The sequence below is a fragment of the Dipteris shenzhenensis genome, chromosome 8 (assembly GCF_047967505.1).
Source record: "Dipteris shenzhenensis isolate YYH24624 ecotype China chromosome 8, Dip_SZ_1.0, whole genome shotgun sequence".
Lineage (NCBI taxonomy): Eukaryota > Viridiplantae > Streptophyta > Polypodiopsida > Gleicheniales > Dipteridaceae > Dipteris > Dipteris shenzhenensis.
The window spans coordinates 57,003,997-57,064,944 of NC_141603.1; the positions used below are offsets into that span (position 1 = coordinate 57,003,997).

The 60,948-nt window shown below is 43.2% G+C and overlaps 3 protein-coding genes across 6 annotated transcripts in view; all 3 read left to right on the forward strand.

Moving 5' to 3' along the window:
- LOC147899726 (pentatricopeptide repeat-containing protein At2g03380, mitochondrial-like) overlaps positions 1 to 3,385 on the forward strand; it is a 3,506-nt gene extending 121 nt beyond the window's left edge. The window contains exons 1-2 of one of the 2 annotated variants that reach the window (XM_087378262.1): positions 1 to 21; positions 296 to 3,385. The exon at positions 1 to 21 is cut by the window's left edge and continues 121 nt beyond it. In XM_087378262.1, the coding sequence (XP_087234388.1) occupies positions 399 to 2,756 (2,358 nt within the window). In that variant the 5' untranslated portion in view covers positions 1 to 21; positions 296 to 398 and the 3' untranslated portion in view covers positions 2,757 to 3,385. The other variant, XM_087378261.1, reaches the window with a different exon arrangement.
- Positions 3,386 to 37,455: 34,070 nt separating this feature from the next.
- LOC147899727 (uncharacterized) lies at positions 37,456 to 39,091 on the forward strand. 3 transcript variants are annotated; one of them, XM_087378484.1, is made up of 3 exons: positions 37,456 to 37,715; positions 37,804 to 37,959; positions 38,070 to 39,091. In XM_087378484.1, exons 1-3 carry the CDS (start codon positions 37,704 to 37,706, stop codon positions 38,778 to 38,780), a joined length of 879 nt encoding a protein of 292 aa, XP_087234610.1. In that variant the 5' UTR covers positions 37,456 to 37,703; the 3' UTR covers positions 38,781 to 39,091. The 3 variants fall into 3 exon arrangements, with proteins under 3 accessions (XP_087234610.1, XP_087234608.1, XP_087234609.1); XM_087378483.1 differs by having other exon boundaries at positions 37,458 to 37,570; positions 37,716 to 37,959; XM_087378482.1 differs by having other exon boundaries at positions 37,456 to 37,959.
- Positions 39,092 to 52,052: 12,961 nt separating this feature from the next.
- LOC147899728 (large ribosomal subunit protein mL54-like) lies at positions 52,053 to 53,084 on the forward strand. The gene is made up of 2 exons (XM_087378368.1): positions 52,053 to 52,259; positions 52,339 to 53,084. The coding sequence occupies exon 2, from the start codon at positions 52,479 to 52,481 to the stop codon at positions 52,863 to 52,865; it is 387 nt and encodes a 128-aa protein (XP_087234494.1). The 5' UTR covers positions 52,053 to 52,259; positions 52,339 to 52,478; the 3' UTR covers positions 52,866 to 53,084.
- The last annotated feature ends 7,864 nt before the right edge of the window (positions 53,085 to 60,948 follow it).

Sequence of the window (60,948 nt, forward strand, 5' to 3'; positions counted from 1 at the left end):
GCCGAAACCACCTACGCCTGGGTATATTCATCCCACATCAATATCCAAAACATGATATATCCCTCAAAATCGCACTGTAGGATAATGCCATGCGGTAGATTTGTGTGGGCTGTGTCACTGATGAAGCATTTTGAATGCGCTATAGGGTTAGGTTCCTAGAAGCAAAGCCTAGTTATTCTCGCACTGTCCCCGTAAAATGTACTGGCAACAGCTCGTCCTGAATGGCGCTGATTGGCGCATGCGGTTTTTCGATTAACTTTTGCAATAAACAAGGCAGAGTGTTTGTGCCTTCCAGATATCTAAGGGTGATACATTACGTACTACGGGAATGGCAGTACACAATCTGGGCGAAGTTTAAGAACACAACAATAAACCAACCTTATTCGTGCACTGGCGCAATGCTGGCATCAGACCAACCCTGTAGTGAAAAAGAGCCGGGTCAGCTGGGCCAACGATTGTGGAAGGATGCTCTGGAACGATCAGATATTCGGATTGATTCTGCCACCAGCGAATTGCTTTGGCAGTGTTGGGAAGATCGCAATTCAGCTTCACCTGGCAAGCGTGTTCAAGAAATTATTGGCAAAAATGGGCGTTCGTTTGCCAACATGCATCAGGGGCATGAGACTCTTTGGAATTTTAAGATAAGAACACATGTGCGAAATGGAGAGGGCAAAAAGGCCCTTGAACTCTTCAATCAGATGCACCAGGAGGGGGTGATAGCAGACAAGGCTACATTTGTATGCATACTATCTGTATGTGCTAATCTAGCTGCGCTAGTTGGAGGCAAGCAGATCCATGCTCGCATCATGCACAACCAAGGGCAGCCGGATATTGTCTTGGCCAACTCTCTTGTAAGCATGTACGGAAAATGTGGCAGCTTGGAGGATGCACTGGACGTTTTTGACCTGATGCCACAGCGTGATTTGGTCTCCTGGACTGCCATGATAGGCGCTTATGCCAAGCATGGGCAGGGCAATGCAGCCCTTCAACTGTTTGAACAAATGCAAGAGGAAGGAGTTGTGCCAAACAGGGTCACCTTCATCAGCATTCTTTCTGCATGTGCAAGCCAGGCAGCCATAGCTGCAGGCAAGAGGATTCATGTGCGGATTGAGGAAGGTGATTTTATATCGGATATTATCATGGGGACTGCTCTTGTAAGCATGTATGGAAAGTGTGGCAAACTGAAGGATGCACATGACATCTTCGATAGATTGACTAAGCGGGATACAATTTCATGGAACGCCATGATAGCAGCTTATGCCCAGCATCAAGAAGGTGTGGCAGCCCTTCAACACTTTGATCTAATGCAAAGGGAAGGATTTAGGCCAGACAAGATTACGTTTATAAGCATTGTTGATGCATGTGCCTGCTGCAGGGCACTAGCTGAAGGTGAGCAGATGCATGCTTGCATCTTGGAAAGGGGAGTTGAGTCGGATGTTATTGTAGCCACTGCCCTTGTCAACATGTATGGGGAATGCGGCAGCCTAGAGGATGCTCGTAAGATATTTAATGAAATTCCAAAACGGAACCTGGTTTCATGGAACGCCTTGATTACAGTGTATGCCCGAAATGGAAAGGGCAAAGAGGCTCTACAGCTTTTTGAGTTAATGCAACAAGAAGATCTAAAGCCAGACAAGGTCACCTTTGTCGGCATTCTCGACGCCTGTGCCAGCCAGGCAGCACTAGTTGAAGGTAACCACTTGTATGCGTGTATTGTTGAGAAGGGCTTAGAGCTGGATCGCGTTGTGGGAAATGCCCTCATTAACATGTATGGCAAGTGTGGTTGTGTGGACTGTGCACGGAGGGTTTTTGACAAAATGGCCGAGCGGGATGTTGTTTCCTGGACTGCTATAATTGCAACATATGCCCAGCAAGGGCATAGTGAGGAGGCTCTCCTACTCTTCTACAAAATGCACAATGAAGGGGTAATTCCAGACAAGGTCATCTTCATCACTGGTCTTGCTGCATGTACCAGCCAGACTGCTTTAGCTGAGGGGGAGCACATGCATGCTTATATTGTAGTTAAAGGAGTTGAGATAGATGTAGTTGTAGGGAATGCCCTTGTAACGATGTATGCTAAGTGTGGCAGTCTGGGAAATGCAAGGAGGATGTTTGATGCGATGCATGAGCGGGATGTGATTTCCTGGAACGCCATTATTGGAGCACATGCTCTACATGGTCAGGGGAAAGAGGCTTTTCTATTTTACAGCAAAATGCAGCAGGAAGGGGTTGAACCAAATAAGGTTACGCTTGTCAGTGTTCTTGCTTTGTGCAGCCATGCTGGATTGGTTGATCTGGGTCACTGCTGCTTTACTTCCATGAATCAAAATCATCTCCTTTCACCTGATGTGGATCATTATGACTGCATGATTGACTTACTAGGCAGGTCAGGATGTCTGGATGAGGCAGAGGCCTTGCTCAGTGACATGCCATTCCAACCCACAGTTTTATCATTTTTGGCCTTGCTTGGTGCCTGCAGGCACGTGGCAGATGTCGAGCGAGGAGAGCGTATCACTAAGCACATATTTGAACTCAGTCCACAAAATTCTGCATCATATGTAGTCCTTTCGAACATCTATGCTGCAGCTGGCAGGAAGGATGATGCAAAAGAGGTAATGTCTAGGATACGGGACATGGAGTTTAAAGAGCAGATGGACCTATGCTCAACAGAGGTGGACAGTAGGATGCCGGAATTTGATTTAGATGGCCTATTTTCCCCTGGAGAGCAAGAAATTTATGCTACTTTACTTGGGTGAAGGATATATGGAGGAGATCTTCCCTGATGGGAACAGCACTCTTTATGGATCGCATGAGCAAAAAGTCAGTTACTTGATACGCTGATGGGAACAGCACTCTTTACGGATCGCATGAGCAAAAAGTCAGTTACTTGATACGCTGGCATTTCCTTGGGCCTGTTAATACACAACCAGCAACCCCTCTCCTTTTCATTCATATTTGTGGATGTGGGTTCCAACATGACTCAAAAGGTCAGCAGGTGATTACCAAAACACATGCCACCAGAGCGGATCAATGACCTAAGGAAGAAGCCTATTCTTGCTGCAACAAGTAGCAAACTTGAGCAGGAGACTGTTCTCCTCCATACCCTTGAGCATGAGGACATGTTTGGAGATCCACAAGTAGGACCTACTTGGAGCTGTCGGCAGCTGCAAGGGCTCAAGCCAAGGCACCAAGAAAAGGAATCAAATGCTTGACCTGGAAATTCTGACCGTCAACATGCACCAGGTCTCCACAGAAACCACAGAGCAGGATGTGGAGACAAGGGATTTTTTTTTTGTGCACGGTTATTGCCTGTGCACCTATTGTAGGATCTATTGGCCTTTTTGTAGTTGGTCCTTCTCGTTTTCTGCAAGTATATCATCTTTTGTTCTTGGTTTAATGCAATCTACTGGCCTTTTTGTAGTTGGCCGTATACATAGTCTGATTTTCATTTGGTGCAAGTATATCATCCTAGAAAGTAGAGTCCTTGTTCTTGGTTTAATGCAATTAGCTGCCATCCACTTTTCAGTTTGCGTCCCTGTATCCTTAATTCTGATTGCATGCTAACTAGTTTGGAGGCATCCACACTATAGGCTGGTGCTTTTTGCTAGCCTATGTGGTCCTCATGAAAGGGAATCACCTTGGGGGCAATCCTTGGTGAGTTGAAAACATGGTTTGCAAAGGTTTCAATGCTCCAGGCTTTCTGTTGTGCAGGGAGTTTGGCTTGAAGTTGTGATATGCCTTGCAAAGATTCCAACACTCCAGGCTGTGCTTGTACGCAAGTATCTTTTCTATTTTCTCCTTTCCCTGGAGGAAAATAGCTCACTCTTGTGCTGTTTTGTAGACTTAAAGAAAGCATTTGAAATTTGCCACACTAGCCAGGGAAGTGGGCACACATAACAAGGATGTGAATCCTCAAAACCTGAAGGATGCTCCATTCAGCTTATATGAGGGAGTATTGGTGAAGTAGCACGACCACTAGTAGATGGTTCAGTTTCAAATGACAGAGTTATTGTATCACGCTCCCTGTAAAACAAGAATACCCCCTGTCCCAATGGTGCAGGGGCACAGATCGCAGTCTATCCCCTTCTGTTACCACTGTATAGAGATGGTGTGGTGTATTTTCCAGAGCTGGAAATAGCTGCAAAGACACTTGGACACCTTAAGTAAGGTTGGACTGCTTTCTAGCATGCAAGTAAACATTGCCAAGGCAGAAATCATGATCATTGGCACAAGCCAATCAAATCACATATACATTGGGGATATTACTAAGCATATATTTGAACTCAAGCCCACAAAATTCTGCATTGTGTGTAGTCCTTTTGAACATCTATGCTGCAGCTGGCAGGAAAGAATGATGCAAAGGAGGTTATGTCTATTAAACGGGACATAGTCTTAAGGAGCAGCCAGACCAATGCTCAATGTAGGTGGACAGTAGGATGCCTGAATTTGATTCAGATGGCCTATTTTCCCTAGGGAGCAAATTTATGCTACTTTGCTTGGGTGAAGTAGATATGGAGCAGATCTGCCCTAATGGGAACATCACTCTTTACAGATCACATGAGCAAAATGTCAGTTACCTTGAGATGCTGGCATTTTCCTTTGGCCTGTTAGTACACAACTAGGAACACCTCTTTTTGTCATGCAAATTTTTAGAAGTGTGTTCTAACATGACTCAAAAGGTCAGCAGCAGATGATTATCAAAGCACGTGCCACCAGAGCATATCAATGGCCTAAGGAAGAAGCCTGTTCGTTCTGCAACAAAGAGCAAACTTAGGCACAAGAGGAAAAGCAATCAAATGTTTGACTGACTGTCAACGTGCACCAGCCCTCCACAGAAACCAAATAATTGCAGAGCAGAATGTGGAGACAAGGGAATATATTTTTGTGCACGTTTATTGCCTGTACGCATAAGGTAAGCTGTTGTAGGCTATTGGCCGTTTGTAGTTGGCTGTATACGTCTTGAAATTCTCATTTGTTGCAAGTATATCGTCCACACAAATACTTGCCTCTAGAGTTCACCAATGGAATACATGCATGGAGAGATGAATTCTAGAGGGAATGAAACCATTCTTTAGCTGTCAATCTACATGCAAAAATTGCACATTTAGAGTCTAGCGATGACAAAATCCTCCATGCTATGCTGTTACAGACCGATTCTCTACGGATGCCAAGCTTGGGCCCCAAGACTCATAAGGAAATATTGGAAGAGAATAGAGAGGCTTTAAAAAAGATTCATAGTAGAAGAAGGTGCAAAATACCTGCCCTAAGCTACTAGGTGAGATATGTGATTATACTAGAAGGGAAAGGCCTTTCTCAACAAATTTCTGACGTTATGTTTGTAAATATGGGCATGGCTAGACTTACTCGTCAAGAACCAAAAGCAAGGTCCTGTACAGAGCCAGAACTGAATTGATGGAACATTAGGGGACAGACGCATTAGACTTCCCCAATGAAGGCCATGCCATCAGAGGTGCCATGGCATGATCCGAAGTCAGAGATGGCCTTCTATGAAACGGAACTAGGCCAAAGCTTTTTTATGGAAAATGACATTTCTTAACAAGAATAGATGGCTAATATGCAAACTAAGAACTCGCTCTCTTGAGCTTGAGGTGAAAACATAGTGACAAAAAAACTGCATTTCGCCAGATTGAAACGCAGCAAAAAGTTCCTAGCATATGGCCTCTCAGCCTGTCAGGACTGTAGTTTGTCTGTGCGTGCATGTGACTCTGTGCTTGTATGTGTGTGTGTGTGGAGAGAGAGGAAGAGTGTGCACGAGGTGGGGCGCAGTACGTGTGAGAGATTGGGCGCTGGATGTGTGTGTGTGTGTGTGTGTGTGTGTGTGTGTGTGTGTGTGTGAGAGGTGAGAGGGAGTGTTGCGGCGAGAGAGAGTGTGTGTGTGTGTGAGAGAGAGCGGTGAGAGCTCGTTGCCCGTCAGCGTCCGGTGCCCTCCAGCCATCGTACGGCAGTTTCCGTACAGATCCCAGCGCCGCTTCAGCTGCTCCGTACAGGCGTGCCTTTGCTGCTGCCTTTCCGTACCTTTCGTACAGCCCCCTTGGTGTGTGTGTATAGTCCACAGTATCTTTATGCGATTTCAGCCAGGTGTACGTGTTTTGGTATTTCGTCCTTGCCAAGTACCCTCCGCAGATTCGTCCGTACATTGTACGGTCGCCGTACGGTGTCCGTACGACCGTACGATTACGTACCTACCCTGTATTTCCGTACAGTTAGCCTCCCCCCCGTGCAGCCTGTGCATACTTCAACACAGCTCGTCGTAGTCCGTACAGCCCAGCACCTCTTGTCATATAAGCTTTTGGGGTTTCTTTGCTTCGTTGTCTTCCCGAACAGCCCTGTTTTTTTTTCACCAAAATCTTACCTTTCCCTCTACTTTTCTCCTCACTAGCTATACTCTCCTCCCCCTCCCTTGTGGGCTTCCTGTGGATACTCCTGTGGCTTTCACTACCCCTTTACAGGTATTTCATTCCCAAGCTCCCCCTCATACAAAGTTATGGCAGATTACTCATATGAAAAAACGTTTCAAAAGGAGCGCTCAGCTCCCTGCAAGAAGCAAAAGCAGGTTGAGGGTCAGCATGACCCGGTGCATGACACTCTTGAGGCTCAACTAGTATATGATGTCATGCATGAAGGATTTGCAGATACGAGAAAAGAATGGAAAGACTCGGTTCCCTCAGTTGGCATCATGGTTGAGGTTGATGAAATTGTGGATCCAGTCAGAGAATATGCTAAGAATGCAGTCATATTATTTTTTCCAGGCCGGATGCCACCTGCTGCAGAGATAGGCAACTGGCTGACACGCACATTGGCTGGCTCTTTTGTTCGTAAAGTACATTATGCAGCCAGGGGCTTTTTTGAGGTTATCATGGTGGATGAGATCCACAGACAAATGCTTTTGGAACACTCGCCTCTCTTTTTTGGACAACAAATGGTGCATGTATTGCCATGGTCTCCCACACGGGACTTTCAGGCTTTAATCCGACACAGATGCCCGGTTTGGGTTGAAGTTGTTGACTTCCCACAATGTATGGCCTCACTTTTTCCTAAAATTGCAGCATCTTTAGGTAAAGTGGTCTGCCCACCACGGCCAAATGGCAACTCAAACAGATTTTGCATTCTTTGGGATACTGATAATCCCACACCGGACTCTTATTCGGTCACGGTGAATAATGTGAACATGGGCAGTGCTTTTTATAAACTCAAATGGGGTTTATTTGTAGGGGCCTGTTTTGAATGCAAAAAGTTTGGACACATGGCTTCACAGTGTCCACTGAACCCACATAAAATGCCTCATGTCACCTTGCTAGTCCACATGCCCACTAAAGATGCTCCTACTCTAGTTACCAACAAAAACAAAAGCAGTAGACAGCATTCTGGGAGTCAGGATAAAGGCAAAGATTCAGTAGCTACCAATGCGAATCTCACTTCACATTCACCTCCTGCTACTCAATCCTTGTCCAAAGGAAAGCAACCTTCAACTGATGGCTGGCAGAGCCCAAGAAAGGTTATTTCTGCTCGAAGAATTCCACCCCCTCGCACTTGGAATGGTGCCTCTTCTAGTGGAAACACCCCAGAGATCAATACAGGAATTGGGATTACATGGGCTGCAGTAACAGCCAGCAGAACACTCTTCCCTGAAGAAGAGGTTGCTGCTTTGCTGTCTACTTCTCAGGCGACTACTTCTTCTCAGGGGCGAGGCCTCGACCCTGAGATAGAAATGCAAGGCTGACCTCATGCATTTTTGCTGCTGTACATAGTTGTTACATTACTATAAATATCTGTATATATGACTGCTCACATCACCTGTTTTACACTCAATGTCCAAGGCATGTGTGACAGTAGGAAATGGAAATCTGTGTGGTTGTACATCAACAGATTTCAACCTGACATAGTGGCATTACAAGAGCACAACCAACATATTTATGCAGGCAAGACAGGACACTACTGTGGGTATGACATTTTCTATGCTGGGGAGCACTCTTTCTCAGGGGTTGTCCTTCTGATCAAACATGAGCTTCAACCAGTCATTGCATTAAATGACAACAAAGGCAGATGGCTTGTTCTCCAATGCATTATTAGAGGAGAGGTGTTTGAATTTGCTTCAGTTTATGCACCTCAGTCATCTCGAGACAGAACTGTAATTTGGCATTCTATGCAACAATACCCATGGAGATCTCATGCCTACATATGTGGGGATTTCAATAATGCTCCACAACAGGGAGACAACACTTCCAGCCACGATCATATGTTATCTCCTGAAAGGCATGCCTGGTCTCAACTACTCTTGCATTTGGATCCAGTTGACCTTTGGAAGGAATTGCAGCCTTTGTCATCGGGCTACACTTTTCAACATAATGCTCTTTCCGCTTATAAGGCACGACTGGATCGCTGGTATAGTGTTGCTCCCCAACAAAATGGGGATTTCGCATGCAAAATGTGGATTGACTATGCCTTTGTGCATTCAGACCATGCACCACTATGGCTGCGGTTATCTTTTCATAAGATGCCAGATGATAGATTGCCACAAAGGCAACATTTAATCATCAACAACAGTTATTTGCAACATGCTGAATTTAAGGCAATGGTCACTGAAGCAGCTCATTGTCTCTCATCAAGCAGCCATCTTCATGCTGATGATGCCTGGGCTTCTTTTATTTCTAAAATGCAAATGGTGATTAGAGTTTATGGCAAGTCTTACATGAAGACTCTGAGGGAAACCATTGCTCAGGCCAAGTCTACTTGTCAAGACCTCACTGAACTCAGTCATCATCGTTCGCTGTCCATGCATGAGCAAACCACATTATGTCAGGCAAGACTTTGTCTTAAACTAAATGATCACAGGAAACTGGCAAAATGGGAGACTAGAGCAAGACAAAGAGCCTTCACAGATAAAGGTTGCTCTTCCAAAGAATTTGTCAAGAGCTTGCATCAGAGGAGAATCAAAACAGAAATTTGCAGAGTGCTTATGCCTGATGGATCATGGACTACTTCACGGTCACAGCTTGCCTCTGTTTGTGTGCATCACTTCTCTCAGCAATTTGGCTCTGCAGCTCCTCCCTCGCAACAGGTTTTGCTTGCACGAAATTTACTGTTGAAAAATGTTTCTCCAATCATTTCTCCTACTCAAGCTTTGGAATTGGAGGAACCCTTTACTGAGAGGGAACTGTCAGATGCCATCAAATCATGTGGCAGATGGAAATCCCCTGGATGGGATGGTTTGACAGTCGAGTTTTTCCTAGCATACTGGCCTATTTTGAAGCATCCATTACTATCTATGGTGAATGCTGCATGGCAACATCAGAAAATGCCAAACACATGAAAGAGAGGTCTTGTTAAACTCCTTCCTAAAAAACAAATTTGTGAGTCTTTGGCAGATTGGAGACCTATCACTCTTATGCCTCAAAACATGGCAAGAAAAGTCTCAGATTACTCTCCATGCATCGTCTCTGTTCTCCAAAGATGCACGGGGGTCTGAACATTCTCAATATTCAAATGCATTTACTTGCTCACAGGGGAAAAATGATGATGCAATTTCTACAAGGAGATCAGCCTTGGGCTTTTATGATACGCTCTCTCTTATTACATCTTCATACATCTGCTTTTGGGAATTGGCAACCTACTCAGTGGGAATTTTTATTTGGCTCTATCCAAGGCAAGATCAGAGGATGCCCTTTTGTTTCTTCTCTGCTTCTTGATTGGAAACACATTTTATCCCACTTGGAATGGAAAGGCAGGGACTCTCTCTTGGGCAACTCTTTGAGGGTAGAGAATCTCTTTTGGTCTAAAGTATTCCACCCACCTTTGGCCATACAAGAACCTCGACGTTCTTATTTTCTCTCCTTCAAAGGCATTTCATCTGTGGCGGATGCACTTCACGATGATGGCACAATTCTATCTTTTTCTTTGGCTGCTCGTAAATATGGCTTGGGAGCTCATTATCGTCCTTTATGGCATAAAATTTCAGCAATGCTCCAACCGTACTTGCCGGTACCTCATTTAGAAATACAGCATCGGCTTGAGGATTGGATTTTACGCTCTCCTTCCTCATATGTCCGTCCTTTGAAGCTTTCACATATCACAGTGTCATCATTGTATAGAGTGTTATTACCTCCACCTTGGATTTCCAACAAAGCAAATATTGTTTGGCATATCGATTGTCCAATGAAGTGGTGGAGAAAAAGGCTGCGTCTCCTTTGGCATTACAAAGTCCCTCTTCGACAACAGCTTTTTCTATGGCGAGTTCTCCTTGGCATTTTTCCATCTGGACAGTTACTCGCACACAGACATATTGCTTTAGCTGTTTGTCACAGATGCTCGCACTCTACTGAATCAGTGCTCCACATCTTTTGGTCCTGTCCAAATACTTCTGATTTCATTGCTCTCATCAGACAGAGGCTTCGACAGCGATTTTCTACTGTTACTTTTGGCAGATTTTTCTGGTTGTTTGGATTTCATCCCCAGAGACAGGGTTTTGATTTATTTTTTATATGGGTGCGATATTGGACCCTATGGACTTTATGGATGGATAGAAATCATAGAGTCTTTGGTGATCCACTATTTTCATCCTTTCTTTTTTTCAAACGATCTCTGCAACAATCATTCTACGATTGTTTTCAGACTCGTTTGATTGATCAGGATGTGTATACAGCCTATACTGAGATCTTTTCTTGAGTAGTAGCTACTTCGTTTTTTGAAGCAGCTATGAATGTAATTATTATATAGAAATAAAAGCTTTCTTCTCACAAAAAGTGTGTGGAGAGAGAGAGAGAGAGCTTATTCCTCACTGGTGCTATGGTGGGCAGTCCTGGACCAGATAAGCTCGACCTGTAGGCACATAACTGACCCCACCTATTCTGTAGTCTGTTCTTGGGAGGCCAACCAGGTCTCAGCTTCGCCCGTCCTGCCTTTGGGTCGCCCTGATTGCTCTTAGGTTGCCATGTGCTAGCCCTATTATACCGGCACGACAAATTCTGTAGTATACCTGATTTGATCTGGGTGCTAATTATACCCTGGTCTGCTCCTGCAACGACCCGGGCACCTTTTTTGCACCCTGCAACCTGCTCAAGGTCCTCTGTTAGCCTCAGCATGATGTGGCAACCTGTGTGTATGACACGTGCCCCTAAAAAACTGTGGACTCTTGCTGTGACAGCCGGTGGCTGCTGTCCATGTGTTGTTTGCTCCATCAACCACCTAGGAAGCTTGTCCATAGGCTGAAGCATGCACTTGCCCTCTGAAATTTCCAGCAGTTGGCTGGTAGTGTTTTCAGATCTAAGTTTCTACCTTGTGCACTTGTGAAGGTTGATGAAGAGTGTCGTAGGCTCCTTTTGTTGCCATGTCTGGCACAGATTGCTGTTCTTTATCTAGACTTGGTATGAGATCCCAAAGGTTCAACTTTCATTATCTACATACGCCTACTTAAGAAAGAAGCCCCTTTCCTTACTGAAAGGAGACTCCAATTTCAGTTAGGTGGCTCTTGCCGAGTTTGGTACATGTTTCCTTAACACACTGGCTTGGATGGAGAAATGGAGCTCGGATGAGGAAGAATGCTAAAAACAGGACTCTTATGCAAGGCAGCTTGGGACAGTAGCTAGATGGCCTCAGTTTTCTTTGCAGAGTGTGAAAATAAGCAAAATTTACTTTGGCCTTTAGAACAACAAAAACCTGAATTTGTACAATTGGATATATTGTAGCCTTACAAAGATATTTATAGCAACTTTTATATAGGATGATGATGGATGTTGAGGTGAACACATTTGAAGCTAACAGTGAAAACAATACTCTTTGGATGGAGGAGCTATGACCAGTTTTGAAATTCAGCTTGAAGGGAGCTTTGTACAACGAGGTCACCTTGAGGGAACAAGAGAACAAGGTGGAAATAGGAGGAAGCAAGAAGATGGCCTAGGGTAGAAGGAGGTAAGGTTTGAGAATCGCTCAAGCATACAACAAGCAAGAATGAACAAGAAAGTGGGCTTACAATGGACTATTTTCTGAGTAATATAAAGGCCTTTACTTGGTTGCTTTCAATTGATTCTTTTTTGGGGGGAAATCTGCTTCGTGGATTCTCAAAATATATTTTCTTCTAGCATATTAAATAGGCAATGTGAATGCCTATAGGGACCTTAGTGGGGGAGCATAGACTTTCTCAATGCCTTTCATCTCATGTTTTTTTGTGCTCATAACAACGAGGATATATTTCCTTTTGTGATTACTTTTGGACCTCATTGAATTCTAGTTAAGTGCCTCACATGCAATTTTCTTGCAAAATTCCAAGGCTCAAGCTAGTAGGAAGGACAAAATGCTAGAAGAAGATGGTGTGTATGCACCTTGAATGTCAAAAATAAGTACAGATATGGATATGACTGTTCGGAAGGGGGTGACGTGGCCGTGATGAAGTGGTCCACTATCCTTTGGTCCTTCTCCCTTAAAACTTCATACTCACCCCCAAACTTCATGTGTAGTAAAGCACCTCTCCTTCATCACTTCTACTCTTTATTTGGGATGAAATTGTGAGTGGAGAGGGAGAATGCATGATGTTGGGGAAAGCCTAAGAAGGTAAAATGGATTGTACACAGTATGAAATACAAAACCACTTTTATAGAAAATTTTAATTCTCAGACTACAAGTCCGACCTAGAGCAACATGTGGCACATGGAGGACCCTAGACTCCATCATTGTGTTAGAGTCAATTTCTAGATTTGGACTCTATGAATTCTCATTGATTCATGTTGCAACCTATTGTAGACTCAATATTACAACCCATGAGGACATTATCCAATCAATGCATGTGTACAGAATTCTCCCTTGGCAAATCCATGGCAAGTCTATGCACTAGATTGTCCTTGGAAGAACAATTGCTCATGCGAACCTACTAAGTTTCCACCTTTGATGGATGAAGCGATGATATCAATGTGCTTTGTCTTCAAATGATCCACAAGATTCTTGGGCAAAGCCATTAATGCATGCCAAACAAAAGGGATTGCACTTTGGTGCTATACCAAGGCCACTAGGTAACCTTTGAAGCCCAAATTGCTTTACAAGTGCATCTAATACCAAATTTAATGGAAGAAAATGCAATAGTGTTTTGCTTCTTATTCACCCATGATATACAACTAATGTTGAGTGAAAGTTTGTAGCTTGTAATAGACTTTGGTCTTTGCTAGGGAAAGTGGCTTTGAGAATATATTTTCTACATGGTCTTCTATTGGACAGTGAACAAGATCCATTACTTCTCTGAGGACTTTTTCTCAAACGAAGTGGCAATGAGTGAAAAATTGTAGCTTGTAAAGACTTTGGTCTTGCTAGGGAAAGTGACTTTGTGTAGATATTTGCGACATGGTCTCCTGTTGGACAGTGTCAAAAGTATATTACTCCATTGAGGATTTTTTCTCACATGAAGTGGTAATGACTTCAATATGCTTTGTTTTAGCATGAAACGCTAGGTTCTTTTCCATTGAATGCTTCTAATATTGTCAAAATAGAGCATGTAGTTCACGTGAAATGATTTCAATCTCTAATAAGAGTCTTCTAAACCAAATTGTTTACAAGATGGAAGTTATAGCCCTTAGTGGATCTTCTATCATAAAATGCTTCTTGCCCAATCAGCATTGGTGTAACCATTGGTGAAAGTCGAAAAGTATGTACTTATCGTAAAGCAATCTATAATCCCATGTATCTTTCAAGTAGTCCATAATTCCATGTAGCTTTCAAGTATTTAAAAACTCTTTTAGCTGCCAAAGAGATAAGTCTTTTTGGCAGTTTTCATGTTTTGACTTAGAGCATAAAGTGAGTAGGATATGTATGGGCTTGTAATTGTCGAATACATCAAGCCTCCATAAGCTCTCTATATTGATGAGGATTTGAACGAGGAGAATTGTGACAATTTGACATTACATTCCATAGAAGTTGGGAGCAGCTTGCAATCATGTAGATGAAATTTCTTGAGAATTTTCTAAGTGACTTTTCTCTATGTGAGCATAATATATTTGTGATCTCGCCTTGACATTGACCGGTCCAGTTTAAGGAGAAACCTGAACTACGTATCCAAAATCTCCTCCTCGAAAAAACTCCCTAGAAACCATGGTTGGATCCACTACAAGAAGCTTCCTCTAGATTCTTTGTCAAACTTTCTTCAGTGTAGCAAACAAGGGCAATCCTTTTCACATAATGCAATTAGACTATCGAAAAATGAATAAATGAATCTTTTGATTTGTGGCAGTTCTTGATGCTCATGGAAATTTCTTTGCTATAGGCTCCTAATTTATTAATTGGAATCTAATCTAGTTTTTGGAATATATGACATGATTTGTCTTTCTTTCCTTGCTTTGTATCATTTCTCCCATATTTCTATCCCAAGAAAATAATGGATTCCACCCATATCCTTCATGTCAAACTCTGTTGTGAGTTGACCTTTAACTTGTAAAATGAGGTGTCCCAGTTGGAACCTGTGATGGTCAAGTTATCAACACAAAGAAATATAAGAATAATATCTTCAATTGCCTTTTTTATGAAAACAGGCAAATCTGAGTCTCATGATTGGAAGCCTAGAGCTAGAAATTTATTTAATCTCTTGCATTCCATGTACGTGGGGCTTGTTTCAAACCACAAATAAATTTAATGGTTTGTAGACTTTCTTGTTTTCCATTACATTGACAACATACCCTATCATACCATGTGGGTTGTGTCATGTAAATTTCCTCATCTAGGTATCCATTGAGGAAAGATTCTTACATCCATCTGATAGATAGGCTGATCAAAGTGTGAAGCAAGGCAATGACAGTTCTAATTGCTGTCATCTTTGCAACTATTGCACACATCTCTTCACAGTCTACTCCATATTTCTTTGCAACTAATCAGGGTTCGCACTTGTCAACTAGTCCAATTTGAGTTGAGCTTTACTTTCAACCCATTTGCAACTTATGATCATTTTCTTTTTAGGAAGATCTATCAAAGCTCATATGGGATTCTTGATAAGAGCATTGTACTATTTGTCCATTTCTTATTGCCATTTTGAAACTTGTGTTGCTTCTTGGAATGACGTTGGTTCTTCTAATTCCAATATTGTGGCTCATGAATGCAAAATTATAGGCAGGTCCATATTCTGATTCCTTTTGATCATGAGTAGGCCTTTTGACATTGGCAGTCGAACTCTATGGTATATTAGTGATAATCATTGTGGTTGTTGTATCAACTATATCTAGGACATTTTCTATGCTTTTACTTTGTTTCATCATGGTGGGATGAACACTCTTTGAGCGAGCTAGAAAATTACCAAAAATAATTGACTAGATTGTTAAGAGTCACAAATAGTAATACCACCACTACTTTAGGCTGATCAAAATATGAACACATCTCATCACTTACATTTCGGACAATTTTCTTTTGATTAGATCAAAGCTGGTATGCCTTGGATTCTTCAATTAAAGCTAATACATATTTGATGGACTTCATATCTAGCTCATCAGGGACTTCATTTGGAACATATACACATACAAGAGAGCCAAAAACTCTAAAAGATGGGTAACAAGAGGATTTACACATATGGAAGCCTCTTCTAAAGTAATGAAGTAATATTCTACAAGGTGGCCATTGGACTACTATTTATAAGATAGACACCAATTTCACATGCTTCTTCTTATCCAACATGCATTCGGTTGACTACGACTTTATTCTTCCCTTTTGTAACTCTATTCTGCTAAGGAGTATGCCTACATGTAAACTATTTCTTTATGCCATTAGTGTGTAGAATTGATTGAACTCATTTGAGTTATATTTACTTCCATTGGTACATCAAAGTATCTTTTTGCAGTATCTAGTTTTCTTTTTACCAAAGCTTTAAAATTTTTAGGCAGGGAGAGGATGGAGAGGTGGTTAGACTATTAAGGAGAGACAGGGAGAGGATGGAGTCTATTTTGTTGATTCAGAACAATTAGCAATGGAATTAGCAAAGGAAATTAGAAGGCTTGCTAGTAGGAAAATAAGACAGGGGCAAGAGAGATTGGAAAGAGAAAAGATGGAAGTGAGGATTAAAACAAAGCAGTTGAAAGATGAAAGGAATAAGCCTGAGACAAAAGTGATAGATGTGCTAAGTCTCATGGAAGACCTGAATTCATTTTTACTTAAGACTCTTAATCATTAGTAATGGTCTTGAAATACGTGGCTTTATTCAATTATTGAACTAAGGCATAACCTTGAATATATGAATGGATGATCTAGAGTATGCTAGTGCTTCTAGACCATGAAGTGGCCATAATTGTGTAGAGATATGTCAACAATTCCTACTATCTTGTGGAGGTACTATTACCCATAAGTACATTCTACTTTGCTTTTTTGTTTGAACGCAATTTTAAAAACCATTCTTCCATGTGTGACATGCAATTACTTGCTCTACCACCAAATACTATCATTCATTGTCCAAGTTCTTTGGACTTACTGCATTTGAGTGGTGCTAAGAAATAAGGACTTGATGCAGAACTTTGTCTTGGGGATGATTTTGATTTTCTTCATTGGAAAAATTATCATTTGGTCTCCTATTTTAATTTTCAATTTTTTTGCATTATCCAATTGCAATGTCTCTCTTCTTTTCATACATTTGAGTTTCCAATGATTTGGTATACCACAATAATTGCAGTTGTAAGTTCTCTTCAGAGCATTGAACTGATAACCCCCTCTATTAGAGTTACCTCAAATTTAAATATTCCATATCCCTTTTCCATTGCAGGTAACATGCGGATGTGTGGAAGATGGTCCTACTTGATAATTGTAAGAGTTTCTGCCAAGGGACTATGTGCATTGTTACCTCTAGCTTGATGCTTGTTTCTCCTGAGTTATACTGATCTTTCCCTCTATTGGAGTTTCCTCTTTAACACTATATTAAAGAATTTGGGAATTTCCCAAGTCCCACTTTTGAATAGGGTTGAAGATTTGACAATGTGGCTAAAATCTTGACCCCTTATTTGAAAGTGTGACTTGTAAGGATTCCTGAATATAGTGATTAGGGCAACTTACATTTCAAGTAAGGGCTTGAGATTTGACCATGTGGCCAAATCTTTACCTTTTGGAAATTCCCCAACTATCAAGAAATTCCCAAATTCCCTAATATAGTGTTCTTTGGATGTTTCTACCTTTTTCAGTGGACAATGCATGTTCATGATTTTGTGGTGGAAACTTCTCCTCATGTGCTCTTACATAAGAATGTCAGATATGAGCCTATGACTTCAAAATTTGTGGAGCATCTCTAGTGACCATAGCTATCACTGACTAGTTGTAGTCCTTTCCTAGACAATTTAATGTGGTTTAAACATGTATTTCATTCTTAGTTTCTTGTTTAATCGATGCCAATCATTCTACAAAATCTTTAAGTCAAACCACCTAATCTGGACCTATCTTGGACTATAACTTCTTAGCATTGTTGAGTTGATTGTTAAGCATAATTGTTTTGAACATGTTCTTATTATTGTATTTGTTCACGCATGCTTTCCATGCATTCATAGCAGATGCATTTTCTCTAATGATCAATGTCATGGTGTCCTTGACATTCAAACTAATAGGGTTGATGTGTAAGAATGTCTATCAAGGAACTCTATGTATTGTTACCTCTAGCTTCATTCTTGTTTCTCCTAATTTATACTAATTTTTTCCTCTATTAGAGTTTCCTCTTTGGACGTTTCTACCTTTTTTCTAAATGGGTTTCGATGTTTCATGGTTCTTCAATTGGAAAACTTTCACAAGCTTGAACTTCCATTATTATCATCTAATATGCTATTCTAATCCTAGAAGAGCATCTCATGTGATTTTGCCATGTTCATCACAATGATGTCAAGTTGGCAATTTCAAGTGTGAATGTCAAAGACTGATGTTTGCAAAAAATAACAAAGGCTATCAAAAGTAGGCCAAGATATAGCAAAAACTATTAGAAAATCTTGCAAAAAACCATTACAAGTGCTAATACTTTGACAAATAAAGTAAGAATAGCGCCAAATTGGATTTAAAAGTCTTGTATATGATGTGTTGTGAAGACTGCACTAAAATTTGATACCAAATGACCAAGATATGGCCACATACATTGAAATATAGATGTTGGTAGATGTACTAATAGCTAAGTGTAATGATATGTAAATTTGGCTATAATGTCATCAAAATGATGTGCATAACATGTGATTTTTGTGTGTGAAAGTGTGGTACAAACTATGTCCAAATCAGATGCCAAATGGTCAAGATATGGTCACCTAAATCGAGGGTATTTCAAGCATCAAGATGCAAACTAATTTGGGCAACCCCCTTGCCATTTTGATTAAAATGTCATAGTTACTAGGATATCCAAGTTAGTTTGCACAATTGGCTTATTTGGAGGGTATGCTACCCTAATTAACATTGATTCTAGTCGGGATACAAAGGGAATAAAGCAACAACCTTTTAAGTTCTTAATCACTTAAATAAAGCATAACAAAATGATGTGGCATTGATATGCATGTCAACATGCAACGCATGAGCTTTGCATGTGCTAAGGAGTAGAGTGCTAATGAGGTGGCATTAGTTCTATTTAAATATTTCATTTATTAAAAAATCTTAAATTGACTTAATTTAAAAGTTTAGAAGTTTTATAACATAGATTTTTTTAAAAGATTAAATGTTCTATTAGTTCAAAACGTCCCCTTCTTGTGGCTTCCACATCTCATTGTATCCTTTTGTCTCTTCCCCTCGCCGCCATACTTTGTGACTTATATTTAGAGCGAAATATATTTAGTTCTACTGAGATGTCCGTTATGGTGACTAGACTACCAGTTGATGAAGTGAAATTGCTATATAGATACAAGAAGTGGACTAGGTGGATTTGTTGATGTACCAAGGATACATGGAAAAAGGATATCTATTTTGTTGATGTTTGTGATGCTTTTTTTTATTAAGAAGCTATTGTAACTATTGTCTATTGTTGGTCAAATGTGCTAAGTGATTGTGGGCTGATGATTTCAAGACCCAGCATGGGAGAGATCAAATATGCTATAGGAGTGTCACAAGATACAGACTTATAGGCAATGGATTTCATTGTGTTGAGATCATGCTCTAACTATACAAAAGGACAAAGATCATCTCAAAGGAGGCATGGACAAAATTTTGGGGATATGGCAACTATAGATACAGGATGGCACAGGAGCAATCGGCTTGAGTCAACAAATGTGCATCTAAAGAGCTAACACAGGGATTATCGAAGTGCTTGTAGACACCAAGGCACAAAATGAAATGGTAGTTCGTTTGTGTATAGTAGTGATGAGTGGGCTATGCAGATTGAGCAGGGGTTGAGTAGAATAGCAGATGCTACCTTGATGCAACAAGAGGAGGAATTTCTTGGGAGGAGGTGATCATTGCAGCTACTACATGTAGCACAATAAAATTAATGGCAATAGAACCACTACTAGGGTCAAAGGTTGTAGCAAGATAAAGGATTTATGATGCTACACTGTCTATTGAATGCACATTTCTCTATCACAGAGATGGCTACTGGCTTCGGTATGCCTCTAGATTCAACATTGAAAGAAGGCATGGTTGCAGAGAAGCTTGTACGTCACTAGCACGGGAGACATTGAGGAGATAAGGCCATTGAGGTAGCTTTCAAAGATGGGCAGAGTTTTTATGAGCTAAGTGCTAAGGGTCAATTGCTATCAAAGGAGCAACACCTAGAGCAACTTCAGGGCTATGAATGGCATAATGCTACCAAAGGTTCATGCAGCTATAGTGTAGGGCTATTGGAGATAGGAAGTGCATCAAAAAGTGTAGGTGATAGAGATATGAAAAGCTCTGGGGAAACTAGCATGGTCCCATCCCATCAAGGATTGCTAAAAATGGCGATGCAAGACCTCTTAAGGAAGATTTATTGAGGGAGGACATTGATGGTTTGAGGAGTGGACCAAAGCACTCTATATTGCAACAAAGTGCACAAGATAGACCTCCACGTGAGGTCTCTCACAAATGAAAAGACAAAATGATTTGAGCTAAAATATCTTGAGCTAGAAAGCTTAGATCAAGGTGTTGTAAAAAGTATATTTGTAGCTCTCCTCTCAAGCTACAAGATAGAAAACACAAAACTAAGTTAGGTGCGAACATAGGAGATCATCAGTGCCATGTTGGAGAAGGTGGGAGAGATTGAGAGGAGGGGAGAGAGGCATGCACACACATACACTATACACTCTTTTGAGTGAATGTATACAACCTCAACCCATATTGTTAGTGTTAGAGTTTGTTACTATGACCTTTATAGTCCTCTCTAGAAAGTGCAGTTTACAATATTCCTAACATTTAAGATACTTCATTTGATTGAAAAAAACCCATGAATCTGTTAGCATACTTCTATGACCAAAAAATAATATCAAAATAATGTAGTAATTCAAAAAATTGCTATTTCAAATTCCTTGCATAATATTGTATTGACTTGATCTATGGTCATTGTTAATAATGATGAGATCATCCACATTGAGAATGGAAAGAGTGAAGAAGCTATCATTTTTTATTAAAACAAAGAGATTTATACTTAATTTTTCTTTTTCAAATGTTAAACGTATGAAATAAGGGATCTACCTTGGTGTACCCTGACTTAAGTACCTTCTCTAGTCTAGAACTACCTTGTGATGCTTGTAAACCTTTTTCTCTTGTTCTTTATGCACAAAGCTAGTTGGTTGCTATGGATAGACCTCATCATCTAATTGCCCACTTAAGAAGGCTCATTTGTGGTCATTTAAGAAGGCTCATTTAGATGGACATTTTCTTATGTATAGACTTAGCCCAGACAATAACAAATCTGATTTTCCAAGAATGTTTATTGTGGGCTATTTTTCATCCATCATTTAGTACTCTATAAACCTCATCAATGTCAAAATTCAGGAGTAGGGATGGGGAAGACTATGACAAAGGGCACAAAGAGAGAGGTAGATCCATGGATTCAACCCACAGTAGGTTTTAGTAGAACTTGACTTATAAGGAATAAGATTAGGAGACTAGGAGTCTAAGTAATAGAGCTTGGTTCATTATGGTCCAAAGTCCTTATGAACAACTTTGGTTTCCATCTCCTTATTCTCAAAGAGAAAAACATAATAGCCTTTTCTAAGAAAGTGAATGTTTGTGACTACTAGGCCCTTCCTCTCCCACTTTGGCCTCACCCACATTTTAAGAAATGTAGCAAGGCAATGGGATCATGATAGGAAATAGGAAACTAACTAATGCATGTGTTCTATAACTCTTCATAAAGAGTGAAAAATATGCTAATACTTGCATGAGCAACGAACATCACTTTTGTAGATTGCTTTCCCTCAGCATGAAGTTGTTGTGGATCTTCTGATGAGCTACAAATATCTTTCTCATAGCAACCCTTCGCATAGCATTCTCTTCTTTCTAGATGATAGCTTCTTTGTTGGATGGAGTTGATGGAGGATTTGTGTGTGTATGCACGTGCGTGTGTGTGCATGCATGCATGTGTGTGTGTGTGCATGTGTATTCGTGCGTGGGTGTGTGTGTGTGTCTGTGTGTGCATGCGCACGCGTGCATGTGTGTGTGTGTGTGTGTGTGTGTGCATGCACGCTCACATAGACGCATGTGCATGCATGCATGCGTCCATGTATGTATGTATGTATGTATACATGCATGTATGTTAGCACAACATATTTCTTTGGGATGGAGAGAGCCAACAACATGTCTCTTTATCAAGAAGGGAGAGGAAAAGAAGCCTCCCTTAATAACTTGGAGCTTGTCCATGGAAGAGGTGTTGGAGGGGGACTATTGATGCATGGAGTCTTATTTTCTATTGACTCCATAGTCCTAGTATTTTTTAGTACATAAGAGGGTAGCGAATGTAGAAGAAATTTGTATCTCATTTTTGCATGCAAAGGATGAGAAATCTGGGTTGGGATTTGAGGTTAGATTTCATTTGAAAATCTTGGTATTTACATAAGAGGGAGAATATGGGCTATCCCATCTAAGTCTACCTTTATCTCATCTTTAAAAAATCTTATACAGAGAATTAAACTTTCTCCCAAGTCATTATGCTAGTCAATTTTTGTTTGCATCATATGAAATCTCGCGGAGAGAGAGAGAGAGAGAGAGTCAGGTCTCCCTCCACCTTTCAAAATGGCTTTAAAAGACTTATTGATAGAGTATAAGGATTTCTTTGCTTGGCATTATATTGATATGAAGGAAGTAGACCCTAAGTTCTGTCAACACAGAATCAACTAAAAGCAAGATGCTGTCCCAGTGATAGAGGGAAGGTACAGAATGAATCCCAACTATGCAAAACAAGTTAAAGAGAAAATTGATAAGCTATTGAGAGTTTGTTTTATTTATCCTCTCACCCATGTTACATGGCTTTCACCTATTGCGATTGTGCCCAAAAAGAATGGAAAACTCAAAATATGTGTGGACTACAAAAAGCTCAATGTTGCCATGATTACTAACCCTTTTTCGAGCACTGTCAGAAACTCTTCAATACACCAAGGGATGAGCATTTTCTGAGTGAAATCTGTCAAGCGTCCGAGCAAAAGAAAAAAAAAACTTCCTTGTGAGATAATGTGCCCTAGTAGAATTCCTCTACTTACAGCAAATGCACATTTGGTTGGGTTAGACCAGCCATTCTACACTTGGCAAAGCATAAACTCAAGTGTTATAGACCACTACAGCAAATGCACATTTGGTTGGGTTAGACCAACTTAGACCAGCCATTCTACACTTGGCAAAGCATAAATTCAAGTGTTGTAGATGCTCCACTTTTTTCCCAAATACTGAAAAATCATCAAGGAAAACTTTCATGAAAGATGTAAGATACTCAGCAAATACCTCCTGAATGTATTTTTGAAATGTTGGAGGAGCATTGTTAAGACCAAATATCATAACATTAGAAGCAAATACTCCCCATTCCATGACAAATGCTCTCTTGTCTTTATCGTTAGGTGCCATTCTTATCTGGTTGTACCCACTGAAACCATAAAGAAAACTATAGATTTCATGACTGGCTATAGCATCTAGTAAAGAATCACAAAATGGATCTGTCTCATGCACACTCAATTCTCCGTATCAATAGGATAGCCAATGGACGTACACTGTAGGAATCGGACCATTGTCGACAAGCATGTTCACTCGAATGAGGCTCACACCTCCACATTAGCCGTTCTCCCCGACCTCTCCCCGATGAAATCCATCATCACAAATACAGCCCACAGTGCTAAACGCAAGCTAATAAAGTAGTCTCTCACACACGTAGAAAACCACTGCCAGCTCGTTGCATGCGCCAACCAACGGACCGTCCATTGCAACACAAGATCGATAGAATCTTTTCCCATGAGCCCCCTCCACATATGGTGCCTAAACTTAGTCATCGCCTCACATTTCCTAGCACATCTGAAGAGCCCGACCCCAACTCCAACTCTTGAGCATAGCAGCGCTCCTTGACACAACCATGGCTCCTAAGCGATCTCTCACCCCTGCTCAAAAAATCCCATGCCAAATCTCGACCGCGGAGAAGATTGTCGACATACTCGATCTGGAGGAGACGGAATCAAATGATGAACCACCTCTTCCACCATAAAAAAAGCCTATGCTCACAGCAAGCTTCGCAAATTTAAGGTGTCATTGGACTTATCAAAGCATCAAAAATGGCTGAAAAAGATTGGCTTATTGCAGTACGCAAGCCTACACTAGGCATCATAGAAAGCTTCCCTGCAGGCTTTCAAGTACGAAAGTTTCCAATGTAGAGGAGGTATGCTCACTGGAAATATCATGCTTTCCCCTGATATTTTCGCATAGGTTTTTCAGCTTCCAATCATAAACGAGGAGGTTGTCTACAAAAAAGATGTCAATTCTGACATGTAGAAGGAGTTCAACCCCCCAGAGACACAACAGAACTACTTTTTCATCAATAACATCCAAGATTTGAGGAGACAACATCAAATTGTGTGGTATCTTGCAGCTACTCGTCAAGACTAACACTATGAGCAGAGATTCCTATGCTACCCTCAATGCGGCTGAGAAGGGGACCAAGATTTCATGGGCTCATCTCCTACACTCTCGACTGATGAGTGAAATTGCCAAAAAAGACTCCAGCACCTCCAATGCTCATTCAAAGATAAGCCTTATTCGAATTTGCCAGTCAAATGGATGCAAAGGGCCTGGAGATAGTCCAACACCACAGTGGAGAGCGCACCAAAGCAAAGCAGGAGAAAACACTCGAGGTGGACAAAGCAAAGAGAGACATGATGCAATCCCTAGAAGATGCCCAATACTCAAAAGAGGAAGCCACTATGGCGGTACAGCCAATCCCTAGTGGAACAACTGTGGGATACACCTCTTACAAGAGAAGAGTTGCTAGTCTCAGCATTAGAGCCAAATCTTCCAAGAAGAACAAGTTAAATCTTCGACTGAAGTCTATGCTTCAAAAGCCAGAGAGCTGTAGCAAATTGAAAGATAACATTGCTAGCATTCAACACCTTCCAGGTGCTCTTTCGTACAATTCTCCCCTATTCACAGCATGGCCAACCTGTAGGCATCCGCAAAATTGAAGGTGAAGATTCTGACTATAGAAGGAGTATAGGCCAGCAGGGAGCCAGAACATGCACTGAGACATTTATAGAACTATGTTGATGAATAGAGGACAATTCAACTGCAGCTGAGGTGGCAAGTACAAGAATTAACAGAAGACAAGAAGACTGAACATGAATACATGCTGAAGCATGCCAACATGCAAAAAAAGCTCCATTCCACACAATTGGAGCTCGAGGAGGTCAAGAGAGAATATGCACCTACAGAACCATGCAGGAGAAACAAGTCTCCAAACTCACTGTCCAAGTGAGAGTCCAAAAAGAATGCCTAGCTATTGTCACGACTTGGTTGGAAGAAATGAAGATAGAGTTTTTCCTACAGTTGGATCGAATGGGTGTAGCCCATTCTAACTTGAACATTGAGAATCTGTTACTCAAGGAACAGATAAATGCCTTAGAAGGGTTTGATTAGAAACTCAGGGAAATGGCAGAGGAAGTTTATGGTATTTTCTTAAGCTCCTTGGATCTCATGAATATGAAGACATAGCCAACCAAAACATCTCAGGACTTGTGGTCCAATCTTAAGAAATGCTTGTTTGTTATTGCACAGCGACCTTATGAGGCATTTGCATCTAGTGCTTATGCCTATGAGATCATGGCATAGGAATTGGAAACCCTCAAAACTATAGCGCAGAATGCTAAACAGAATCAGATGCCATTGGATACTAACACAAAAATTTTTGAGCTGACAACAGAGCTTGGAAAGCCAGATGAAACAAAGCAAGGCCACTACATACAGTTGTCTGCAAAGCATGCAACTTTCAAAAATGAAAAATAACAGGATACAAAATTCATAGCTACTCCCAACCAGGCCTTAGCCCCTACTATAGATTTTGGAGAGCCAAAGAAAAAAACTAAGGAGGAACTAGAGCTGAATGATAGCTGCAGGGAAGACACAGAGGAAGCAGACGCAATTGCTGCCAAGGTAGTAGTAATCGATCTAAACTCAACCCACACTATCAAGGTCCACTTGATGGACTATTTCTAGTAAGGGTTCGAGTCTTCCACTTTTTGCAAAAAAATTTACCATCGGGAGTGCTAGGTGTTGAGGGTGACATCTCCACCCACGTGGACTTCACCCAAGGAGGGTTAGTACACCCCTAGTAAAGGGAAGTTACATTAACGAATAGTGGATAATTTTGTAACTATAGGGACAGTTATAACTGTCCCTAATAGCCAGTAGCAGTGGCCTTATTTGGCACATAACATTTTGAACTATTTTTGTTTCTAACTGTTACCCAACTGAAGTCAGATGATGTTATAAGCTGATCTTCATCTTCTGTATGAGGGTTGTTGTGATCTGCTAGAATACAAACTATTAGCAACATTTCTACTGTATACATAGTTATCTCAGTTCTTTGTATGCTTTGAGTTATCTTTTCATCTTTCCAATGTTAGTCAAACATAAATCTGACCTGGCACTTCCATCTGCATGTGTGGATATGTGTAGGTGTTTTCCAGTCTTTTGGAGACGCCACTAACAATATACATAGCTAAATCTTGCATGCAAACTCTTAATACTATAAGATACACATACATATACTAACATAGCAAAATCTTTAATGTGAAGTCTTGTTAACAAATACTATACAATACACCATGCAAAACACTTAGGGTGATAATACAAAGTGATGAAGAGGCTAAGAATATGAATTGGAACAAGATACAATGCAAGCCAATGTTGATGGAGGCTATGATGAAACTTTGATGGAACAAAAACTCAAATAAAGTTTTTGCAATAGCATACCACTAGTTGCACATAAACTCTCCAAAAGGAGAGGAGTTTCTTGTACACCCTACAAGAGGGGTTTTTTTTTTGGGAGGGCATGTAGTAGGATAGAAGTGGGCCATGAGAGGTGGTGAAGGATGGCAATGAGGGGTGAAGCACAAAAGCAAGATAGTGCCATAAGTGTAGCATTGAAGGGTGGAAATGATGGGTGTAGCTATGTAGGCTAAAGAGGGCAACAACAAGAAGCTATGCACTATTGATTAGACATACAATGCCCGCTCTTAATAGATTGGATGTTGGGGATGAAGACCAGTGTATAAAGCCTTTGCTAGAACCTTTTTAGTGTGGAGAAAGTGCAACAACTAATCAAGTCCTATGATATATAGAAAAACACATTAGAGCCATGAACTCAAGAAGTAAGGATCTTCATAGAGATCATATCACAAGTGTTGGCATTGAATCTAGGAGAGGAGGAGAGAACACTACCCTAGGCATAAGAATGTGACAAGCTATTCTAGAATGACAGTACATCCTCAAGGTATCCAACTAGACATATGGTAGTGAATAAATATGTTTTTATGTCTCTAAAAGTACATAAGTTAACAAAAAATAGCAACTAGTGTTGGTTCAACATTTGCTTGGGTGTAGCCAATCGCGAAATTATTTTCGAGGCCATTTTGGGACCACGATGTGACGCGCTCTTGGGTGAAATTTTGAAATTTGCACAGACCTATGCTCTTGTCCAAAATGCAATTGATGATATGGTCCTTGAGGGGTCTCCTTTAGGGGCAAGGGCCATATCGACATGCCATATCTATCCAGTGGCATCCTGGATATTGTATAATGCATGTCTATATGGCCCTTGCCCCTAGAGTGGACCCCTCAAGGGCCATATTGTCAACTACATTTTCTAAAAGTTTAATTGTATTTTTCTAGATGTATCTCCATGCAACCACAACGGTAGGTCGTTGGAGCTATTTTGGTCCTAAACCAAGGAAATTGTAGTTCTACTTTACTGGTATTTTAGTCCTTGTTGCAGTAAATATAAATGAGGGCAAAAGTATTCCGAGCCACCGTGGTTGACTGGAGGCCCCGTGATGCCATCCAAAAAATCAACTATAATTCATCGAGTGAAAAATGAACAAGAGAGATTACAATGTACATCTACATCCAATAATAGGTTATACAAAAATTAACACCTTATACTGAGCAATAATTGAACAGAGGATCTATCATCTTACATTTATAAAAACTTGGCAATTGCTGAGAGCCTTAAAGGCCAAAAGTTTATAGCTAGGGACCATAACTATTCAAAATATAAAAGTTAACAATAGTGCATATTGAGAGCCTCAAATTTAACAAAAATAGATTACATAAATGTAATCAAAACTCAATAATTGCTGAGAGCCTTAGAGACCAAAACATTACATCCAGTTAAACAAAAGATTGCTGAGAGCCTTAGAGGCCAAAAGATTACATCCAGCCATTGCTGAGTGGTTATGAGCCTTGTTTGAGTAAGAGGGAATTTGTACAACTTAGTATTTCCACCAACCTAGCTTGTTGCATTAAAATTTTTTAGGGAGCCAATGGAGGAGACGATGGAGAGGCTGAAGACCATGCACATTGCCAAGACTCACATTACAGCCCCCCCAGCAAGTCGAGAGTACTCTACTGTGAAAGTACTGAGGTCTTTGTTGATGTCTATGGGGAACCCATACAACACAACTATAAAGAGGCCAGAGGTGAGCATGTCATCTAAAAAGGTGGCATACAGATATGGGGGGAATCGATCGTGGTGGGAACAAAGGGTCTCCACTAGTGCCAACATTTCTATTCCAGGTGAGTGCAATGCAATCACCTTATATGAGAAGGTAGATAACATTGGGATCACAGTGCATCGAGGGGGGTGGTAGTAGGCATGGTGAAGATGAGTGGGTAAGTAGCAGATGAGCAAGGGAGCAAATGAGTGACGAGAGTTCGAGAAGGGAGCATAAAGCAAAGTAGAGCAGGGGCGAGCTGTGTGGAGCAAAGTAGGAGAACGTGTGAAATAGAACATGTGGAGCAAAGTAGCAAAGTAGGGGCAGATGAGAGCAACGTAGTAAAATGCCAAATGCCACGAATCTTATATAGTATAAAGTTTGAGCCATCGTGGTGGCTAGAGCTCAGGGTTCCATCCATATTAATTGCAGGCCACCATGGTGGAATCTTAGGTGCCACCCCAAACAGGCTAGTAATCATGAAGCAAACACCCAGTGATGGGTGATTAGGCCACTGCGGTGGCCATTCTGCTGGAATCTTAGCCATGATAGACATGGCTAATGAGAGCCACCACCACCGGGTAGTAATTACCACAAAAGTAAATCATGAAGCCTAATCACCCCCAATCACTAATTACCATGCACTCTATTATAAATTTTGAGCCACTGTGGTGGCTAGAGCTCTTTGGTGTTCCATCGATATTAATCACAAGCCACCACATTGGAATCTTAGGTGCCACCCTAGATGGGCTAGTAATCATAAAGTAGACGTCTAGTGGTGGGTGAGTAGGCCACTATGGTGGCTGGTAATTAACTACCAGCCCAATGGAATCTTAGCCACAACAGACATGGCTGATGAGAGCCACCACCATCGGGTAGTTTTTCCCACAAAAGTAAATCATGAAGCCTTATCACTTCTAATCACTCATTACCATGCACTCTAGTACTCTACTAAGCATGCAAGCCCAATGACTGGTAATTTACAGCACTCATAGTGAGCATGCATGCTTAAGCCCGGTGGTGGTAACTGGAAGGTGAGTAACTACGGGCCACTCCAGTGGCTGGTAATTAACTGCCAACCCGATGGAATCTTAGCCACAACAAACATGGCTGATGAGAGCCACCACCACCAGGAAGTAATTACCATAAAAGTAAATCATGAATTCTAGTCATCTCTAATCACTCATTACCATGCACTTTAGTACTCTACTGAGCATGCAAGCCCGGTGACTGGTAACTTACTGCACTCGTAGTGATCATGCAATATTGCCGCCTTGAATTAATCAAAATTTGGGCCAACCACTATGGTGGCTCTTACCTTGACAGTGTAGTTGGGCTACAAACTTAAGCCTCTGCTATTACATTCCCTTGGCTGTTTCGCCTTCTATCCCTCTTGACCATTCCTTTCTCCCTTGCACTTGAACTACAAACTCAAGCCTCCACTATTCCATTTCTTTCACTGTTTCATCTTCTATCCCTCTCGACCATTTCTATCTCCCTTGTAATCTTCCTGCAACTTCTATCCCCTCTCGTAATGGACACTACATAATCCGCAAGCTCCTCACACAATCTTTTCTCCCCTCTGCAACACAAAGTGAGAGCCTCTCCTCCCCTGATTTTGAAATAGTGACAAATGGGAGCTCCTCACTCACTCTTCAAAAGCCCAATTTGGATACTCTCAAAAACTTCACCAGGTCGGTACAGGAGGTGAATGTGAAGGAGGGGCAACTAGTCTGTCAAGGTTAGAAGATTACCATCACTGAAAGCGTGATTGAAAATTCGTTGGGCATTCTTGAAGGCAATTTGCAGGCACACTTCTTTGAGAAATAGTGGAAGAGACAAGATATTCTAGATGTATATGTAAGAAAATAATACAATGTCTGTGCTCAACAGATAGTGCTCAACAGATAACAGGATCTCGTACGCAAGAGAGAAAACAAGATAGTATGGAGAATCAAAAAATTTGATTACTATAGAACTGATACAATAGATGGCGCTGCCTCCCAAGCGTGCGCTCCTGTGAAAGAAGCTTCGATGGCATGCTAGAAATAGTAGAAGACGGAGGCTGGATGCTAAGGAATCAGGGTTGATGTAGCGAGTGATAAAATGGGCTTCACGGGCTTGCTCTTATATAGCCACCAGTTGTAATCGGTTAGGCTCAATTGGGTGACCGACCTAGTCTGCCCAAAACAATCGACTGGGGGTCAGTCTCGAAATAGGCCACCGACCATACGATAGAACTGGTGCGCAAAATAGAGCAACTAAGCTACGATTGCCGTTCGGCCCAGAGCCATCCAAGATCATCTGAGGCTCCAAACAGGCCCCGCAACCCGAGAGTGGGCTGCCCCGAGAAATGCTCCATCTACCCTTAGTGCGGTCAGTCAAGGAATGCCTTCCCGCACTTGCATGTAGCCTAGTTGGCAGTGTGCCAACTCTATCTGAAGCTGTCCAGCCATCAGGCTACACATGGCCCCCATCTGGTGTCCAAACCAAGACCTATCGTACAACCGAGCTACTCAAATGCCTTCTCCTCATATGGGGGGCTTATAAGTAGAGTTAGATGGTTCCCGCGTAGTTACACGAGAGTGGAGCATTGATATCTAATAGTATACCCCAACACTCAGATTAGTAAAGATGGTGGAGTCAAGCTTTCTAGCTTGCCAACAGACCTCCAAGATGTGCTGAAGAAGATAATGCACTTCTTTCCTAATACGAGAGGAACCATGAAGTTTTAGCAGGTTCAAGCAGTAGTAGAGCAACTGAAAGGAGGTGATGTATCTTTCTCAAGGACAATCTCCAAGAGCGTAATAACCAACCTGAAGAATTGCATGATAACCAACCTAAAGAATTGCATGGGTGGCAAATCCCAATTGTCATCTCAATCCGCTAGAGTTGCAATGCACCTGATGGCATCTACCCTCAAAGGGATTTTTTTGCAATACGATAAGAAGATGTCTTAGAAGGTGACTTTTCTACAAGAGAAAACCACCGATGCGGCAAAGGCAGTGCAACTTAAGAAAATTTGTAGGGAGGGTGCAAAAGCCAAGGTAGAGGAGGGGCCTTGCAGGCACAAGGGCAAGCTGATGCCGCTACAAAAATGGTCAACATGGAAAGGCATAGAAGAGAAGAAGTAGAGAAGCACATTAAGGAGCTCCAAGATAGGCTTGAAGAAGTGAGAAGTGATGGTGACATCACAAACAAGGAGCTAGCAATGATGCAAAAGGAGCTTGAAGATCAGAGAGCCAAAAAGGAGGTTCTTTACAAACGGCCCTGCAACATGCAGAACACATTGAACATTGAAAAAGACCAGATTATGGAGGAGTTGAAAATGGAGAATGTAGAAACTTGAAAGTTGATGCAGGAACTAAGAGAGAGCTTCAAGGCCAGGAAGGATGGGTTAGAGAGAAGTGGGGGTGGAGAAGATAATGAGGCAGCTCTCTAAGCTAGAAAGGATGCAGAGAGTAGCCATGGTGGAGCAAGTTACAACAGCCACGGTTGGGGTTGTTTTTACGATACACTGTTGAAGGTTCAAAGAGTAAGATACAAGACCGTGCAACAAGATTACAATAGGGTTGTGCACGAGCTGCTGGCTGTGGCTTTTAATAGTTTTGAAATGTAGTCTGTCGTCTTGAGAGATTTCCAAACTAGAGTAGAAGTCTTGGAAACGGCCCATGTTGATGTTTTTGAGTAATTTAAGCAGCTTCAACAAATGCTGAGGGATTCAGATGAAGTTGTTGCATAGAGTGAGCAAAGAGTGGAGGAGATGAAGGAGAACATCCACAGCCTTAGGATGAGGGAGGAAGAAAGCAACTTCATAATGTACAGAGCAAGACTGTGGTATTGACGGCTGCAATAGTTAAATCGTATGCCTATCCTGCTATACAGCAAGGTCCGAAATGCATGGTGTGCCATACCCCCATCATAGATGACTATATGATCCGATGGCCACCCTGTGCACACTTTTTGCTTCAAGGTGTTGGTGCATGCGAGATCGCTATGTAGAGAATGTCATTTGCCATTGCCCAGGTCATGGACAGATCAAACGTGTCTGCCTACTACAACTATCTACGACAAGAAAGTAGATGCTGCAGCTCAATTTGCCATTTGGGCAAAAAATGCACAAGACAAGGAGCTCAAATTGAAGAAGGCCAAGACTACGAAGAAAAGGAGCTTGAAGGGAGGAACCAGCCCCCTTCAGGAAAAGAGCAAGAAGGGCCGAGCCTACAACAACCAGGAAGCTCAAATCAAGGAAAGAGGAAGCGACATGGAGGGACGGACCGGACCACTGAAGCAAGGAACGAGACTCGTAATCACCTACTGGTAGATTTGTTACTTTACAAACTTTAGGGTGTAGGGTAAAGCTTGTGAAGACTTGAGACTGGTAATCACTGTTGCTACCTCGAATGCTCCCACTAATCGTGACACCCCATCTCGTGTTCTTGGCTCCAATGGCAATGATCGAATGTGTGCATTCCTGTTGCTACTTTGTAAGGAGTCTTCTTTCTTCTCGTTGTTTCTCCCTTTGCAGATGTTGCAAAAGTGTCTTTCGTTGCCATTTTGATACCATGCCAACGCTTTCTTTGACCCGCAATCTGTTCCTTGTGACTTGACCTCAGACTTGTACTTTTCGGCTGTGCTACCTGCAAAGATTTGCTCCCAAACTTGAAAAAGGAAAGCAACACTGGTCCTCTTACCAGGGAACCGCGAAATTGGTTTGCTTTCTTGAGCTCCTTACCACGAACCAGGCTCTGATACCATGTTTAGATAGGGGGAGAGAAGGAAGGAGTCTCACTTGCGGCTTTCTCACATACACAATGGGGGAATACACACAAAGGTGGAGGCTGAAAACAGTTTTCCTCTTCTTAGTTGTGTAAGCCAAAAGAACTCTAGTACAAAGAAATAGAAGAACCCTATATGTGGGTCTCAAACCAAACTCAGCTAACTAAGGTGGCATACTAACTGAGCCACGAACTAGAGTACATAAGGATAGCTGCCATCCAGCTATTATTCATGGGCAGTGTGCCAACCGCATTTGCAACTAACAAGTCAGTGACATAAATGCACAACGGTCACCCTGGCATATCACGAGTGGAGCTCGATATCTCAACAAATATTTGAACTCTGAACTCTTGGAAAAGGATGACCTGCTGGAATCATCTTTGTCTTTGTCGCTTTCTGTTTGTTGTATGCTTCTAATTTTTCAAAATTTTTTGCCTTGGCCACAGCATCCAAGAAGTCCTTGGATCCAGTCCCTTTCATCATGTATAAAAGATCCTCCTTAAGACCTTCTACAAACTTATGTGTAAGAGAGTCACCTTTCACTTCAAGTACATATTTATGCAATCGGAGGAACTTTTCCTTATACTCATCTACAGAAAGATTGTGCTTTCCCTCTTAAACCTGCTTAAAGTTATAAAATTTCATTTTTTTTTCTTCATGTAATAGTGAGGAGAGCAATACCTCTTTTCAGCTGCGGCTCGAGATTCTACCCAAGTGATAGGTTCACTTGGTTTTTCTCTAACCTATAGATGAGACTTCCACCATAACTTTGTGACTCCGCGGAGTTGAAGAGATGCAATCTTTGCCTTTCCAACCTCATCAAATTCTCATAGGGCAAAGAAATCTTCAAGCTCTTCAAGCCAAGCTTCAAGATCTTCTCCAGTCTTCTTTTCACCATCAAATTCTGAAAGTTTTGCCTTCTTGAAAACTTTCCTAAGAGCTAATTCAGCAACATCCTCTTCAACTCTTGATCTCTTGTGAAATCTTGGATCTGCAACATCATCCTCGACATTATCTTCCTGCGTTCGTGTCCTCTTTCGTGGTCTTGATTCTGTAGCATCATCATCTTGAGGTATTTCTACATAAATACCATTGTTGAGATCTCCATTTGTCTCATTTCTTTCAGAAGTATCCACCACAACCTTGTCTTTTATCCGTTTTAGCTCTTTAGTAAGTGTTTGAATCAAAAGAGAAGAAGTAGAGAAGCACATTAAGGAGCTCCAAGATAGGCTTGAAGAAGTGAGAAGTGATGGTGACATCGCAAACAAGGAGCTAGCAATGATGCAAAAGGAGCTTGAAGATTAGATAGCCAAAAAGGACGTTCTTTACAAAGGCTCTGCAACATGCAGAATACATTGAACATTGAAAAAGACCAGATTATGGAGGAGTTGAAAATGGAGAATGTAGAAACTTGAAAGTTGATGTAGGAACTAAGAGAGAGCTTCAAGGCCAGGAAGGATGGGTTAGAGAGAAGTGGGGTGGAGAAGATAATGAGGCAGCTCTCTAGGCTAGAAAGGATGCAAAGAGTAGCCATGGTGGAGCAAGTTACAATAGCCACGGTTAGGGTTGTTTTTACGATACACTGTTGAAGGTTCAAAGAGTAAGATACAAGACCCTACAACAAGATTACGATAGGGTTGTGCACGAGCTGGTCGTGGCTTTTAATAGTTTTGAAATGTAGTTTGTCATCTTGAGAGATTTCCAAACTAGAGTAGAAGTCTTGGAAATGGCCCATGTTGATGTTTTTAAGCAATTTAAGCAGCTTCAACAGATGCTAAGGGATTCAAATGAAGTTGTTGCACAGAGTGAGCAAAGAGTGGAGGAGATGAAGGAGAACATCCGCAGCCTTAGGATGAGGGAGGAAGGAAGGAGACTGTGGTATTGATGGCTGCAATAGTTAAATCGTATGCCTATCCTACTATACAGCAAGGTCCGAAATGCATGGTGTGCCATATCCCCATCATAGATGACTGTATGATCCGATGGCCACCCTGTGCACACTTTTTGCTTCAGGGTGTTGGTGCATGAAAGATCACTATGTAGAGAATGCCATTTGCCATTGCTCAAGTCATGGACAGATCAAATGTGTCTGCCTGCTACAACTATCTACGACAAGAAAGTAGATGCTGTAGCTCAATTTGCCATTTGGGCAAAAAATGCACAAGACAAGGAGCTCAAATTGAAGAAGGCCAAGACTGTGAAGAAAAGGAGCTTGAAGGGAGGAACCAGCCCCCTTCAGGAAAGGAGCAAGAAGGGCCGAGCCTACAACAACCAAGAAGCTCAAATCAAGGAAAGAGGAAGCGACATGAAGGGAGGGACTGGACCACTGAAGCAAGGAATGAGACTGGTAATCACCTATTGATAGATTTGTTACTTTAGAAACTTTAGGGTGCAGGGTAAAGCTTCTGATGACTCGAGACTGGTAATCACATGAATGGCCTGATGTAGCTACCCCGAATGCTCCCACTAATCGTGACACCCCATCTCGTGTTCTTGGCTCCGATGGCAATGATCGAATGTGTGCATCTGCAACCGCTTCCTGCTGCTGCTCTGTAAGGAGTCTTCTTTCTTCTCATTGTTTCTCCCTTTGTAGATGTTGCAAAAGTGTCTTTCATTGCCATTTTGATACCATGTTAATGCTTTCTTTGACCCGCAATCTGTTCCTTGTGTCATGACCTGGCCTTTCAGCTTTCCTGTCTCGCAGCCTCTATCTGCTTCTCTTGCAATCCATGGTGAGCTGCATGTTGCCATTGATGCAATGGCCACGATCAGCCCCGTGCAAGGAATCTTCTTTCTTCTCGTTGTTTCTCCCTTTGCATATGTTGCAAAAGTGTCTTTCGTTGCTATTTTGATACCGTGCCATTGCTTTCCTCGACCCGCAATATGTTCCTTGTGTTTTGACCTGGGCTTTCATCTTTCCTGTCTTGCAGCCTCTATTTGCTTCTCTTGCAATCCATGGTGAGCTGCATGTCGCCATTGACGTGATGGCCACAATCAACCTAGAATAGACCCAGAGAAGCTAGCTGGTGAGGCAAGCAAAGAATAGAAGACAACTTACCAGAAAGAAGACAATGGCAAACCAAAGTCTTCGCAAGGTCATGTCGAGGTGCGTGCAGGTTGCAGGGCATTTGCAAGGTGGTGGGGGCAGGTTGTAGATACCTAATTTTCCAAGATTTGATGGGCAGGAGGTGTGAAAATTTGAAATCTGCAGGAGTAGCAAAATTTTCAATCGCCAGGTTTTCCCCCTCCGGCGATACACATCAACAGAAATGGATATTCCAAACAAGTGCAATGTGGCCTAAAATGCTTCAAAACCCAAATAGGCCAAAGGGCACGCTATTGGGTTTGATGTTGTGTATTATGAAATCCAAATACCTTTGGCAAGCTGATGAGCCATATAGCAAGAAAGTGCATGGAAAAAGAAACAATTCAAAACTGTAAATAGTGTTGGATTTATTAGAGATCTTTGCACATGCACAAATTGCACTTTTTTAACTTCTTCTATTTTAGGGTGAATCCAGATACCAATACCAACAACTATCAATGTTTTAGCTGCACCATGCAGTAGTCCCACTAGTTTGGATTCCTAATTTTCAATCCATTTTGGTTTTCAACAAATCAAAAAAAATTTATGGAGTGTGCCCTCAAATGGGTATGCATCACTTTAGCACATTGACATTGGAGGCCCATTAATCCACGCCTAATGTTCTCATTTAAGTGTGTCCTTGGGTTGAGGAGAAGCTCATGTAGTGTACTTTTTAATGATTACTTGGTTGCATGTATGTCTAGAATAAACTTTTGATGTTTTTAAATAAATTGTTATATCCTAGTCTTCAGTATGCATGCTTCACATGCAACATAGCACTTGTAATGCTTTAACGGTCTCGTTCGATATCCTTCTCCCAAAGTTTTTTGCTCTCATGTCCAAGTTTGGAATGTGTACTACAACTTGAAGACTCCTTTTACACCGCTAGCAAATTCTACCATTTCCCCTCCTTGAATCTTGTTCAATCCATAAACACATGCAATTCCATCCCCAACTGGTACCACTTAACCGATCTCATCCACTGGCAATTTGGTGTAGTAGTTGGTAATTCTTTCTTCTAAGATAGTAGGTAGTTATTATGTTGCTCTAGCTCTAAATAATCTCGTTCTAAGGCTTTCCAAGCTAGCCGAACTAATTTCCAAGGTAGCCGTAAACGACTTAAGATTAAGACATGTAAGTTCCTTGCCTGATGCATTCCTCCATCCCCTCAAATCTAGAGGCTAGTTTAGCACATACTTATCGGCAAATTCGGTCCAAGCCTAGACTCATGTAGCACCCACAAAGTTTTCTCTCTAAGAGAGAGGTTGAAACTTGTTGACATCACTTCCATAGGAATCCTTTAGTCTAGCAAGAGGGTGGAAAATTGATGAGTAAAGGGATGAGTTTATAAGTTATTCCAAAATCCATTTCTAAAATGTGGATTCTTGCCCCTCAATTTCAGCTACTTTATTTGTAATAGGATTATAACTCTGTTAACTTATTAATTGTCCGGTTACGAAGACTTTCTTGTTTGTTTTTATTTTCTTTTCTCCTCCTTTCTTCTTCTTCTTCTGCTGCTGCTCTTTGGGATCCTCGAGCTCTCTACTTTCTCGCTCTGAATTAAACAAACCTGATGGCGCAGTCATGTCGCATCGTCTGAACTGAGAATGGAAATCGGTTAACCCAGAACGACTTCCTCGTAAGTCACTTTGAATCTCTCTCATTATATCTATACGTTCACAATTTTGTTCGACCGCAGCCGGAACAGGAGATGCAGTACTGGCACTCCAGAAGTCACAAAATCAGGAACACTTGCTGATCATCGATCATAAATGGCATCGCAGGTATGGCTTCTAATGTTGTAACTTGCCCGCCCTCTAGGCGATGAACTACCACCGTAGCCCCTTTGCGACTTGCTTGTCTCAATTTCAGGGACCAGAGACTGCACCTTCCGGATGGCCGCTTGGATTGCCTCCTGTGACCTTTCGAATGAGGCTAGCGGAAGCGTTCACTATTGCAGACATCAATTCCTTTCTGACGACGACTTCGAGCTTCTCTTCTTTTTCATCATCGGAATTAGACACAGAGGTTGGTTTACTTCTCAATGTTTTTCCATCTACGCCCTTGACATATGAAACCCATCGTGTAATTCTGAGTCCTAAATCCATTGCGATTTATCTCTTGTCGCATGTTGGCAGTCTTCTCTTTCATTTTTACCAGAGAAGAGCATCACCTTGGGTTCATTAGTGGGCATAAGTGTCGGTGCGAATCCACCTCCCAATCGATCGCTGACGCCTCTCTACCCTGAAACTCGTCGCCTGGGAACACAGTCTAGAAGCTCTATACGTGACTTCAACATACTGTGGAGCTGTATAAGGTGTGCCGCCTGCAGCAAGGACTGTAGGGACAATTCTGGACGCTCCCTCGGTGATTTATTAGAAGCAGAGCGGCACTCCGCCAGATCCCGGCGAGACGAGAGGATGTACGTAAACATCATCTACGAAGATGAAGGCAGCTTCGCTCCTGAGACGAATCCGTTGTTTGATCCAGCTCATGGGGCGAGTCCAAGCGGTGGTCCTGTTGTTGGCCGTGCAGCTGACCTTCCAGTGATCATGGAGGAAAGCGCAGAAATGTCCGATCAATTAGCCAGTAACTCAAATCAGGATATGACTCGAACGAAGGGAATCAAGAGGCAAGTGAAAAGAAAGAATCGCTGCGGCCAAACATGCGATGTCAACTGTGTTTCATACATATGGGGAGCGCGCAGATGGAGTCCATGCACGAAGGCAGGGGGGAGGAGAAGGATACAGAATTCTAGCAGCGCAAAGGCAAATTCCAGCGCCGTCCAGGCGAGCGATACGGGGACAACTTCTACGGGTAACTTCAACGAGATGCATGCTTCGCATTGACTACTTTTTGGACGATTGCTGATATGGGGTTATGTTCCAGCGCACGCAGCACACGCTACAGCAACTCTTTCCTGATTTCTGACGGGAAACAGTGTACAATTTCAGAGCGATGGCATCGGCACCCTACAATAATGACGAGTTGACGTTTGGGATCTCGATGGTGTTATTGTTGGATGGTCGGTCCATTTTATACGTTTCCTTTTTAGAAGAGTGCATGTGCGCGTTGAAGTATCAACTTAATCTTTTTTCGCGCTGAAAAAAACAAGTTGAATGCTCATAAATCATTCATAAACTTGCATCGTGGAAAAGAGGGGAAAAGGAGAGAGAGAGAGAAAGGGGGATTATGTGCAAGTTACATTGTAGACTAAATTGCATATAGTTGCTTTGGAATATGTCTAAATTTGGATAAGTTTAGGAGAGACAATTTTTGAAAATGAAAATTTGTAATTTCACTTGTGAAGTCGAGTTTCATTACTAAGGCTACCTTTCAGGGAGGCATGTGGACTCTCTGAACTTTCCTTTTGAAGGAAAAAGCCTTTCCAACCTCCTTAACCACTCTCTTATCTTATATGGCAGTCACAAGTCTATAGTTTTTCATTTGCTTTTACCACTACTTGCATGCCTTTGCATGATTTCATGCCTCATCAAATGGCCTTGCATGAGGGTCCATGCTCATTTAGAGAGAATATATCATGACTCGACCATGAGGTTTTGTCTAACGCAGAGCAAGAAAGTAGAAAGCTTGAGGCTCCCAAGAGCGAGAAGAGGAGAAATGAAAAGAAAGGAAACAGAAACAAAGGACCCACCATGTTAATTCACACAATTTAAAATCCTACTACAAGATGGTGTAGGGAATCGGTGCCGAAAGTCGATTCTCGAGAGGAAACCAGGCCACCTTTCGATCGATCGGAGATTGGGAGCCTGTGGACCCGGTTTTTGATCGGATATCGGCGATCGAACAGGGGAGGGGGCGCTTGCCACATGGAATTGTGTGAGCAGAGGGGGCATCTGCCACGTGGAGTATTTTGGTTCGCTTTTTTCCGCATGCGTTTGTTTGGGCACGTGTCTCAGCATGCGTGTTTATGTATACTTGTCTTGTTTTAAGTGGTACATTTGTTGAGTGTTTGTTGGTGGGTTCTATTTTGGATTTTTGTTGTGGGCCATTGGATAATGCTTAATCTAACGACATGTGTTTTTTGTAGTTGTGGTTGTTGGGTTTTTAGTGTGTCTGTTTGTAGTCTTAGCAGTTTTTGCACGGTAAGTTTCTCTCTCTCTCTCTCTCTCTCTCTCTCTCTCTCTCTCTCCTCCTCCCTCCCTCCCTCCCTCCCTCCCTCCCTCTCTCTCTCTCCCTCTCTCTGTGTCTCGCACTTCCTCTGCCAACACTTGATTGACTAGGATCATACGAGGTAGTGGCAGTTGCGGACCCAATATGGGTGGTGGTAACGGAGCTGGCTGAGCTCTATATTGGACTAGCCACACGGCCACCCTGTGTGTTTAGGGGGTTAGGTGGGGCCGTTAGGGCTAATGGGGGTCTCATTTGATACATGGGTTGGGGAAGGGACCTCAGAAATTGACATTGGGAGGTATCATGGTTTCCCCACCTATGGCAGTGTGCATAGTAGAGTGTTGACCTTGCCCTTAGGCATAGAAACTCATTGGAGGGGTGGTTGCCATTGCATACCCCACACCAGACGTCTCTCCATGGAAACAAGTGGGGGTTGCTCGACGCCTCCTTGGAGGTTCTCGTCCTCCACTATTGGCATAGCTGATCTAGCAGATTGGAGACCAAGTCACTCATATCCAAGCCCTTGGGCTCGTTGGTCTCCTTCTCAATCGTTTCTACACTCGAAGACCTAACTGATAGAACTATTTTTGAGTGATTCGGGGTTTTATCCGAATTTGCCTTGTCCATCATGTTGTCACATATGCGGATGGCCACCTTGCTACATAGATTGAAGAACATAAGATTCATCACCATTAGGTGGTCATGCAGCTTCGAGTCTGCCAATCCGATGAGGAAGCGGGGCAACAGTCATTCGTCACTCATTTGCTCGTATGGTTCATAGAGAGCATTGAGGTGCTTGTTCTTGGCAATGTAATCCCTTAAGGATTCCTTATCATTCTGCTTTAGTCCATATAGTTGATTAATCGGGCTCCATTTATGGCCACTGGGGGCCCCCAGTTAATTTTCTCTTCTGGGGTGAGAGCCCTTTACCATTGGCTTGCTTTGCCATCCAAGTTGATACCAAACGCATTGGCTATTTCTGGGTCCTCGGGAGCACCAAAATCTTTGCAAATTTGCTCAAATTGCTTCACGTGGGAGAGTGGGTCTCCTTCTCCAAGGAACTTGGTCATTAACTTGGAGATTGCTATGGGTCAGCTCCTTGAGGGATTTGCAATCCCTGCAAGAAACACTGGGGCGGGTGGAGGTGGTGTGGTCCCCCTTCCTAGGGCATTCACCAAGATGTGCATTGCCTTATCAGTTAACACTGTTTGAGTGGCTGGTGGGGGTGGTATTGCTATGGGCTTGACGGGATGCAGGGCTGGCCTTAAGCTTCGCCCTGGTGGTGGTATCCATGTAGTTGCTGGTACCGACATTGAAACGGATGTGCCAAGGGCTACTGCATTCATTGGTGCAATAGGTATGGACGAGAAGGGACGCACTCCCAGAGGAGGTGGGACCTGGGGCATGGGAACGTTAGTTCCATGCAATGGGCGATAAGGTGGGAACTATGGAGCCCCATAGTTGATGAAGGTTGGTGGCACCTGGACTGTTGGGGGTTCATAAGGCGCCCCTCCTTGGAAGTTCCTTGCATCCCCTCGATTGGGATCTTGCCCTCAGAATTCCCTCATTCATGGATCTTCATCATCCATACATTCCCATTGGGGAGGTCTTGCATAGGAGGAGGGTCCTGGGTCTGCAAAGGTAGTTTTCGTCCTAGTCTATGGTTTAGGAGCTAGATGTTGTTGACCTTCCCTTCCTGTCGACATGCCGGCGAAGGGGTTCTCCATGTTTGCCAACTCTGTTCAGCCTAAACATCCAAACATGTTGGAGAATGTACCTCTCATCAACTAAAGGTGCAAGAGAGTTGGGAGAGGCCACACTAGTGTATGGGGCTTCGGAGGCCCTTGGACCCAAGGGGTCTTGCATTACTTCATCCAAGCTCTCCATCTCATCGGAGCTAGATAGATCTTCCTATCGGGGGCCTATTAATGAGTGGGGGCTAGGAATTAAGCTTCTAGATCCCCAGCTAGGGTGAAGGGTGGGCTATGAGCGTAGCTCGAAGCACTATCTTCTTGCATGGTATCCTTGGACAAAATTCTCCCAGACCTCAAGTGCATGTAGGAGACCTCTAATTGGGCACACTCAGGCTGAACTGAGGTTTTGTGATTTTTTAAATTCTTGGCTACCCCAGAGGTATCCCAATGGTCATAGGGATAGCTCTATGGTGGTGGTTGTAGGGATAGGGTATCACACTAGACGGTGGGATAATGGTAGAGCAACTATCGGTGAAATAATTATAGCGATGGGCTGCAGAGTAGGAGTATCGTGACAACTAATGGAATAAATCTTGCTGCATGTTCAGTGGGATAAAATGCAAATGGTATCCCTATGGGCATAGGGATAAGGTTAACACTATGAGCGGTGGGGTAAAGAGGTCGACGGAACACTGATCAACGCGTCGGTCGGAGGTGTATATATGGCGACCGTCGGGCATGGGGATAGAAATTAGCAATGGGCAATGGAGTAGGAGTATCACGATGATTGTGGGGGTTAAAGGTCACTGTGCCTTTACCCTGCTTATGTACAATACTCAAACACATATATAAATGAATGAAAAAGAAGATTAGGGTGTTCTGCACCCACCAAAACTTGTGTGGCTCTCTGTTTCTCTCTCTCCCTCTTCTGTTCTTGCTTCTGTTGAGAGCACTCTCAACTGGTATCAAAGCCCGGGTGATCTAGCTGAGCGTGCGTGAATGCTTGGAAGCTCAGTAGCTCTGTGGGAAGCTTTATGGGTGATTTTACTTGCATCCAAGTGTGCAGAGGCCTTGAAGGTACCTTTGGAAAGTCACTTTGGTTTTGTGAAGTGGTTTTGAGAGCCTATTAAGTGTTTTCAAAGAAAAAGTCATTCTTTAAGCTTTTCCTTGTTCCGTTCGATGATAGAGACTCTCTATTGACTTGTAGAGGCAACTATTGCCTCCTTTTGGTGTCCACTTCACTTCAAGAGCTTGGAAACACCTTCATTCTTGAATTTGGGATCATTTCATTGGATTTCTGACTCACTGTGTCAGTTTCTACGTTTTTCTACTCGGGTGTTCGAACTCAAGTTTGGAGCAACCATTTGCAAATCTATCAGTTTTGGTGGGCTCTAGAGGTCCTAAAACTTCTATGTTGCTCATCATTCACACTCCGGTGGAGTTTACAAACAGTTCTGTTTCCAAAAACGTTTTTCAGTCTATGTATTGGACCCAGTGATTGAGACCATGGTTTCCAAAACCATCTATTCCATTGCATTTCGATGCCTAAAAACCCCTATCTGTCAGTTCTTGTGCGATTCGGTGGAGTATTTTCAGAGTTATAGATCTCTGTATATTGGATTTCATCTCTGTGTTATGCATTTTTCATTCTAAGATTTTAAAACCTTAGATTTATGCCACATGGCAGTGGATAAGTGTTGACTTCCATTTCTCACTCATCGGTTGGGATTTTAAAGTTCCAGCAGAAGAGAGATATTTGCAGATTGTCTTGCTGAGTCCGATTATGCAATGGCACCCATATTTTGAGGCATCTTAGGTTCTATTTTCAGTAGCGGTCATTGCTATGGGACCATGATTTCTTGAGCATACCTTATGTAGATCACTCTGGTTGCAGTTTAAGTTGTGTGCACTCATTTGTGGTGTGCATTGGGTTGCAGTGGATGATTTATAGGCCATTTAGATGCATTGCGATCCTTATTGGATGCATTAATAGGCCTAGATTGCCTTGTAGGATGCTATTTTTATGGATGCTTTGCACATGGATGCTATTTTATGCTGAGGGATAGCTTTGACACATTGCAGGTGATGCACTGATAGTGTTATGCTCTCTTGGATGAGATATTAGTAATGCATATGCCCATGGATGGTGTTTATGCTTGAGCCATTTGGCACTTATTGGCATTTTGGATTGTCATTGTAGTTGGCATTTTCTTTTGGGCCAGATTTGCTCATATGGATGTATAGTACATGCACATGAGTTAGCTGCATCTTTTGATGCTTTGAGCTTTGAGTTTTGGTGATATTTCACTCTATCATGGTATACACATTTGGGTGCACCTGGTATTTGGTGTGATTTTCTCTTGCAGGCACTAACATTTGGGATTTTGCTTCATTTGCATCATGGCATCGTCTTCCACGTCTGAAAAGGAGTTTTTCAGCATTAAAAAGTTTGATGGGACAAAATTTTCTTTGTGAAAAGTACAGATAAGGGATGTGCTTATTCAAAAGAAGCACATTAAACCCTTGGCAGGTATTGAAGCTAAGCTTGCAAATATGTCTTAGGATGATTGGAATGAGTTGGATGCATTAGCAAAGTCTACTATTAGACTTCATCTTGCAGAGTTAGTTTATTTCACAGTAGTAAATGAGCAGAATACGGAAGATTTGTGGAAGAGACTGTGTGCCACTTATGAGAAGGAAACTACCTCTAATAAAGTTTACCTCATGAAGAGGTTGTTTGAGCTGCAGATGAACGAAGGGGTCTCCATTGCTTCTCACTTGAATGAATTCAATATTATTTTCAGCCAGCTTCAGGCTCAGAAGATGAATTTTGATGCGGAGACTAAGGCAACATTTCTCTTATGTTCATTGCCATCCTCATGGGATACCTTCCGTACAGCTATCAGTAACTCTGCACCTAGTGGAGTACTGAAGTTTGATGATGTTGTGGGTAGCTTGTTGGCTGAGGAGATTAGACGGAAGTCTACGGACGGCAACAAGCAGGAAGCAGCCTTAAATGTGCAAAGGGGCATATCATAGTTCAAGGGGAAGTCCCAAGAAAGAGGGAAGTCTTGTAGCAAATCCAGGGCATGGAACATTGAGTGTTACCACTGTGGCGAGAAGGGCCATATGAAAAAGGATTGCTACAAGCTTAAAAGAGAGAAAAAGGATAAGAAAAAGAATGCAAATTGGGCTACAAATCAGAAGGAAGAGAGTCCAAGGGAGGACAAAGGAAAAGTGAAGATTGAGGAGATCAATGTAGTCACACATGACAGTGACGATGACATTCTCTTCATGTCTAGTTTATCTGCAGAGTTGCTTATCACTTCAGATGATGCATATTTCCAAGATTGGATTTTGGATTCTGGTGCTTCATTCCATGTTACTCCCCATAGCTTCCAATCCATTTGGAAGCACCGACGTTTTGAAGGGTTCTATGTGTTGGATTGGTGATGTTTATATAGAGTAGATAACAAATAGATTGGAAGCACATGCATTTGAGAGAGACGAATGTGGCATTTCCTAAAGTGTCGAAGTTCTCAGGCTTTTGCTATGCTGTAGTGAGTGAGGTAATGTTAAACGAAAAGAAAGGGTGAGCTAATGTTGCTACCAAGTTGCTCATATGCAAATTCCTTGATCAGTCTTATGTGTTGTGCTACACTATACACTGTCTAGATCTTTGTATGTGATGTTGATTCAGTGTCATGAACTGACATGGTGTGAATTGAATCTTATGTCACTTGTTGAACCCTTCAAACACTGCCAAGTCATGGCAAATAAATAGCCATCGTTGGCTTTTGTATTGTGGGAAGAGAAGACATCGTCCCTACCATTATTTTCAACAACTTTGTTGAGACATTGTCTTAGCCCTTTAGATGTGTGGAACTGACTCATCTTGCCGAATGAGGAATTGAATTATCGTACTCGACTATTTGCTCCTGTGTGGATGCGATGGCTACTGTGAATAGACTAATTGAATCTCTCCTAATATGGGTTCCAAAGTCAATGACTTGATGAACTAGCTAAACCATTGGATTTTAAATGGCGAATGCCATATTTTGACCTTTACGCAGGCATGCCTATCCTTGTCTTTTTATTAGTAATGCCACGGAGGCCGATCCATATTTTGAGGCTGCCTGACTGTTTGCTTAGGGATCTGAATAACCACTCTACTAAATAAGGGTTACCTTTTCCCTTGTTCTTGCCACACAATGGGGTGCCAAAGTTAACAATTGGTAATGGTGTTCCACATTTCATCTCATGAAACGATCATGGCTCATCATATATCTAACCCCTTTTCATGACAAATTTCCTTGATAAAGTCCTTGGAAGATCCTAGGAGAGCTAAGGGTTGACAATTGATATAATATGGTACCAAATCTATGCACGATGTTATGCAACTTATCTTTCATGCAGTCTTTGAAAATGTTTCATGATGAAAGTGCGTGGAGGACCTAAGGAGAGCAAAACCTTGGAAGCATTCCGATTTGTTATGGTGCTTGTACTTCCACATCTCAAGCTAGCTTTACGGACTTTGTATAGTTGGGATATTTATTCTTATTGAATACTGGGATATTTATTCAACCTTGTTTAATCCTTTGCGTACATATAGAACAATAGATCCGACCATCAATGGGACTGCCAAGGGTAAGATTATGCACAATAAGGCCTTGGCAGATAAGATGAGAGCCCAGGCACAGGTTGTAGTTGACATAGAGGCTAATTGCCTGGGTTCATCCTGAATTTTGAACATCTCCTCGCTGACACCAGATAAGAGGCAGTGGTTGACAGTTTTGTAAATTTGACTTGTGCTACTTCAGGTATGTTTATGACAAATATGACAGCAGGGATCGCATGGGAGGGTTTCCAAGCATGTGTGAGTGCAGATTGTGTGGGGGTTAAAGGTCACTATGCCTTTACCCCGGTTATGTACAATACTTAAACACATATATAAATGAATGAAAAAGAAGATTAGGGTGGTTCTGCACCCACCAAACTTGTGTGGCTCTCTGTCTCTCTCTCTCCTTCTTCCGTTCTTGCTTCCGTTGAGAGCACTCTCAACTGGTATCAGAGCCCGGGTGATCTAGCTGAGCGTGCGTGAATGCTTGAAGCTCAGCAGCTCTGTGGGAGGAAGGAGAAGCTCTGTGGGAAGCTTTGTGGGCGACTTTACTTGCATCCGAGTGTGCAGAGACCTTGGAGGAACTTTGGAAAAGTCACTTTGGTTTTGCGAAGTGGTTTTGAGAGCCTGTTAAGAGTTTTCAAAGAAAAAGTCATTTTTTGAGCTTTTCCCTGTTCCATTCGATGACAGAGACTCCGTATTGACTTGTAGAGGCAACTATTGCTTGCTTTTGGTATCCACTTCACTTCAGGAGCTTGGAAACACCTTCGTTCTTGAATCTGGGATCATTTCATTGGATTTCTGACTCACTGTGTCAATTTCTGCGTTTTTTGCCCGGGTGTTGGAACTCAAGTTTGGAGCAACCATTTGCAGATTTGTCAGTTCCGGTGGACTCAGGAGGTCCTAAAACTTCTATGTTGCTCATCATTCACACTCCGGTGGAGTTTACAAACAGCTCTGTTTCCAAAAACGTTTTTCAGTCCGTGTGTTGGACCCAGTGATTGAGACCACGGTTTCCAAAACCGTCTGTCCCATTGTGTTCCGGATGCCCAAAAACCCCTACCTGTCAGTTCTTGCACGATTCGGTGGAGGATTTTCAGAGTTATAGATCTCTGTGTATTCGATTTCGTCTCTCTGTTATGCATTTTTCATTCTAAGGTTTTGAAACCTTAGATTTATGCCACATGGCAATGGATAAGTGTTGACTCCCATTTCTCACTCATCGGTTGGGATTTTGGAGTTCTAGCAGAAGAGAGATATTTGCAGATTTTCTTGCTAAGTCCGATTATGCAATGGCGCCCATGTTTTAAGGCATCTCAGGTTCTATTTTCAGTAGCGGTCATTACCATGGGACTATGATTTCTTGAGCATACCTTATGCAGATCACTCTGGTTGCAGTTTGAGCACTGTGCGCTCATTCGTGATAATAGCCTGATACTCTTGGCACTATATGTGGATGATATGCTATTGGCTAGCAAGAATACTTATGAGCTAGATGCATTAAAGGCCAAGTTGCATGAGGCCTTTGATATGAAGGATTTGGGACTTGCAGGTCATATTCTTGGTACGTGCATCACGTGTGATCAAAGTAGGAAACTCCTTTGGCTTTCACAGAAGGAGTATGTTACAAAAGTATTGCAGTGTTTCAATATGGAGGGGGGGAAGGCAATGAGTACTCCATTGCCTCCATATGTGAAACCGAGTCATACAGATAGTCCCAAATTAGATGAGGAGAGGGCCATGATGGCCAAGGTTCCTTACGCATCAGCGGTTGGGAGTCTTATGTATGCTATGATAGCTACTAGACCAAACATTGCATTTGCAGTGGGAGTTGTTAGCCGATATATGGCTAATCCAAGAAAGAGGCATTGGGAGGCAGTTAATTGCATCATGAGGTACATGAAGGGTACCAAGGAGATGTGCATTTGCTTTGGTAGAAGAGACATGCGTGTACTTGGGTACACAGATTCAGACTATGCAGGCATGTGGATAGTAGGAGATCCACTTCTGGTTATGTGTTCATCTTTGCAAGTGGTGCAGTGTCGTGGATGTCTCATGCACAGAAGTGCGTTGCTTTGTCTACCACAGAGGCTGAGTATGTTGCAGCCACAGAGGGTTGCAAGGAGGCTATATTGCTTGATCAGCTAGTGGGAGATTTGGGGATTCATACAGGTGTACTGACATTGCATAGTGATTCCATGAGTGCTATTCAGCTAGCACGGAATCCGGTCTTTCATGCAAAGACCAAACACATTGAGGTCAGGTACCATTTCATCAGGGAGGTACTTGAGGACAAGTGCATAGAGCTTGTCAAGGTTCATATAGATGATAACCCTGCAAATATGCTGACGAAGAGTCTACCTAGTCAGCGGTTTGAGTATTGTTGTGTATTGATGGGCATTGGTAGTATGCTCACTGGTTGTTCTCCCTTAAAGGCACATTGTCCTTTAAGTGGGAGGTTGTGGGGGATAAAGGTCACTATGCCTTTACCCCAGTTATGTACAATACTCAAACACATATATATATGAATGAAAAAGAAGATTAGGGTGTTCTACACCCACCAAAAACTTGTGTGGCTCTCTGTTTCTCTCTCTCCCTCTTCCATTCTGCTTCTGTTAATAGCACTCTCACAAAGACAATAAGTCAATTCCAGGAAGACAATGTGAGAATCTTACTTGTCTAAATGTGAAATACGAAGTAAGTTCCAATGTAACTTATTGCAACTCTTCATCTCATGGCCCGTCAGCAACAATGATTTGGTCTCCCATGCCCTCATCACTTGCAACTTTAATGATGACAATTGCAATTGTTCCCATCACGTTTGCTACTGACAATTTTGCACTCTTTTCCACGTAAGAGCAAGCAGCAAAAGCTACAGCACCCCCTACCACAACAGATTAACAATGGACAAAAGTATGGATGTGAAAGAAGACTTTTGAAAAAAAATACAAACCAACACAACAATTTCTATTTTCGATGTACTGAATGGGACGCAATACAAAATCCCAATGCCAAAAAAGTAGAATTCGAAGTATGTTTACTCCAAAAATTAATGTGTGCTTCAAGTAGGAAAGAAAAACTTCTAGAAAAGCTTTCACAAATCAAAAAAGACTTGCAAATGAAAGTCCAAATAAAACTTTCGTTAGTCATAGAGGCAAGAAAGCAAAACTCCCACAAAGGCTTTAATGAATGGAAAAAGAATTGCGACGCTTCACACTTTATCTTGTAAACACAGCAGGACTAGCGATGGACATAACTATGATGAAAAGCCACTTAGAAAAGGCAAGAAGTTTGCTTGTAATCCGCAATGACACAAACCCACTCTCAAGTGGTTGCATTAGATGCAGCTCTTGCAAGGTAACCAGTGTTTCGATTGGAGGCAATGGGGCTATTGACCAAGTTTTTGTTAATTTACAATTTTGAAAGTAACGAACTCACCTGCGGCTACATAAAGCAGATCCCATAGATCATTGTGTACCACAAAAAACTTAAGGGAGGAGAAGAATCTTGAGAAGACTCTTGGGAGGACGCTTTCGATCATTCGATGATATTATATGTCTCATGATTGAGCTACTGCAACAAAGGCTAGCCAAACTGGACATACGAAAAAGAAGACAGGGTTTGGAAAGCCAAGCGATGCAAAAGCTAGTCTGCTACTATGAATAGTCCTAGACACGATCTCTTTAAAGGTTTGCATGTAGCAAAGGTGAGCAGAAAGCTAAAGCAAGAGGACGAGTTGTAGAGTTTGCGATAGCTAACATTGGTAGCTCTCTAAAGATTTGCATGCAGGAGAGGTTCAAAGATTTGCATGCAACAGAGGTGCATGAGTTGTAGAGTTTACGGGAGATACCATCACCACCATCATCCATTTTATTGAAATCATTGTCCGCACATTCCACAACGCTTGTTTTCCCTGAAGTTGGAGTGATGGGAGATTGCAAAACCTGAGGGCATGCTTTAGCAAGTCCTGCCTAGAAGACAGACTACGAAGAAGAAATAAGAACATGCAGAAGTAAGGAAGGACGTACTCGAATAAAGAAAAGAGAAAGTAGAAGTGCGCCACCCTTCACAAAGGCACCACTATCCGTTTCCATCAAGTCCGTTGAACCCTCAACAACCATCTTCTATGCCGGTAAACTATCACAAAGATGTGTGATATGAAGCCTTGAGTACTTGCGGTTTTATAGACCATGCGAGAATTGTAGGGCTGGTGAAAATGATGACTGACTTCAACCAAACACAATCTACCAAAATATTATCTACAGGTCTTCTTTACTTGCAGGACTGCGTAATTGTTGGGAGACGCATGTTCTCCTCAATAACAAAAAATTAACGAAACATGCATGAGGACGAAATGGCACTATTGGAAGGGCAGAGTTGCAACTGGCCTTCTTGAATGTGAGATGAAGTAAAGACGTGCCATGAAGAAGAATCCTTCCAACTCTCACTAAATGTCCTCTTTTTTGCATGCACAAATAAGACGAAAGTTGATCAGAAATCAGACGAACCATGTTGTACATATCCTCTGTTCACCAAAACTCGACATGCAGAAATCACGAACGAGCACCTCGTCAAAAAGGAGACTGGCATGATTTGCAAATCTTTGCATCATCACATGCAACCCAAGAGTAATTAAATGGCACGCACCATCGACCAATTAGAAAATTGTACATTTATGATTTCTATAAATTCGTAATTTATGCTTTCACAAAAATGAATCAACGGTAAGGCTACCCAGAGGGCAGGCCAAAAAATCAAGTATGATCTTAAGGGAAAGTAGAAGAAATATGTAGTGACACTACCAATGCCTTGGTCTTTAAAGCTTGCATGGCAAGAAACAAACCGACATGCTAGAAAAAGTTTTGTGGGAAAGTAGAAGAAATCTAGAGTGTCACCACCAATGGCTTGATCCATAAAGCTTGCACGATAAGAAACAAATCGATGTGCTAGAAAAAGTCTTGTAGGATACCATTGCGTAAGTAGCATAATGACTTGGATGAGTCAAAAGAAATTTGGTGTGCAATCAATTGAGATGAGATCTTTCAAGAATTTTTACTTGGATGTTGAGAATCTACAAAAAGCCATGGCCAAATTCTATGGAATGAGAGAAGATGGTAAGAGGAACTCCATCTTTGCATTGCCTTTTGCTTAGTTTCTCAAAGAGTACAGGTTGGAGAGGGTGAGCATTTGTATTATGAACAAAGCCTGGCACTTTATTCAAGGGAATGGAATACATGAGTACCTAGCAACTGATTGGAAACCTCACAACTTGCACCTTAGTACTAGTGGGTTCCACATTTGCTAACACACTTAAGTTAGATTTCATGTTTCATGATCTTTTTATTGCTAATTTTGGTACCATAGGCCTGTATTTGGCCTCCATGGATGTTAGTATCATCTCTCTCTCTCTCTCTCTCTCTCCTCATATGCACTCGTTATGTTTACCCCCACCTTCTTTGTTTGTGCATACTAAGGGTGTTTACAAACTAGTGCACCATGGGCAATGCCCACGGATTGGACGAGCGAGATTGCCTACCTACATCTAGCCCACTGCCCAAATGCATTCAATGCACCATGGGTGCGCATGGGCGGCTCTATGTCCGTTTCCATTAATCATATAGTAGGGTCATAATGATGTAGCCACCTTGTTTGTATATTGGATACGTGCCTGGGCACATGAGAGGTTTCAGATTGCGATCCGTTAAGGCTGGAGTCATGCAAGCTCAAGTGTGCCGGAATCTTGCTGAACTGTGCGGGAGTTAGGGGACGTGTAATCCGATTGCCTAGTTTTCCATTACCCTGGTGCCGGACCTTAATTGAGTGTGCGGTCCGTTTGCATAAGTGAGGCATCCGATTGCCTTCTTTCCGTGAACCTCGTCAGGGTGAGAGAGTGTACCTAGTGGTTTTGCATATGGACCCTAAGTATTAGAATGTTGGTTTAATTTGCTTGTGGCAGTGTAGGCTCGATCCAATGAGGACCTGGGTAGGATAGAAGATGGAGACAAAGAGGTGCGCGTGAAGACGAAGGGAGGGTGCTGCTGCGAGAAGTGAAGAGGTGGTGGTGGTGGTGGTGCTGCTGCTGCGTGACCGGGAGTGGTAGAATGTCTGGTGTTGGAGTGGGCGGGGTTCGTGCCCGAGTCCTTCAAGCCAGCGTCCGCCTCCGAGCTGCCGGTAAGGCTGCCGCTAAGACTCCTGCCAAGGGCAAAAAGGTCAAGGTTGAAACCCCCGTTGGCCCTACTGTCGACAAGGAAATCCGAGCCAAGACCGTGCTGGGGGCTAACATCCTCAAAGATGGTGCTGACCCTCCTATCAAAGACGACGCTGAGTATCCCGAGTGGCTCTTCCATCTGCTCGACCGCCCACTGCCCCTCAGTGAACTTGAAAGGAGGAACCCACAGTCCATGGCCACCAAAGAGCTTCAACGATTTGTGAAGCTCGATAACCGTCGGCGAATCAAGGAGAAGAATGCGCTCAAGGCCAAGTCGTGAATGGCGGTACAGTTGCTATTTTCAATCATCCGACAAGATAGCGTATAGCTCAGCATAGAAAAGTATATTTTATCTTAGCACATTACGAAATATACGTAATGTTGTAGTTGTGGTGGACTATTCTATAAATCGAGACATGACAAGGTGTTTCGATTGCACTCTTAACTTTTGAAATTATGCATATGTATATTTTGCTGTGAAACTGTGAAACCGTTTTTGAAATGGACTTTTGTAAACGATCTGTGACGTGTAACTTTTTGAGCATTGGAATGGCGAAATAGAGAGTCCCTTTTTTCCTAGCTATATGGATTTTCTCTCACCAGTTTTGAATGTCCCTTTGACATTCCTCTCTGCAGTGAAACTTGATTTTCCATATTCTAGTTTGGCTGGACCCATTACACTCTCCTCACATTCGGAAAGTGGGATTGCTTTTGCTTTAAGGAGGCAATCACCATGGAAAGCGGTGAATATACCTGGTACGAGAAGCTAGTCGTGGCAATGGTGATGGTTTTTAGCCTTTTGTTTCTCATAGCCCAGGGTTGTTGGAGTTTGATAACCTTTTACTCTAGCAGCGAGTCCTGGCTGTCCTGCGTGTTATGGCCCAAAGAAATGGCCTATGAACCTATGGCAGTGACCAGCCACTAAACGGGGATCACAACCGGAAGGCTCCTAACTCCTTGTGTGGAAAGTCAACTAGGGTCAAGCTGATAGAAGCCTGTCCTGCGTGTCATGTCCCAAAAAAATGGTCTAGTGACCAGAAGGCATGCTCACTACTCCTAACTCTAGGAATAAGCTCTTGTGTGGAAAGCTTATGCTTGGGTATTGATAAGAAATAAGTGTAGCTTTGCTTACTAGTTATTTTTATGTTTCTCATTAAATGATCATCTTATTTACAGTCGCTTATAAATATTGGAATATGATTGGTCACCTCTCTAATTGTGAGCCCCTATATGAGGAGCGCATGGGGGGGTGGACCATAGAGAAAAGATTAGCTTGGGGCTGCCACATGGGCAGCACATGGGCTGCCTGGGCAGATCTGCATCAGTGCAATGACGTCAGCAAGGGTACGGAGATGCCACATAGCCTGGCAGTGGTTGTACGGACGTACATGAGGCTTGGCAGAAGGCGGAAGACCAGAGGCTTATAGGCGATTGGCTGTAGGAGGGTATGGAGCTCCTCTGGGGCTGACATATGCGCTGGATAGAGGCAGGACCAGCAGGGTAAAACATGGTACAGAAGGCCACAAAGAAACGGCTGAAGGGGGCAGGCCCCGCCCTTATATAGGGCCTGGTTGGGGCCAGCCGACCTGATGGTATAGAAGGCCACAAAGAAAGGGCTGAAGGGGGCACGCCCTTGCCCTTATATAGGGCCTGGTTGGGCTGGTTGGGCCCAGCCAACCAGGTCGGCTGTACAGACTCTAAAAGTCGGTTTGGGGGGATTGGAGGGGCTGCTTGGGTTGGCCATTCTCCCCCTACTAGTCGGTATTTTTGGAGGGCCTAGAGCCCTATAAAAGGAGGGACATTTGGCCCTATTTACTTAATCAATTAATCCACAGCAGACAGGAGCAGCAGAAGGGGCAGCCTTGGGCCTATAGTCAGCAGGTGAAGGTGGCCCTAAAGGAGCTGGAGACTGAGCTAGGCTGGGTTTTTGGACAGCAAGGTGGAAGAGATCCTTTGGATAGAGAGTCCATATTGTTAGAAAATAGGAGGGAATGAATCACTCAAACCTCCACCCAAGATCTCTCCAACTCTTACACACTCAACTCAGATAGATGATCACAGACGCAAGTAACACACACTCAGAAATAAATATAGGAGAGAGAGAGTATATTCATCCACCGGATGGTGGGCAGAAAAATAGCTCCATGGGAGCAGTACAAAACACAGCAGAGTGCTGGAGAAAACTGATGGACTCTCTCTCTCACAACCTGCCCCAGATCTGAGTGCTGAACACAGCCTTGGAGAGGGGCTTTCAGTTTTGCACTGGATGCTGGAACCAATGGAGGAGTGGGCCTTTTATAGGCACTGCCCAGGCCCCTTCAGTTGACCGACCAGCAGGGTCGGTACCCTGTCTGGTGGCCGGCCACATGGGCCCTAGTAAACCAACCAGGGTTGGCCCTGGTCGGTGGCCCTGGTTGGGCCGACTTGGCCAGGCACAGGCCCCTATTTAAGGGCGCCCTGGGTGGCCAGTCAATGCTGCTCCTGGTGCCTCTATGTGAGGCCTAGAGCCCCTTTATTCCTGCTGTTGCAGACTGCAACCAGCCCGTGTGCTGGTTGCATGTGATGCCGGCCTGAGTCTCTCTCCCCAGCCCTCCTACCTCTCACTGCCCCTTGTCCCCTCAAATCGGGGGCTCACAGGTGGGCACAGTGAGTTTCTAACACCCCCCCTCAATGTCACAACTGTGGGCCAATCCCCATTCGTTTGATGAGGTGCTCCATCTGTTCTCGAGGGAGTGCCTTCGTGAAGAGGTCGGACAAGTCGTCGGCGGTCGGGCAGTACATGAGCTCAATCACGTCGTCGATGATGAGTTCTCGAACAAAGTGGTAATGAACTTCAATGTGCTTGGTCCGCGCATGGTACACTGGATTCTTGGCAATGGCTATGCAACTCTGATTGTCGCACATCAGTACTGTTGTGGTCTCCTGACACACGTCCATGTCCTCCAGAATCCACCTCAACCACAGTGTCTCAAGCTGCAGTACACGCAGCTCTGTACTCTACCTCTGTAGATGAAAGGGCCACTGTGGGTTGCTTCTTACTCAGCCAAGAGATGGCACCAGATGCAAGTAAGAAGCAATACCCTGTTGTTGATCTTCTGGTGTCAGCATCACCTGCCCAATCACTGTCACAGAACCCGCCTAGTTCGATGCCTTTAGTATAGGTGATCCCATAGGTGCAAGTACCCTTTAGATACCTCAGCACCCGTAAACCTGCATCCTAATGACTCTTGCTGGGAGAAGCAAAGAACTGGCATAATAGTCCAACCGCATAACAAATATCAGGTCGAGTATTGGTAAGGTAAAGCAAACTTCCTACCAATCGTCAGTACAAAGGAGTATTGACCGGCTGGGATGTGTCGTGAACACTTAGCTTGAGCCCGACCTCCATGGGAGTTACTGCTATCTTGCAATCCTCCATCTGGAATCTCTTCAAAAGTTCTCTGCAATATTTCTCCTGTGAAATGAAGATCCTGTCTCTGGCTTGCTTCACTTCTATCCCAAGGAAGTAGTGTAATAACCCAAGGTTAGTCATCTCAAACTCAGACATGAGTAGCTCCTTGACGTGAGAAATCTTCTTGACATGGTCACGTGTTAAGATAAGATCATCAACATAGAGGATGAGTACCAATCGCAACCCCTTCTCAATGAACAAGTAGAGGTTTGCCTCAGAAGGGCTCCGACTTAGCCCTATCTTCTGAAAGAATACATCAATCCTTTGGTACGAAGCTCTGGGGGCCTGTTTCAGCCCGTATAATGCCTTCTTCAACCTGTAGACTTTTAATGGAGACCCTGGATCTTGAAAGCCCAGTGACTGCTCTATGTATACCTCCTCCTCCAGGGTTCCATTAAGGAATGCGGACTTCACGTCCATTTGAAAAATAGGCCACTGGAATTGGGCAGCAAGGGCAATCACTGTTCGGATAGTAACCATGCGAGCTGTGGGAGCAAAAGTTTCATCAAAATCCATGCCTTCAGTTTGAGCAAAACCTTTGACCACTAACCTTGCTTTGTACTTATCCAAGCTGCCGTCTGATTTGTGTTTAAGTTTGTATACCCACTTAGTGGCGATGACTTTCCGTCGCGGGGGCCTAGCCACTAAGTCCCAGGTATTGTTCTTTAGGATAGCATCCATCTTTGCCTGCATGGCAGCCTGCCATTCTGGATTGTCCTTCGCCTCCTCGAAGGTCCTTGGCTCTTCAAGCTGAGCCACCAACGCAAAATTCACGGATGGTCTTCTGAAGACGTTGGGACCGTCGCAATCCGCAACTACGACTCTCAGGTATTTCGGTGACCCGAGAGTCTTCCAATGTCCATAGGTACCATTGGGGCAACCTCTTCTGCTTCTCAGTGGGAGGAGAAACTGAAACTATTTCTGGAATAGCGTGCTCTTCCTCAGTACCTTGTGGAACATCAGCTTCTGATTTCGCCACCTCTTGGATGGTCAACCTGGGGCGGGGCGGGTCGGGTTTGGGGGTTGAACAATCTCCTCCTCAATCTGAGGCTCTTCTTGGGGTTCAGGTTTCTTTTCCTCGAAGACAACATCCCGACTGATAAGGATCTACTTCTTTACTGGGTCGAAGAGTCGATAGGCCTTGGATTCTTCGCTATACCTAACAAAGATACATTTTCTGCTCCGGGAATCAAGCTTGGTCCTGTCTTCCTTATGCACATGCACCCATGCGTTAGAACCAAAAATGCGAAGATGAGTGATAGAGGGCTTCTTACCATAAAATGCCTCATATGGAGTCTTGTCCTTGATGGCCTTCGTCTTGGTCCTGTTGAGAATGTGTACGGCTGTATTGATAGCTTCACTCCAATAGGCTTTAGAAAGGTTCCTCCCTCGGAGCACAACAAGCCCCGTCTCCGTGGTGGTTCTATGCTTCCTCTCAGCTACCCCGTTTTGCTGAGAAGTATGTGCTATGGTGAGTTGTCGCTTGATCCCATGCTTGCGACAAAATGTGTTGAACTCATTTGAGGTGAATTCTCCCCCCGTCTGTACGGAACGTCTTGACATCCTTTTCAGTCTCCTTTTCAACTCTGGCCTTCCACTCCTTGAACTTCTTGAAAGCCTGTGACTTTTTAGCCAAACAATACACCCAGGTCATTCTACTGAAATCATCCACAAAGAGAAGTGAGTACCTGGATCCTGCCCACGATGCTGTAGACATTGGGCCACAAATGTCGGCATGAACCAACTCAAGTGGTTTGCTGGCCCGAAACGAGGCCTCTTGTGGGAACTTGTCCCTGTGCTGCTGGCCTTCTAGACAAGCCCTACAGACACCATCACTGCCTGTAATAGGTGAAAGTCCATCCACCATCTTCAATTTTGATATTTCAGCCAAGGTTCCATAGCTGACGTGACCGAAGCGCTCATGCCAAAGCTTGGACTCTCCATTGTCTTCATGAACCAACATTGCACTGAGGCGGTACAGTCCATTTTCTTCAACTCCTTGGGCCACCATCTGTCCATTTGCTTTGGATGTCACGGTGACCTTGCCGTCTTCAAAGAGAATTGACATGTTCTTCTTGTCCATCTGACTTACAGACAGTAAGTTCTTGTAAAGGTTGGGTACATAAAGTACTCCAGAGATATCCTTCTCCTCACCTGCGGTCGTAATGAAAGGAATGCTACCAATGCCCTTCACAGGACATGTCCGGCTATCCCCGACAGAAACTTCGGAATCCGGGTGTGTACTTTCCATGGTTTTGAACCAAGTCTTTCTGTTAGACATGTGCTTCGAAGCACCGCTGTCAACATACCAACCCTCTTTTCCTTCACTAACTGCATATGTTGAATAATGTTCATTGATTAAAAACAACTGCCGAGTCGTCACATTGGCGGAATCATTCTTAGGCTCTTCTTTGTTCCTGGCTTCTCTCTTCCGCTTCTGATCTGCCTTCTTCTTTCGGCAATCTTCGGTGGAGTGGCCAAGCTTTTCACAGTAAAAGCACTTCATTTTCTTCTTTTGGTCAGCATCCTCTGACTTCTTGAACTCCTTTGGCTTGCCTTTTCTAGGCTTGTCTTTGGCCACCAATGCCTTCTCGTTGGTTTGCGTAAAGAGTTTATCTCGAGCCTCCTCCTGAAGCAGGAGTGGGCCAAGCTCCTCAAAAGTGATTGGCTTAGTCCGTTGACCTGCAGGGACCGTAGTCACAAAACTTTTGAAACTCCATGCAACTCGTGGAGTGTGAGCAACGCTAATTGACTCGAGTCCACCTTTTGACCAACCGCTGCGAGCTGGTCCCGCACGACTTTCACCTTTGTCAGATGGTCATGCACACTATCACCCTCATTCATATCAAGATTATAAAGTTGATGCTGAAGAGTAATGATACGGGCTGTATTATCGGTTGGTTTCATACAGCTCCTTCAGTATGGCCCACGCCTCCGAAGACGTCTCTGCCAACTGGATATGAGGAATCACAGCATCTGCTGTTGTGCCAATTAGCATTGCTAAGGCTTGAGCATCCCTCTCCTCCCATGCACTGAGCTCATCCGCATCTACTTCAAATAAAACATCACCTCTTTTGTCCACAATGTCCTCCGGCTTCATCTTGGTACCAATCACTATCTTCCATAGCTTCCGTGCCACCAGATGGCTTCGGATCTTGACTTTCCAAATTGGATAGTTCGTCCCATCGAGCTTTCCAGCTTCACCAAAATTGGGAATGAATGAAGAAGGAAGATGACTGGCGGAGGAGGAAGGACGAGCAGTGGGTGTAGAGGCTTCTAAACGCTGATCCATCTCGGTGAATAGCAAACTGAAAAAAAAACTGAAGCAAAAAAGATGTATTGACCTCCCGTGCTAGCCTGAGCTGAAAACAGAATCGCCTTTCTGCCAAGGGACTCCTTCCTTCAGAGAGTGCTTTGATGAAGAAGAGTTGAGAGCCTATGGTTCTGATACCATGTTAGAAAATAGGAGGGAATGAATCAGTGAAACCTCCACCCAAGATCTCTCCAACTCTTACACACTCAACTTATATAGATGATCACAGATGCAAGTAACACACACTCAGAAATAAATGTAGACGGAAAGAGAGAGAGTATATTCATCCGCCGGATGGTGGGCAGAAAAATAGCTCCAAGGGAGCAGTACAAAACACAGCAGAGTGCTGGAGAAAACTGATGGACTCTCTCTCTCACAATCTGCCCCAGATCTGAGTGCTGAACACAGCCTTGGAGAGGGGCTTTCAGTTTCGCACTGGATGCTGGAACCAATGGAGGAGTGGCCCTTTTATAGGCACTGCCCAGGCCCCTTCAGTTGACCGACCAGCAGGGTCGGTACCTTGTCTGGTGGCCGACCACATGGGCCCTAGTAAACCGACCAGGGTTGGCCTTGGTCGGTGGCCCTGGTTGGGCCGACTTGGTCAGCCACAGGCCCCTATTTAAGGGCGCCCTGGGCGGCCAGTCAATGCTGCTCCTGGTGCCTCTATGTGAGGCCTAGAGCCCCTTTATTCCTGCCATTGCAGACTGCAATCAGCCCGTGTGCTGGTTGCCTATGATGCCGGCCCGAGTCTCTCTCTCTCCCCAGCCCTCCTACCTCTCACTGCCCCTTGTCCCCTCAAATCGGGGGCTCACAGGCGGGCACAGTGAGTTTCTAACATATATATGCTCAGTGGAGCACGCGGGCTCAAAGGTCTAGAGGTGCCAGGCATATAGTAGGAGAACCTTTTGGTATTGTATCTTGTCCTGTTTGTGGCTGGACGGAAATGTATAAGAGTTCCTTCTATATTGTCTTTGAGCATAGTGTATTTGCTGGTTGCGAAGTACACACATGTTGATGAAGCTTGATACCATATTGAAACACTTCCTCGTGTAATTCTTGGGCTATTAGTCTTCCACTACTATGGGATACCCTCAGGTGGGATTTCATTTTCCAACATGGTATCGAGCTATGACGAAAGTTATCGGGAAATGGAGCTTGAAGGCGAGGACCTTGCGGAAGGACGACCTTGATTCATTGCCCGGAGGAATTAGCTTTGATGTTTGAAGGATTGTATCCAGGCGGGAGGCTCAGGTTCAGGTAGGTGCCTGAAGGACTGTACCCAGGTGGGAGGCTCAGGTTCAGACATGTGTACACACTCTAAACTCGTTGCCTCTTTTAGTTCATTATCATGGCCAAGAGATACTAGATCCCAAATTTTGGTGAGATAGGAAAGCTCGGCGGGACCAACTACCCGTTGTGGAAAGTGAGGGTTCTGATTCACTTAGTGTTGAGGGAGTCGTGGGGGATTGTGACAGGGGCGGAGTCTACTCCAGTCACATCATCCTTGGGGGTGGTGATAACGCCAGCGGACACTATATTAGTGAGATCATGGTAGATCCGGGATGCAGAAGCCTTGGCTATCATTGTGGGAACAACGGC

Coding starts and splice junctions, on each gene's coding strand:
- LOC147899728 (XM_087378368.1), top strand. CDS start 52,479: ATGTCTGGTGTTGGAGTGGGCGGGGTTCGTGCCCGAGTCCTTCAAGCC.
- LOC147899727 (XM_087378482.1), top strand. CDS start 37,756: ATGAACTACCACCGTAGCCCCTTTGCGACTTGCTTGTCTCAATTTCAG. Junction 37,960..38,069: donor CATCGGAATTAGACACAGAG/GTTGGTTTACTT, acceptor GCATGTTGGCAG/TCTTCTCTTTCATTTTTACC.